Raw genomic sequence first — 61,501 nt, forward strand, 5'->3', positions numbered from 1 at the left:
CTTGAACTTTACGGAAAGCTAGTCCGGCTTGAACCCCGGCAGCGGGGCCCACAAAAGGCAATTTTATTCAATTTTTGGAAATAAATGACTTTAAAGGAAATAAATGACTTTAAAAATATTTATTTAATGCCAAAAAAGCGCAGCTTTCTTCACAAGAGCTTAAGCCGAAGGCGTTGTGCAGCTCTGCAGCAGGAAAGCGGCGCGGGAGCCCGCGGCGAGGCGCCAAATGAGTGTTTTCTTTTCTTTTTTTTCGCATTTGAAGTGAAATTCACATTATTGCAACTCAATAAAGACAAAAAATGAATATTGGAAATGATTTGGCGCGAGAAAGTGCTGCTGCTGCAGCGGCGGAAGTGTCTGTGGCGAAGAAAGCTGCACATACACCTGAAACGCGCGGATCCACCGCGCAGCAGAAAACAAAATGAATTTGAATTTGAAGACTTTCTGCGTTTTAAATTCGATTATTATTTGAAAAAACCAAAAAGGACTTTTGTTTTCTTCGAGAAATGCGGGTGTTCTGTTGTTTCTGCCACGCTTTCCTGGTTGTTTCTTGTGTGGAGAGTTCCCGACTGAAGGCGCGGGAAACTGCCGCGGCTCTGTACCCTTTTGCCGAGGGTACGGCGAATTGGGTTTTCATTTCTTCCGAAATATCTTTTAAATGATATTTTCTTTTTAATTTGGGACTTTGGCAGATGAGAGGCAGGCAGCAGCAGCAGAACGCGAAGGAAGCACGAGGGGTGAGCGAGCTGGCCTGAGCGCCGCTGCTGCTCGTTTTGAACTTGAAAGTTTTGCTGCTGCAGCGGGAGCGAGGAGAGCCCCTTACGGGGTGACGGAGACGGTGAACGGGGCGCTTCGCTGCTGCTGCTGCTGCTGCCGCTGCTGCTGCTGCTGCTGCTGCTGCTGCTGCTGCAGCGCGAGTCTGAAAACGGCAAACGCAGGACCCCCAAGACGCGGTGCTCGCCCACAGCCTCTACGACCCCCACTTGGAGCCGCAGGAAGCTGACGGCGAACTCGAAGACCCTTCGATGTTGCCTTTGAAAGGAGTTGGCTTTGAAGTGGAGAAGAGGGACCAGCGAGCAGCAGGTGAGTGCAGCAGCAGCAGCAGCAGCAGCAGCAGCAGCTGCAGCGCCGCTGCTGCCCCAGATGACGCTGCAGCAGCAGCGCGGCCCACGAAGGTCAGTTTGCTGCTGCTCTCTGCTGCTGCTGCTGCAGCCAACTGAGGCCCCAACAGAAACGAGGAAGCAAGCAGCAAATGAAGAAACACAAAGGTGCTGCTTCTTCCTCTCTTTTCTTTTTTCATTTCTTTATTTCCAACAACTTCTCCAGTAACATTTCTTTCCGCACTTTATCTCGAGCCAAGTGCATGCGCACACATGGCTGCTGCTGCTGCTGCAGCAGCAGCAGCAGCAGAAGCAGCAGCGCGCGCGCTTCGCGCAGCAAGGTGAGAGCAGCAACAGCGGCGGCCAGTGGGCGTGTTGAGGCCCTTTGCTGCAGCTGTTGAAGAGTCTGCAGCAGCAGCAGCTGCTGCAGCAGCAGCAGCAGCTGCTGCTGCTCAACAAGAAGACGAGGAGTCTTTCGCAGAAGCTGAAAACGAAGAAGTAAATTAAATTACTTTTGATTTTAAATAATTAAAAAAAAAGAATTTAGGCGATGGAAGAGGAAGAATTAGAAAAGGAAGAACGAACTGACGAGCAAGAAGAAATGCAGCATGGTGAGCTGCTGCTCCATTTGCTGCTGCTGCTGCTGCTGCTGTTCCTATCTGCTGCTGCTGCTGCTGCTGCTGCTGTTCCTGTCTGCTGCTGCTGCTGCTGCCTCTGCTGCTGCTGCTGGCTGCTTTTTCTGCTGCTGCTCCGTCTGCGGCGTCTCTGCAGTTTTTTCTTTTTTTTCTGTTTTGCAAATTTGAATAAAAGTTGCATTTTTAAATGCAACTTAAGATTAATTTTCACAATTAAAAGCTGCATTCTTTCAAATGAATTAAATGGCACTCCAAAGCATTTGATTAATTTCCACTTTTCGAAATTTGCTGCTGCAGATCTGGAGCAAAAGCTGCAAGAGACTGCTGGTGAGAGGCAGCAGCACTTGGTTTTATTTGCTGCTGGCGGGCAAAAAGGGGAATTATAAGAAAAGGAAAACAAAACTATTTAATATTTATTTGAATTATAACAAAAAGGAAAACAAAAACTATTTAATATTTATTTGCTGCAAAAAAATATAAAATTCAAACTTTCAACTTTGCTGCAGCAAAGGCGCAGCCGCCGCCGCAGAAGCTGCAGCCGGAAGAAGCCCGGAAGCTGCTGCTATCGGTGAATGCAGAATTATATTAAATATTTGAAAACTTTAATTTTATTTTTATTTCCCCTTTTGCTGCAGTACGGGGCTCGCCTCGAAGACATAATTAATCAAATGTGAGTTTGCGGCTTCCGAAGCGGCGCTTCGCCGTGCCTCCTGAGGTGTACGTACACCCCAACGCCCTGCAGCATCAGCGCGCACGCAGCAGTGCCGGATTTGCTGCGGACGAAAGCGCGGCAGTCGCAGGCGGCCGGGGGGGGCCAGCCTGCTGCTGCTGCTGCTGCTGCTGCTGCTGCTGCTCCAGCAGCAGCAGCAGCAGCAGCAGGCGCTGTGTAGCTGCTGCGCAGGGCCTGCGCGGGCGAGCAGCCGCGACGGCTCCGCGCATGCACACGGGGCGTCCCGTGCGGCTTCGCAGCTAAAGTTTGGACTAAACAGAACATTTTGAAAAGTTAAAACATTTAATTTAAAATTGAATTATTATTTTCTCAGTTTGAAGCCAAGAGGCCAGCAGCCCCCGGCCCGCCGTGCGGCTGCGCGGCTGCGCGCAGCGCCGGGCCGGCGCCGGGGATGCGGAGTTGCGAATTAATTTTGTGTGCGAAGTTGCAGAATTAGAAAAGAAAAGTGGAATGTGTGGAAGTGGGGGCGTGTGTGGCGCAGCAGCAGCAGCAGCAGCAGCAGCAGCAGCAGCAGCAGCAGCAGCGGCGGCGCTGCACTGGCTCGAGCGCGCGGGCGGCTGCTGCTGCTGCTGCTGCTGCTGCGGTGGGTAGCCCCGAATTGGAATTAAAGGCGAAAGCTGGCAGCAAATTGGATTGGGAGGACTTGCGGGCAGAGGCAGCTGGCGGCGCGGGACGGGGCTGCAGCAGCAGCAGCAGCAGCAGCAGCAGCAGCAGCAGCAACGGCAGCCTCGTGCGGCAGGGCTGGCAAAGGCAGCTCGATCCTTTCCCCCTCAGCAGCAGCCAAAAGGCGCCGCGAAGGGGACTTTGAGGGCCTGCAGTGTCTCAAAGAGGAGGACTAATTAATTAAATAAATTAATTGTTTTAGAGAACTGAAAATGCCGCCGGTAGGTCTTGGGCAGTTGCTGCTCCCCACGCGCTGCAGCGCGAGTGTCTGTACACCGCAAGTGTCTTCCCCGCGCGTGTTAAATTGGGCTTTCCGCTTTTCGCGCTGCAGCAGCAGGCGAAGCTGCTGCTGCTGAGCAGCAGCAAGCCTTGCTGCTGCTGCTGCGTGGCCGCCGCTGCTGCTGCGCGCGCCGCTGTGGGGACACAGCAGCAGCAGCAGCAGCAGCAGCAGCAGCAGCTGCGCTCAGTCCGTACCCTTCTTCCGCCTGCCGCTTTCCGCGTGTCTGCTGCCACAATTCTAGTTTTAATGCGACAGCAGCAGCTGTAGCTGCTGCTGCTGCTGCTGCTGCTGCTGCCTCTGCTCTGGTGTATGCGCAGCTTCCAGCAGATGACGCCAGGCCGAGCCCGGCAGCCCAGGAGCAGGAAAAGGTGCGCCTGCTGCTCCCTCCTCCCCGCTGCCGCTGCTGCCGCTGCTGCTGCTGCTGCTGCTGCTGCTGCTGCTGCTGGCGCGTGCGCAGCAGCTTCTCTGCTCGCTCTCCCGCCGCCGCAGCGCCCGCCGCAGCAGCAGCCGCGCAGCTCCCCTCTTCTCCCGCTCTCCCCCTCCCCGCTGCTGCTGCAGCAAGCCGCAGCGCCGGCGAGCGGCTGCAGCGTGTACGTGGGGAACTTGGCCTGGGGAGTCCGCGCAGCAGAACTGCAGCAGCACATGAGCCAGGCGGGCGAAGTGGTCCGCGCGGACGTCTTCGAGGACTACCAGGGCAGAAGCAAAGGCTGCGGCATTGTCGTCTACAAGACTGAAGAGGCGGCGCAAAGGGCCATCAAGGAACTCACTGACACCGTCCTGCTCGGTCCGCTCCTGCTGCTGCTGCTGCTGCTGCTGCTGCTGCTGCTGCTGCTGCTGGTGCTGCTGGTGCTGGTGGTGGGCGCGGGGATGGGGTGCGTGCGTGTGGTGGGGGCGCGAGGCAGGGAGGGGATGGCTGCTGAGCTGTGCGGACACCCGAGCGCATGTGCTGCTGCTGCTGCTGCTGCTGCTGCTGCTGCTGCTGCTGCTGCAGAACGTCCAATCTTCGTGCGGGAAGACCGCGAGGAAGGCGGCGGCAGCGGCAGCAAGTTTTCGGGGGGCCGCGGGTAAGCCTCTTGCGGTGTACGTACACCGCAGCTGCCGAGTAGCTGCGCAGCGCCGCGCCTCGCCGCTGCTCCCTGCTGCTGCAGCGCCCTGCTGCTGCTGCTGCTGCTGCTGCTGCTGCTGCAGGCGCGGGCGCGGGCGCGGGGGCTTCTCCGGCGGCCGCGGCGGCTACCAGGGCGCGCAGGGCTCTTCTTACCAGGGCGGCGGCCAGGGCAGCCAAGGCAGCTACCAGGGAGGCGGAGGGGGCCGCCAGGTGTTCGTGTCGAACTTGCCGTGGAAGACTTCCTGGCACGAGCTGAAGGACCTTTTCCGGGAGTGCGGCGAAGTGATCAGGTGCGATCCGCGGCTCTTTGGCTTTCTTTTTGCGCCATTTAAATCCAATTTCCCTTTTTTAATTCAGCTTTCTTTTTTTTCCGCGAAATTCCGCAGCTTTCCGCGCTTTCGAGCCGCTTTCCACTCCGCGGCGCGCCCGCGCGCTGCTGCTGCGTGCAAGTTGCACGAAGGCGAAATAAACTGCTGCTAAATGCGACTTTAAATGCCTTTTGTTTGTTTTTTTTTGTTTTAATTCACTGAAGTCTTTTTGTCGAACAAATTCGCTTTTTTCCTTTTTTCGCGCCGCAGCCGTTCGTGCGCAGTGCCTGTTGAGGTGTCTGTACACCTCGTCGTTGAGCTCTGTGCCACTCTTTCGTTTCATTTCATTTGTCTTTTTCGCCTCCTTTTGTCTCTTTTGCCTGTGGCTGTCCCACGTCTCCTCATTTTTTTTGATTTGCGAAGGAAATGAATGCGTTTGGTTGTGTTTATTTTGTGGGGAGTGAGTTTTGTCTTTTCAAAAAGAATTCAAGAGCTGCAGCAGGTGCCAGCTCTTAGGTGTATGTACAGTTGAATGTCCGTCTGCGTGCTGAAGCGCTGCACCGGGCTGTCTGCCGCTGCAGCGCGAGAATCGCTGCTGCTGCTGCTGCAGCTTGAGGTAGTGTGTGCTGCTGCTGCTGCTGCTGCTGCTGCTGCAGCAGCAGCTGCTGCTGCAGCGAGCTAGATATTGTGCGGCTGTGTGTGCAGAGCTGACGTGATGGAAATGCCGGGGGGCCGGTCGAAGGGCGTGGGGACAGTTTTGTTTGCCTCTCGAGAGAGCGCGCAGAACGCCATCGACACTTTCAACAACTACGTGTTGGACGGCCGCCAAATTTCCGTCCGCTTCGACCGCAAAGAAATGTAAAAGTGCCGACTCGGGGGCGCCGGCGAGTGCCGCTGCGGCGCGCCAGCTGTACGTACACCCCAGCTGCCCCTACACCCCAGCTGTAAGTACACCGAGGTGTACGTACACCCGAGGTGTACGTACACCGTAGGAGTACGGACACCGAGGTGTACGTACACCCGAGGTGTACGTACGCCGTAGGTGTACGTACGCCCGAGGTGTACGTACAGCTGAGGTGTGCGTACAGCTGGGGTGTATGTCCAACACCGAGGTGTACGTACAGCTGAGGTGTACGTACACCGGAGTGTACGGACAGCTGGGGTGTGGGTACGCTGGGGGTGTGCGGAGAGCTGGGGTGTACGTACAGCTGGGGGTTGAGGGCGGAGGTGTAGTGGAGCTGGGGTGTACGTACAGCTGGGGTGTGCGCTGGCTCGGCGCTCGCCAGCGGGGTGTACGTACACCGCGCGGAGCGCCGCGGAGCGGGCCTTCGCGCGGAGCTGCTGCGGCGGGAGCAGCAGCAGCAGCAGCAGCAGCAGCAGCAGCGGAGGCAGCAACTGAACAGCAAGATGTGTGTCGAGCCCTGTAGTGAGGCCTAGGCGGCGCTGGCCCGCGCTGCGGGCGCGCAGGGAATATGAGTGCTCTCAGGATATATTTTATTTACTTGTGTGTGTTATTATATTCACATGTTGTGGACTTGTACTCCCGAAGCCCCGAGTCTGCTGTTTGCCCTTGCCCGCTGCGCCCGGCTCTTTGCTGCAGCAGCAGCTCGCCTGCTGCAGCTTCTACTTGTCTTAGACACATGAACTTATTCAACAGACCCTAATTCTCAGAGGGAACCAGCAGCAGCAGCAGCAGCAGCAGCGCCGCGCCTGCTGCTGCTGCAGCAGCAGCGCCGGCAGCCTAGAGCAGCGCCCCAGAGGTGGGTAGAGCCCGCGGGTGCAGCAGCAGCAGCTGCTGCTGCACTTAGCCGCAGCAACGGCAGCGCAAGTAGTAGCAATAGTCGCACTGCCGCGCACCTCGGGCGCGCGAGCAGCAGCAGCAGCAGCAGCAGCAGCAGGAGTAGCAGCAGCAAGGGGGCCAGCGAGGCTTCAGAACAGTTGCAGCAGTTGCTGCTGCGGTGCAAATGAGGCGTTGCGCCGCCAGGGGCCGGCGCCCGGCGGGCGTACACCCCGCCGGGTGTACGTACACCCCAGAATGGCAAATAGAATTCAATTTAGAATTCTATTTGCCGTTCTGGGGTGTACGTACACCCCAGAATGGCAAATAGACTTCAATTTAGAATTTAAACGTCAGCGGCAGCCGCCGCTGCTGCTGCTGAAGTCGAGGACGTGCAGCGAGTCGCGCCCGCGGGGGGGGCTGGCGCGCACCTGGGGAAGCAGCAGCAAAGAGGAACCAAGTGACAAAAAAAGAAACAATAAACACATTTAAGGGACTTTAAAACAAATAAAACTCCTATTTGCTGCTCAAAGCACTTCAAATGCTCGAAAAACTCCAGCCCGCGGGCAGCCGCTGCAGCAGCGCTGAGGTGTACAGACAGCTGCGTCTTGCACTGCTGCTCTCCCTCCCCGAGGCTGACGGCGCTGCAATTGGGGCGTTAAGGGCTCATATTAATAATAATAATGATTAATAATGATAATTACAATTAATAATTGCTTTAATTGTTGTTGAAAGGAATTAATTTCTGTTCAAACGCACCACACAGAAAGCGCGGTTCGCCTGGAGGTCCAAAATGGCTCCGTTGTATTTCGCCGTCATGACGGAGTCGGCGCATTTGCGCAAATCCCACAGCTGGAAAATAAAAGGAAATAAAAAAAAAATAAATTCTTTGCAACATATAAACAAAAATAAATAAATAAAATGAACTGGTTGCAGCACAACGAGCTGCATTTAAAACTCCTAGAAAATGAAAACAAAAGAAATAAATTCAAACACAAACGGAATTACTTGCAGTAAAAAGGTCCGCACTTGGAGCTTCTAAATAATGAAAACAGAAATACGTAAAAAGATGAAACGAAATAAATAAATCAAAAACAAAATAAACCACTTGCAGCAAAATGCAGCAGCAGGAAAAGCCTCATTTGGCAAACAATCAGCAGCAGCAAAAAGTAGAATGCTGCTTCAGCCACGCAGCGCGCTGCAGCATAGCAGCAGCAGCAGCAGCAGCAAAGCACATTGAATTCATGAGCAGCAGCAGCAAAAATAAAACGGAGAAACACACTGAACTCATGAGGAGCAGCAGCACAGCGAAACAAAAAGAAATAAAGGGAAATAGAAAGAAATAAAAGGGAATAAAAAGAAATAAAAAGAAATAGAAGAAAATATATTTATTTATTTTCACTTCTTGCCTTCACTACGCCGTCCACGTCCCCAGAAAGGAGCATTTGGCCATCCCAAACACCCGCGAGCCTCGTTATTCGATTTTGGTGTTCTAGCAGCGTCAGGCCGTGACCTGCATGCACCCCAGCAGCAGCAGCAGCAGCAGCAGCAGCAGCAGCAGGTGCAGCAGGAGCCGCTGCAGCAAGCGCACCAGCAGCGACAGGCCGCAGGGGAGCGGGCGGACCAAGAAGAGCAGCAGCTGCTGCTCGCGCCAGCTGCAGCACCCCCAGCTGCAGCACCCGCCAGCAGCAACACCACTCCAGCAGCAGCAGCAGCAACACCACTCCAGCAGCAGCAGCAACACCACTCCAGCAGCAGCAGCAGCAGCAGCAACACCACTCCAGCAGCAGCAGCAGCAGCAGCAGCAGCAGCAGCAGGCACCTGGGAGGCTCTTTGCGTCTCCCTGTCTGGCGTCCCAGATTTTGATGGAGCCGTCGTAAGCCCCCGAAGCAAAACTTTGCATGTCTTCATCTGTAGATACACCCGGGGCCCCCAACCCCACAGGGGGCCCCTGGCCGCCCAGAGCTGCTTCTCCGTTGCGCAGCCAGCAGACAGCGGAGACTTCGGCCTGGTGTCTTTGAAGCAAAGAAGACAAACAAAAGAACTAAAACTCAAAGTAATTAATTAATTTCAAACAACTTTTGCAAAAAAATTAATTAAAAACACTAATTTCAACTTCTGCAAAAAAAAGCAAGTCCACAGAACAAATGTGCACTTTTTGCGAAATAATAAATATTCAACTTTTGCAAGGAGAAACAAATCAAAATAAATAAACATTCAACTTTTGCAACTTATTAATTTAAATGAATAAATGTTTAACTCCAAATTGCAAAGCATCATTGAAAAGAAAGCCATCTGCGGTGTACGTACACCGCGTGCAAACTCCCACAAAGCCAAACACCCAAATGCACTTCGACTGTATCTACAGCACTTGAGTTTCAATTTAATCACTTAGCAGCACTTGAGTTTTAATTTAATAAGCAGTTTTGCTGCAGATCACGAGAAAAGCACTTGTGAAAGCGCATGCATGCGGGGCTGCTGCATGCGCATGCATGCAGAGCCGCTGCATGCATGCGCATGCAGCAGCCCGCATGCATGCGCATGCATGCATGCGCATGCATGCAGCAGCTGTGTTGCAGCTGCAGACCCGGTGAAGGTGGCGAGCCGCAGCAAAGGGTCCACGGAGTAAAGACTGAGGGTTTCGTCTCTGCTGCCGCAAACCACTTTCAAAGCTGCTGCAGTCTCGAGAGCATCCAAAGCCAAAATCCCATCCGTGTGCGCATTCACAATTGCTGCAGCTTCCAGCTGCTGCTGCTGCTGCTGCTGCTGCTCCTCAGCCCCAGGCGGCAGGCACCACACGAAAAACTCCCTGCAAACGCACGCCGCCCCACGCGCTGCAGCTGCAGCAGAAGCAGCAGCAGCGGCAGCAGCAGCAGCAGCGGCAGCAGCAGCAGCGGCAGCAGCTGCTGCTGCGGCAGCTTCTCCGCAGATGCAGCAGCAACAACCGCAAACCCTTGCGCAGCAAAGGCGCGTGCGAAGCCGCGCAGACACCAAGAGCAGCAGCAGCAGCAGCAGCAGCAGCAGCAGCAGCAGCAGCAGCAGCAGCAGCAGCAGCAGCAGCAGCAGCAGCAGCAGCAGTGTCTTGCCTGTGCCATCTGTCAAAGCCGAACACGCGGGACGCATTGGAAGAAAATACGAAATTAAGAATTAGGCGATGCACCAAATGACCTTCAATAGACAACTGGGCCACTTCCTGAACAAGCCATAAAACCCACAAACCCTAAACCCTAAACCCTAAACCCTAAACCCTAGATCGCTGGTTTCCATACGCGTAGAGCAGCACTTCTTGCAGCACCAGGCCACTTAAGACATCCTATGCATGCGCATTTGCACAAAAGATGATGGAACAAAACGAAAATGTATTTAAAATGCATATTTATAATGCACACTAATATAAAAGATGAATAAAATTCATTTAATTCAAACTTAGAGTGCAGAAAACAAGAAGTTCACAATGCGCATGCATCTGGGGTGTATGCGCACATCGGGAAAGCGGGAGCAGCGCGATCGCGCCTCAAAATAAACGAAAAAGGAAAATAAAAAGCGGAAAAGGAAGAAAAACAAAAAATAAAAACGAATAAAAGTGAAATAAAAGGAAATAAAAGGCATTTTCGTGCAAGATCTCACGGTTTCGTTCAACATGTCGTACACCCTGTACTCGCAGGCGTCCGCCAACGCCCCCCCCTTCTTGCGGCGGCCCCGCCCGTTGCTGCTGGGCTCTGAAGAAAGGAAGCAGCAAGCCATGAGTCCGCTGGCTGCGTCCACGCTGCAGCCCAGCCACGCGTTTCTGGGGAAGCAGCGGCATATTTCCCGCACTTCCGCTGCTGCTGCTGCTGCTGCTGCTGCTGCTGCGCAGGCTGCGGAGGAGGCCGGGCTCGCCCCTAAGGCGGCCCCAGCGCCGCCCGCGCCCGCAGCAGCAGCAGCAGCAGCGCCGCGAGGGGCTGCTGCTGCGGGGTCGCAGCCGAGCCGCCTGCCCTCGCCCGCTGCAGCAGCAGCAGCAGCAGCAGCAGCAGCGTGCTTCATCGCCCCGCTCTTTCTGCCCTTGTTGCTGCCGCGGCGCCCCCCGCCGCCCCCACTGACAAGGCTCTCGAGCTCCAACTCAAGAGAAGCCAAAGAAGAAATGCTGCCAGCAGCAGCACAAGAGGAAACGGGAGAAAGAGAAACAGCAGGGGGGGCCCCCCTGGGGCCCTGGCGGGGGCCCCCCTCGGTCCGGGGCCCCGGGGGGCCCCCCAGGGGCTCTATGACGCACAGGATCCTGTCTGCTGCAGCTATCAAGACTGCTGCCTTTGCATGCAGCGCTGCTGAGAGGCAGCGGCCAGCCCCTGGGGAGAAGAGGACCATTTGCTGCTGCGGGCCCTCGGCTGCGTCTGCTGCAGTGCGGTGAGAGGAGGCCGGCGAGGGCTCCAGCTCCTGCTGCTGCTGCTGCTGCTGCTGCTGCTGCTGCTGCAGGGGGGAGGGCGCGGCTGCGGGGGAGTGAGCTGGCTGCTGCAGCAGCGCAGCAGCAGCAGCGGCGGGGGGCGGCGAGGCCTCGGCCCTGGAGGCGTAGACGCCCTTGGGGTGTACAGACACCGCGAAAAGCCGGAGGCCCTCAGTGGGCACTGCAGCAAAAACACAATTTCCACTTCTCCACTTTTGCAAACTCCGCGCATTCCACAAGAACTGACAGCACCAGCCCTCGTGCCGGAACTCCCGGTACCCCGCAGCCGGCTCCCCGGGCTGCCACGCGCTGCCCTCCAGCTGCAGCTGCAGCCCCTGCTGCTGCTGCTGCAGCAGCCCCTGCTGCTGCTGCTGCAGCCCCTGCTGCTGCTGCTGCAGCAGCCCCTGCTGCTGCTGGGGGTGGAGCCCCTGCTGCTGGGGGTGGAGCCCCTGCTGGTGCTGGTGCAGCCCCTGCTGCTGGTGGCGCAGCCCCTGCTGCTGCTGCTGCTGCTGCTGCTGCTGCTGGTGACGGGGCAGCAGCAGGAAGCCGTCGCGGTCCACCTGGCGGTGGCAGCTGCTGCTGCAGGCCCCGCCGTAGGGCCACCACACGAAGCCGCTGGCCTCAAACCACTGCCGCCACAAAGGCTGCATGCGGGGGGCTCGAAGGGCGGCCCGCAGGTCTCTGCATGCAGCCCCAAAGCGGGAGGCGTCTGCTGCTGCTAGGAAGGGCAGCACGGCCAGCAGCACGTTTTCCCGCAGCAGCGCGTCCAGGCACCCGCCCCCCTGCTGCTGCTGCTGCTGCTGCTGCTGCTGCTGCTGCTGCAGCCCCAGGGAACGTCCGACGGCCTCAGGAGGTGGTGAGACTCCATCAGGATGCTGCGTGCTGCAGCCTGAGAGCAAACAGCAAGTGGAAACAAACTTCCACTCAGAGTGAACTCCGAAGTTGAACGAAAGCCCCGCAGGGGGCAGCAGCACTGACAGCAGAGGCCTAGAGCCCCTCAAAGAATCCGAAATATCGCGAAATAAACAAATAAAAAGCTGCACTGGCTGCTGCAGCAGCTGGGCAGCAGCAGCAGCAGCGTTCAGCTTCGCGATCCTGCTGTCTGGGGCTGTTCGCTGCAGCTTTCCCACTTCCGCAGCTTCTGCTGCAGTTGTAAGAACTGGAATCGGAGGCGCATGCGCTGCTGCATGCGCGCATGCATCCAGAGGAGTCCTCAGGCTGGGCTTACCGGCAGACAAGGCGGAGGGGAGAACTTGTTCTGCGCGTGGGCGCTGCTGCTGCTCCTACTGCAGCAGTTTTGCTGCTGCAGCCCAGTGCGCAGAGCTGCGATCAAGTATGCGTACACTTTAAGACAGGAGAAGGCGCCGCCGAAAGAATGAATACCTTAGAAAAAAGCGGCAACGTCGCCCGTTTGCCACTTGCGGGGAACTGCTGAGAAACCCTTCCGGGTGCCACGGCAGCCAAAACCCCCCAAAAACCTCACTTTATTTACGGATGAGAAACAGCCTCAGTTGCTACTGGGGCTTGTCTGGCACTGTTTCTGCAGGACGGTCTTCTGCGCCATGCCTTGCAGAGCGCCGCATGCGTGCACGAGCACAGCCCGACGTCGACAAGCAAAAAATAGCTATAATGTTCCATTAAAATGGAAAGTAAAACACTGAAATGAATTTTTCCCGCCGAAATTCCCCGGATTTCCACGAGGAATCCCCCAAAAGCTCCTGAGCGACCAGCGCATTGGAACTCCTGAGCCCTCCGGCAAATTTGCAAAAACAGCTCAAGAGCGTTCGTAAATGCATTCAGTCACCAAACTCGACAGTGGAGCCACTTAGTGATTTGTAACCAGTCAATGAATTACTAAACCACAATCAGCAACAGCAATATTTCTACGTCAGATGGACTTCGCCTCCAAGCGAAAGAAATAGCCGACGGGCAGTTCGTGAAATGACAGTCATTAAGAGTTATATTCTTCTGTTCGGGATTTTAAAAAGCTTCACGAAATAACCTTTCTGTTATTGTTTCGTTTCACTCCAGTGGCCCATGCTGTTCATGTCAGGGTTGCTTCTTTCACTGAGTACAGGACGAGTAAAAATCTGACGCGGAGGGAAATCATCCAGTGCCTCATTTGTTCATGCTGCCAGACAGTAGATGAAAATTGAGTAAGGAACAAAGGCACGAATCTGAGGATATCCTAGAGGGATTATTGAAGCGTTAACGATCGAATTCCGAAAGGGTCTACATAGGGTCCACAACTGCTGTTGCTTTTGCTGGGTCTATGCAGAACGAAGCATCCAAACCTGTGGACTTAGAGTATATTCCTATCCACCGCTACTATGAACTGAATGTACTCTCCCTTCTAAAACCTGCATTGCTGCTGTCGGTCATGTCTGTATCTAGTGGCTTGCCGAGCACTTGTCTTCCGTGTTGCGTTCACACTGGGGAGGAGAACAGGACTTCGAAGCCTTTAAAAAGACAAATAAAATATGTAAATCGTCTGTCAACTGGTGAACTAGCTCCATGAGCCACTGAAAAGAATACGCCACCATAGAAGGGGCTCCTTAGCGACAGCCCTGGGAGCTGACACCTTTTGAAACGGAACCCCAACTATTTAGAAATCAAAGCTGAGTATCTAACACCTAAAACCTTAAGCCAACAAACGTTAGGAAGCGGGCCCGAAGATTTGTTGCAAACAGCACACTATTCAACAAACGCTGCCGAGTTAACGGCAAGACGCGGATAGCAGAAGCCGCAGCACCAGCTGGTCACGTATTGTGTCTATCCATTAACTGCTTGATTTCAGGACACACAAAACGCCACGCCGGTCTCGTCCCATAAGCGCAAATGTCACGAGTGACAAATTGTTCTATGGGCTTGAAGCTGCTTCGAAGTCAGTGGCCTCTTGTGTGCACCATATACTGATGCCACGGGTGGAACAAGAGAAATAGAAATGAACTTCACGCATGCACACGAACATCGTGTACATCTCAACGGTCTGACTGTAATAAGCACAAGGCAACACTCCTACGCAACAAAACGGAAAATAGACACTTCTCAATTCAGTCCAAGTTCCCTCGCCTCCACAGCTTCCATAATTGCGAGGAGCCTTTGCATAAGCCGCTCAAGACCTTCCATGTGGGTTTCTGTCTTTCGCATCCACTGCTCGACAACGTGCTGCTGCAAGAGCTGGCTGCTTTCATTCGAGTCCCCCTCATGGCGCCTGGCGCTGCGAAGGTGTTGTCCAGGAAAGAAGCTTTGTTCTCGGTCCCTGGACTCTGCAAGTGAATTCGCATGCAAAGACCAGTCAGAGGCAATGGGGGGCCCGGTGTTGTGGCCTTGATCGGCCCCGCTGCTTCGCAAGAACGGCCTGGGGGGAAGCGTGGGGCCCCTTTGAGCCTCCGTTGCAAAGGCTGAAGGCCGGCTGCTGCCAGCGCCTGCAACTGCACCACCAGAGGCGTTTCTGTCAGCAAAAAACGGAAACTGCCCATAGCCACCATCAGCCCACGTCTCCGCAGGGTATCTGGGGGGGCTTGTCAAGTCTAGCATAGCATCCCGCGCAGCGTTCGACCGAAGCGCAGACATTGGCGCTCCAGCCCCGTATGCATGTATGGGCGAGTTGACGTGCAGCTGGCGCTGCGCAGAATATCCTGACGGTCTTGGGGGACCCTCTTCAGACAGGACTGCCCTTAGAGGGAATTCTGCTGAGCACAGCAAAGCAAAGTGAAAAGGCACAACTGCTGCCGTTCTGGGCTGACGTCTTCGTGGTCGCCCGTCATTCTAAGAAAACTGTGTGTGCAAATTTGTCTGCGTTTTCTCATAGTTACATGCACGAGCACAGCAGGTGAATATGCATGCATTTGCACTTTGCAATCGGATTTCTACGCGCAGTGGCTCCCCTTGTCACACTTACCCCTAGGGGGGCGCTCCATTTGAATAGGAGTCGGGTGTCCGCTTCTGTTGAACGCTGAGGGTTCCAACAGCGCGTGAGCCGATCGTTGGCAGTACTGTTGTCTTTCATCGAGGTTGTGCAGCGAGCTGACTGTCTCGGCTTGAGTGCTAGAAGGAAAAGACAGGGGATCTGTCTGGTGAGACCTCTCGCTTGCAGCGCCTTCAGCGCGCCCGGATCCAGGGCTTGCATACTCAACCGTGCTTTGAGTTTGAGCTCCCCTTCGTGGAAACGAAGGGCGCGTAGTAACCAAGAGGCTGCTGGTTGCGTGAGGACCGTCGCGGGCAGTGAGCTGCGGGCGGGGGTCGTGCAGGAAGGGCACTGGACGCTGCTGTTGCTGCTGCTGCTGCTGCTGCTGGTGCATTGCCAGCTGCCGCTGCTCATACAGTCCTACTTGGCCACTTTGCGGAAACCCACCGTATCCATCTGTCCAGCGCCGCCTGTTAAAGTCGGTTCGCTGGCACCGGGATGCTGGAAACTGAGGCAGCGTTGTAAGCATGCTTCTCAAAAAGACATGAGTTGGAGGCTGTCGCTCCAAGGCCGCAGTCTCAGGGGTTTCTACTGTACCCCAACAAGACGCTGCGGCCCGCATTCCAGTCACTAGCGGACTTGGTGGATCGTCTGAGTTCCGACGACCTCGCGACCCAAGCTGGGTAGTGGAAAGTTGTGATTGCACGTCTTGAGAGGGCAGGGACCCCGTATTTCCTGTCGCCCCTGGAGGCTGCAGCGGCGTTTCGCCCTGTAGCCCCTGTTCATTTAAGGCAATCGGAGATAAACAACAGCCAACGGAGAGAGGCTCGTTGAGATAGCTAAGTCCGCTGTCCACAGCATGGGCGGCGCTCCCAGCCTCCTGGGGAAGGTCGCATGGCTGCCCTTCATTCCCCAAATCCTCAGTTGCCTCCGGCTGTGGCTCCACCCATGGGCCTCTTCCAGCGGGTACGGACTGCGTTTGGAGGTTTCCATCGCAAGGCCTCCCATGCAAGTTGAGACTCCCGTCCGCTGGATTCGGCGCGGCTGCACCAACCGCTGCAGGTTCATCCTCTTCCACTTGCGGGGCTGAAGCCCCCAAGTCCTCGTCTTCACTTTCAAAAGGTACAGCCAGGACTAGCGCAGCTAGCCCAGCCGGACCTTCCCTCTGGTTCTCTGCAGTGTTTCCCGTGGCAGAATCCTCTTCTGCAGAGGAGCTTCCGGGCTCTTCCGAGTCGTCTGTATGCGAGGATGCAGGGGGAGTTGAGGGAACAAATAGTGCTTCCAGCCTTCCAGATGCAAGTATGCACTCCTCAGGACACCCGGGGCCCCTGGCGCTGCTGGCTAGAGGAGCAGGATCGTCTTCTGCACTTTCGGACTCTTCTCTCCGCTGAGCCGCCTCATTTGCCTCCTCTTCCAGCAACGCTCGGATGCGGCGAACTGCAGCAGAAGCGGCTGAGTGCAGATTCGCGCCGTCAAGCTGTTCGCGCTGACGAGGGGCTTCCGGGTCGGAACTTGCTGCTGATGAAGAGAGGGTGGAAGCCTGTTCCTGCTGCAGTGGTTGCTCGCGCTGCTCGCTGCTGCTAGCCTGCAGCAATACCACTTCCGCATTCTCCGCTGCAGCAACTCCGTCGCTGCCACTGAAGCCGGAGTCACTGCTACAGACAGCAGGTGAGCCAGCAGGCATGGAGTCCGTGCTGTGTTGACTCTGTGGGCTCTGGGAGCTGTCGGAAGGCTGAGAGGCACTCGGAGCAGCAATGACGATAACGTCTTTGAAGCTTCCTTCAGAGAGCAACTGGAGAAGCAGGCTAGCAACTGGCAGTTCTTCGCTGCTCTCCAGCAGCCGCGCCGACTCCTTGGTCGACGCAAAAGCCTGATGCAACAGAGCACGAATACGAGTCGGGTGAGTGGACGTCTGGGGCGGCTGTGCACAAGGGTTCCAGAAAGACAGACTGGAGAAGATGATTGGCTACAAAACTGGCAAATAAGACCGCAGTAAGCGAATCATAGTCAGGGGAGGCCAACCCGTTACAGTCCCTACAGAAACAGCCAACCGAAGCTAGCATGCAGTACAGCGCAGCGTGACGCTACAGTTCTTCCCACTCCCTTCTAATCCCTCATCCTACAGCGGTTCGTTTCGCGTGGCCTTTGCGGTGTTGCCTCTACAAGGGAAAGATCAGGCGGGGCTCACATGAAGCAGTAAGCGCTCCACCAACCGGGACACTGGGGGGTGTATTAAGCCGTAAGCGCTGAGAAGCTGTGGCCAGCTGGTGTTGGAACTCAAAAGTAGAGGCGTAGCAGCGAGAGGCCCCTCCTGGGTGTCTGCATGACCTTCGCCATCCGCCTGCTGGGTGCAACCTACCCCTGTTCCGGGCCCACCTTCTCTGCCTGGCGGCTCGTCGGCACCCCCCTGCCCACGGGAGCCTTCGTTCTCCCTGATAACTTCAGTGGAAATATTTACTTCGTCCTCATGACTACCCTTTAGGTGCGCATTCGGCTGTTGAATGCCTGGGGGTGATACGCCGTCATCTTCGTCCTCGGGAGGATCAAGTTGGGGCCCCCCACGAACTTTGTGGATTCGGGAAACTAGAAAAGCCAATTCCATGCCAACCTGTAGACTAACTGGGCACAAGCAGGCTTGAGAAGGCACACAGTGAGGCATGGACGGGACCGTTGCCGGATCTGACGAACCTTCCGCAGCTGTGCTACTCTTGTCCTCATGGCGATTCATTGTGAGCAAATAAACATCCACGACCCTTCTAAATGACAATCCTGCCGAGAAGCGGGGAAAATGAGCGTCAGCGCGAAAGAAGAGAGTCCCAGAACTTGGGTGTCGCGAAGACAGCGCCCAAGCTGCTGCATGGCCCGTTCGGAAGTCCAGCCTCACTGGAAAGCAACAGAACAATGCAGACTAATCCCAAAGAGACTCTATGAGCAGCCTCTGCCTTACTCGGAGCGCCAGGAACAGTGGGGAAAGGATGGGGTGAATGGGGTGAATGTCTCCCCATTTGGCTCACCGGTGGTCCATTGGTTCGGACGTGTGCATAGGGCTGTGTTACACCTCTACTGACAATTTTTATGACTCTGCTGAAAGAAGAAAAATGCTTTGCTTGCGTTGTGGGCTCGATCGAAAGTATTGTAACCAAACGGAAGCCCTGAGCATCGACAGCCGTGTGTGTTGAGGAAGAGCGTGTGATCCCGTCACGCATTAGCATGCGGCCTAAATTTCAGCCCCCACCCAGAAATTCAGGGTCAAATGTAGATGCTACTTTATGCCTCAAAATGTTGAAGTGGATCAGGCAGCTTTCGCCTGTTGGCAAGCTCTGCTGTTTGACTCGGGCCAGGTAGGGGGACTGACAGGTTACAAGGGAGCAGAAGGGATAATGATTGAATTGTATGTCTTTTACCTTGAACTTCTGTCAAGAAACGGTTCATCCTATATAATTTTGGAACGAACCTTCACTGTAGATGGAGTTCTGCGTAAGGCTCACGTAGACAATCGTGTGTACGAAAGCAGGACGTTCCAGAGTCGGAGGTGATTCGTTTATAACGTAACTGACAGCTCTAATTGATGCCGAGTGGAGTGCTGCTGAGTGCTCTTTCACTTCCTGCGAAGCCGGTCGCATCCCGTGGCCAGCAAAGGGTGCCGGACAATGTACCGAGAGCAGAAGAATTGTGGCCTGGCTCACAGAACTCTGCCAGACAAATAAAGCACCCGCACAGCTTTTTACTAGCAGCTTTGCCCTAGCACTGAGTGTTTACACAAAAGCGCTCAGGGAGCACAAAGAAATGGAACAGACACACCAGAAGGGCCCGCACCCTGCAGCAATCGTCAGCGCAGAAATGCCTGTGACATTTCACGCAGCAGTACCAAATGCCTCGCTGATAATGCGCTGTGAGTTCTCACTAGAATCCAGCACAGCAATAGAGGCAAGAGAAAGAATAATAGGCCTCATCTGGGAAACGACGCGGCTAGGAAGCTTAAGTTCTTTGTTGCAAGTCCTGATCACTGACTCGCTAGATATCCTCATTTTGCCACTTGGCGCCGGTTCGCAATGCTGCGCGCTGAGGAAATGGGAGGCCCTTAAGTTATGCTCGATATGAACGAAAGGGCCTCCCATTTCCTCGTTTGTTAAGTTATGCTCGATATGAACGAAACCTTTTACGTAAGCAAAAGCATTATTGCTCCCTTCGCTTTCCTGCAGTGCACATTTGCTTTTCCAGTGTACCCCTCGTAACCACCTTGCGTGAAGCATCTCACTAGCAGCCTTCTAGTAGTCTGCATTCACGCTTAGGCGATGCGCCTTTGACCATTACTCTTAAGGCAGAAGAATCCTCAAGCACAAATGCGTAGGCGCTTGTTTATATAGAGAGCATTGTCTTCCATCAGAGGGAAAAACGTTCGGTCTTTTTGGGTTACAAGCTAACATGATGTGATATTGAACGAAAAATATGCAATACTGAACCCGGATTCTGAACTCTTCACCCCTAAGGGCTGAGCTTTTCGTCCGGCTGTCCTTACATGCATCTCTCCAGAAAAGCCCTCCTAGGCCAAACACTTCGACGCAGCATTAGTGAAGAAGCGGAAAAGAGCCAGCTTAAAGGCTGCTAAGCTGCTATGTCCCAGACAGTGCCAAAATAATAATAAGGAAAGCGACAAGCGGTCACACTATTGCCCCCAATTGGTCTACTGTGAAGGCGGGAACTTTCTTTTCCGCCATCGCACTGAAATCACAGCTGCGGAAGGCTCGTAGGACATCACTTGTGAGATACACGGCTTGTGGCTATTCAATACTGGGAAAGACGAACGCTCTGTAAATTTGGAGCATGGCTCATAGCTTGTTAACTGTTGCTCGATCGAGAAAGCCACGAAAATGCAGGCCTGTTTAACTCTGCCGGATGTTGCAGCATGCTCAGTGGGCTGGAGATAATCATCTGCACGCGGGGTCACGCTGCAACTAGTGAGATCCCTCCTTCGCTGGTTGCTGAAGGCCAGTGTAGCGCTACGGGAATTTGACTACGAAGGCCTCAAAGCCAAAGCTCCTAGCTTTGAAGAGGACAGTTCCACACGTGCCAGTCGCAACAAACGGTTGCATCGAAGTTGGTGTTGTGGTAAACTCTGCTGGACTCTGTATTTCAACTTTTGAGCTCAGCTTCAGGCTAGTAGCCGACAGAGCTGCGCGCTCTTTGAACTACCTGCAGACTGAAAAGCTAGCTACAGGATGAATTAAGGCACCAGGCTCACAAGGTTGGGATAGATGAGTGGACAGAACTTCGATGCGGTTTCGCTGACCTAATTTAGAATTAATTACTGAACAGCCGGACACCTGCAAATACTTTCCAAAAACAAGAGACTGCCCCTCAGTGGAACACAAAAAATTCACTGTATGTCACGTGAACTTCAACTAAGCTTGCAAGTCAGTTTCTGGCATCCCCGCATCGACAACTGCACCACTCTCTGCCACTGAATTGGAAACTGCTGGATGTTGTTCCTGTAGCGTCGCTTCTTCGGCAACGTCTGCTTTTTCCATTTGCGACGACTTCTGCTTCTGCTCCGCTGCGCGAGTATGCTGTTCCCTCTCCGCCTCTAAAACGCCCCGTAGCAGCGACTCTGGAATGCTGTCATGTGTCTCAGCCTCTGCACAGAGCATAGCAGAAGCAGCAAAATATGGAGAGTCAGAACCAGCCAGGCGGCCAAAGATACTATTTCCGTCCCACGTAAAATTAGCCAAGCAAATAAGCCAAGGAAGCACCACTAGACATCTAGCCGTGGAACCCGGTCTTTACACCCAAAGGAACAACTACGCTTGCATACCTTCTTGCGCGACAGAGCCAGTCTCCCCTGTAATCTCTGAGGAAGGGGCAGCGAGACCCCTACCAATAACTTGGGAGTCAGCAACAGTAACAAATCGTTGAGCCAGCGCGCGGCTTAGGAACAGACAATAACAACGCAATGCATTAATCCCACAACTGTAAACATGTACCGCGATTGCGCTAATTCGAATCACATTACTGCAAGACGCTTTTATGCTTACCGGATTTGCATGCCTGTAGTTTAAATGAAAACAGGCTCTTAAAATGAACACCATAGAAAATAGAAGTCAACAACCGCCACAGCTGCAATGGCTTCAAAAATGTCTCACCGGCACACAAGTGTAAGCCACTTCCGCTCATCAGAAAGCAGCAAGTCCGAAACGACCTGTTCAATAGGCATACACAAAGGACAATACAAAATAACATCTCGGCCTACAACGGCTAAAATCAACTAATCGGTGCAGAGGAAAGAACAAGGAAGTGACTAAAATCAATCTTTGCGCCATGTAATTACTGTTTCTCACCCGCTGCAGAGCTATACTTGTGAACCGAATGTGGACCTCTTTTCTTTCGGGTGTTGCAAGAACACTGGTCCACGCTGCTCCTGCAGCGCAGCCTGCCGCCAAATCAGCCTCAAAGCCTCTTTGAATCCGTGCAGCATTGGAATCACTTGAGGACTCGTCTTGCTGAGCGGCATCGCTCCCGCTGCCTGCAGCCGCGACTTTCGCTGGCGTCACAATGCCTCCTGCCTTCACAACGCTGGGACGGCGTTCGTGTCCCGGGCCAAGTCCTGGAAACGGAGTATCTTCTAACATGCTGCTGTGCCTTGCCCGTCCGCTGCCAGGCACGTCGAGAAGGTTCCCTGATTTTTCACAGACAGCTGCAGTGCCGTCTGCTGCCTTTGTCGGATTGCCCGTAGCTGTGGTGACTGTGCTCTGTGCGGTTGTCTTCGCTGAAGAAGCCCCAATAAAGTGACTCAAAGCTTCTTGTTCCTCTTGTGACGCTGGCTCACATATTTCCAAAACGTCCTTACATATGAGGTGATAAACCAGATCATAAAATTCGTTTGAAAGCATACGCCGTGGGTATGCCATACGAAGCTCTGTGGGTCTAAACGCTATAGGAAACACTGAAGCCACTTTAGCCATCATCTGCTCCTCCGGCAGGAGTCGTTCTACAGTGAACATGCACGTTGCAACAAGCTGGGGAACAAAAGGCAGAGAGTTCAAATTCGAAACAACACGCGCTTCACAGTAACGCTTTATTCCCCATCCGCCGTCTTCCGTGTCTCCCTGTTTCACAATTGGTTCCTCTGCATCGCTATCCCACTCCAAGTGTTTTGCTTGGGCTACACGTCGTCTGCGGCTTTTACGCAGGGCCGCGAGATCGTCTAAGTCAAGCGGCATCCATGAAGGTCTGAAGCAGAGAAGAGCGAACTCGGCGTCCGTCAACTTGCCCCGACGAATTCGGCTCCTGTCTTCCTGCGCGAGTTGCTCCTGTAGTCCCACACGGCAGTGCACAGAACCTCCTCCAAGACCATTAGTTTTTCGCCCATGACGCCTTGAGGCAAAACGTCTCGCGGGATGTTGTTCTTCATGCGCATGCGCTGAGTCTCGATGGTCGCCTCTGTTCTGTTCATTGGGTTTATTCGTGTCCTTCGAGCCCCAGTCTACTAGTCGCCTGCGGAAGCACTCCGCTAAGTAGAAGGGAGAGCGCACTGGCTCGCCATCGTCATTCTCGTCAAGAGAAAAAGAAACAGCACTGAGTACAGAGGCCGGCGGTGGCATGAGCTCGAGAGCCGCTGCGTCGGGAGGCATGCAAGAAGGGGATAATACGTCGTACTGCGCCTGCTTCCTCCAATCTTCCCTGCAGGTTCAGACGTACACACCAAGGACTTCAGCAAGAGTTAAAGACTTACAAAGTTCGACACAGTTCCACACAGTGATTTCCCTCTACGAGAAAACCTGCTGCGGCAGTCCTTACTGTTCTGCGTCCGCAGAGGAGTTCGGAATAAACACCTCATCTGGCTCCAAGCCCAGCGCAATCCGCTGTTGGTTTAATGTCTTCAACAGTCCAATCACCGCCACGATCACTTCGTCGTCCACGTAGCGGACCTCTGTATCGTCTTCATCACTGGAATCATCGGACGTTGCCTGTTCAGCTGAGGCCTCTTGATCGGCCGCACGTGCTCTTGCTTTTTTTCCCCTTGGGGTTTCATACTCTTGCTGAAGGTCCTGGTACTGTTTTCCCATGCGCTGAAGCAGCAGACGTCTGTACCGCAGCTCAAAACTGAGAGTGTTCTCTCTTAGAAGTTCACTAGAGGCACGGTTCTTGCGTTTTCGCTCCTTCAGCACAACATGCCCGTCCTTCACCAGTTGTTTCGCCGTCAAAAAAATGTACTTCGGGATGCCTGCGAAGCACGGGAAAGAAACACCCCAAAAAACGCATAGTGTCTCAGCCTTGAAGAACCCTCTCGGAAGTGAGTGGAGTGCAGGATTATTCGTTTTCTGTACGCCTCGAAAATTCCCCGTTAAGTTCGACACATACCCGACACATACCTGAAGAGACCCGATGTACATAGTGCACGAGCTCGAAGGACAAATACTTGCGGTTTATATGCAAGCAGTGGGCCAAAAAGCTTGCGGTTTCATCTTGAGTCAGCTTGCCTATACACATCGGCAACAATTCGGCAAAGCAACATCTTACTCAGCTGATTGATTAAAGGAGCATAAAGCTATAAAAGGAAGAATGTACGAACGCTCTATGCAATGCAGGGAAACTTGGCTGTTCGTCAAATTAATATTGTGAGCTTCTCCATCCATAAGGCTTACGTAGTTCTATGTAGGCGTTGTTGGCCTTGGCCATTTGCACAAGCTGCTGCTGCTCAGGGACATTATCAGTGGTATCACTGAGAACCGCACAAGGACAGCTGCACATAAGTTCTTAATCGTACTCCGCAAATGGAACAAGCGCTGCGTGCTCAATGCTATCGGCGGAGACTCTACAAGCTCGATGCATTACCTGCAGATGAGAACAAAAACCAGCGGCTGGTAGAATTGTGACGGAAGTGGTCTGCACAAAGTCGTGGACTGCACTGGGTTCTCCTTCCCGCTGCTATCCACGACAGTAGCCGTGCGGTACCCTTTGCCTGTGCAGAGCAGTCAGAAAAAATAATCTGCAGCGTGAGACCTCTTCTATTTGCAATCCAGTACAACTCAGAGACTCCTGATGCCACTTGGCTTGTGGGGTTGTGGATCCAAGTGTTGGATGTACTGAATACTGTGCAGCGTCTGGTAACGGGGACTACCAAGAGAAAGACGAAATGCACGAATCTGCTGTACCGAGGGCTGAAGAAAAACCAAAATAACCACTAGAAATGCAGTGTCTGAATACGTACACCACCAGCATTTTCGCGAATGTTTACACCGCCACTCCTTCAAATTCCTCATGTCATCGTCAAGCCGGTGTTGGCGCCGTACTAGGGAAACCCGAGCAACAAGGCGAGCAACTCTCCAGCTGTCTCGATCCATCTACGTTGAACAAAAATGAGAACGCGCAGAGAGGGTTGCCCATACAGAGAGAAACACATAATGTAATGTGCAAAATGTGCAATGCGGATGAGAAGCATGCCTAGCGCTTTTATGTGGGCTAGGAACATACCTCAGCGAAGACACTAGTGCCGGTGCGAACATGTAGGACAACAATAGAGCTCTCAAAGAGGGAGAACCCGTTGACAAGAGATGCTATTATTGGGGCAATCGACTCCCCGCTTGACTGCAAACGGATATCAGTTGACACGGTAATCACGTGCAATGTCAGGAAAAGCGGTGGAAAGAATTGACCCCTTACAAATCAACTAATCTGAGCGCTATGTTAATGACGCGTTCTGTGGCGCTTTCTGTGCAAATTTCGCTAAACTTACCCCGTACAAATATCTTGGGGTTGATTCGTCACTATCTGACGTCTCGCTCTCATCTGTGCACGAAGAATTATATTCCAACCAAAGCATAAACAAGCTTTTGTGAGTTCCCCTGTGAACTAACACAGTGACCTGGAATAGACTGAGGTGACAGTGGGTGAGCTGACGTGCCTGAAGCAGCTGCAGCAAGTCCCAGATCAACACCGATGTTTTTGACGAGTGCGTGCACGGGTGTCATCCGGCGCCCAGCCTCTTCAACCCACTCCGCTGGCCTGTGCAAGAGTGCCATGGTGGGTGACATCGGCACGTATCCCTGCAGTTCGAAACATCAAAAGCAACTACGGATTTTGTGCCGCTGCGGCCTTTGTCTGTTTGTTCATATAATTACTGCTACAACACGTGCGACGTCCCCACATGATGACCTACCTGCTTCCTAAGTCGTTTCATGCACTTTCGACGTTCCTTGGCAAGGCGCTGGTTTTCTGGCAGTTCGTGGGGCAGAACCAATCCATGTACAACTGTTTTCATCTCTTCAAGACGCCTGCGAAGGTTTTTAGACAAAAGCTTTCCAACGATATGTCAAATTACAACTCAACTGCATGTTATGTCTGTAAAGTCGAAGTGTATAAGCACCAGCAGTTACTACGGAACGTACCAGTGGAAAGAAGGATGTATAAGCTCTTTAGTAAGGCCGTAGACTGAGTTGTCACGGTCGATGCGCGAATAGCCTTTCTTCTCACGGTTGTCACTGACACGCCACCGCTGCGCGAACAGATAAAGGTCTGCAGGCAAGCTGGAAGCATAGCTCACCTATGAAACCCATCATAGAACATGTACCAGCAGGCGCTGACAAGAGGCTAATCCCTGGCACTTAAGCCATCCCGGAACTACAGGGAGAATATCCTAGCCCTCAAAAATTTACTTCAACCATTTCAGTGCAGAGTTTTCTCCACGCAAGCAGGGGAACATTGCCAATATTAAGGTTGGGCGAGTCTGGCATGTTGCTGATGCAGAACATCTGGCGATTCGATCTTTTAGAACCTGCAAAAATGCCGCATTTCGTTGAATGCAAGCATGCCGTTTTCTCTCTGCGCATAGGCCCTAGTGTAGTCAGAACGCCACATCTCGTGCATGCGCTCAGCAAATAATTCACATACGTCTACTAAACGTGAAACAAGGTATACAACTTCTCACCACAGCTCCTCACCAAAGTCGCGAATGTAATCTTCCAGCTCTTTCGCTCCCAGGCCTTCCCTTCCTCTGATGACCATCACCCCACCGACCTCCAATAAAGGTTGCAACTGAGGCATGTACGGCTCATACCTGGAGCAACTCACACGAAAAATAAAAGTGTAGTACTCATCGTTGCTAGGGCACTTTGTTGCGCGAGCAGGAGTCCTTGATAAACGGCGCTCATTTGTGTGTGTGACTACTGGCGATCTCACCATTCATGAGCGAAGATAGGCCCGCATGGCACTGGGTAGTCCAACGGAGGTCGAACAGCTGTTCCTTGCTTTTTGTACATCGTAGACGGCTCCAAAATACTTTTCAACTGGTTCCGACAAGGCCAACCAGGCCAAGACAAAAGCGGCTCCTGTTGTAAGGAGACGCATTCACACAAAAATGCTCACACGCCCTTTCGAAGAAGCGATAGATAGGCAGGACAAATGGTCCTCTTGAACTACAGTGGGGTCTGTAATCCTCACTACTAAACCTACGGCGAACCGCGGCTAAAAAGTGAAGCTTTCGTTGCCTTAACGAACGAAAACCACGCAGTGTCTTTGAGATACAACCGAATGCTTTACCATTTCCGGGCCAGTTTGGACCTTGTTGATTAGCGCTCCGGTAGGCATGTACACTTCGATGGGATGTTCCTTCCCCTTGACCATCATGCTCGGAAGTTGTTGGAATTCCATAGCATGTTGGGCAGAGCGGTACGTGTTGCTGTTGTACACAACACCAGCACAAATCATCCACTGAATATTACACACTTCCCAGACGACCAACCCTGTCATGATACTGCGAGCGTCTGCTGTGTGGGTTGGGTGGCTAGCAGTTTGCACACGTTGCTGGGAGGTGTTTCGCAACTTGCTCACGCGTCAACGTATACTTCTCGGGGACCTGCCTTTGCCATGAGCCTCGCAGCTAGGTTGACAAAGTCCCCCAACGCGGTGTATTCTTTCCGCAAATCGTTTCCCACAGTCTGCACACCAAGCAGTGGCTTGTGAAAGCACCTGCTGCGTACTTCGAAGCTGCCTACGGCCAAGCGCTACTGTATCAGCTTTGCCAACAAGTGCTCTACCCGTGTCTGATCGTGCGTACCCCACACCATACACGGCCGCTGGTGATTCCAATCCCGGCATCAAGTCCAAACATCTTCATGCCGTCAATCACGCGCAGCCCTGCCATGATGGCTAAAGTAGGAAACCAGCCCAACACAGTGAACGAAGCAAGCAGATTTGTTTGTAGCCAACGGAAAGCTGCTGCCGTGCTCCTGCTGTAGCCTTTCCTCAAAGATCTGCACTCGGATTTTACATTAGCACTCACCTCTAACTGGATCGTCGAGGTGATACACCGGTGGTAGCCCAAACATAACGAGCAGCAAAACACCCTTGTCATCTACAAGAAATTTATTGACAGAGCCTTCCTGTGGTAAAGAGAATTCAACACCATGAATGCATTATTTTGTCAGCGGTCAGCGCCATAACTCAAGAACGGCAACAGAGCTAAATTGCCTGAAGCCAGCGCACCATGGTGTAGGCTGCCTTTTGGGTCATTTTCATGAGCTTGTGGGCAATTTGGCTCCCAGTTGTAGATGACACATCCAGTCCCCGAACGCAAATGAACATGACAGAAACCTGCGACACATGCAGGAATACACGACAGTAAGTTGGAAAATGCGCAGCTGTTAACTGAAAGCGTCACACTAGAATATTGAAAAAACGAGTCTTACCGTTCGCAGTTCATTTAAAAACACGTTGCAGCCAGACTTCAGCCTTCTAAAAACGGCAGGCGGTATGTACCTGCGATCCACCGACCCGACTCAAAACGCATCAACGTAAGGCTCCGTACTAGATACAACACTGGCCGAGATTGTGCAGCCTCACAAGTTGGGAGAAAATCAACGCGTACCTCCGCAATAAGTCTACATCGTCAGCGTCAACTTCAATTGACGCCAGTGGAGGAGGTGGCGACACGTGCCAGTCGGCTACCCTGTGAATTGCTTCAAGCTCCTCTTCTTCAACGTTGTTCTTTGACTCCTCTCCCCCAGCGCTGGCGTTGCTGCTACGTCGCTTTTCGTTTGCAATCTTGACTAAATCGTCAGCGTGAGGTAACAACCGGTAGAATTGTCTTCCCGGAGGCGAGTCTTTTACCGGCTCCAGCGAAGCAACGCCATGCATTGCTTCCGCCATGGTAGGAGATACAACAGTTTCGCCTGACGCACGCAACGGTAGAAATGCATAAAATCCATTAAGCTAGTCTTTGCAGAAGACGGATGCCTCCAGTTTGCATAAAGCTGGAAACTTAAGGCTTCTGAAGGTGGCAAGGCTGGCCAGGGACCCCTCACCCGTGCTGGCTAGCGGCTCCGCGATAGAAATTTCCTCTAAAGGAGCTCCAGCTACCACGTACTCCCATCGATCCATGATACCCCCAACCTGCGCAGTTGCCAAGAACTTGGAGTGAGAACAAAGGCTGACAGGCTTCAAGATCGTAATAAGTTCTATTTTGTCTCAAACAAGAGTAATGTGGAGCGGCTTGTCCGCATGTTGGTCCTAACGTGGAGATGCACCAGTCATCTGCATGTTTCCCACAGAGCTGTATGCAGTGTCGTCACATGGAGGAGAAAACTGAGTCAAGGCCAGTGGCACAGAGGGTCGCGTGAGAATCTGACCTGGAGAATCGTGACTCGCCCAAAACCTGCTCCAATGTGAAGGGTTAAGGTTTTTCCCGCAAAGCCTGTTGGGTATTTGTGAAGAGACTGGTGAAGATTCATGCAGCACTTGGCTGCTAGAAGGCAAGCCTGTCTGGCGTCTACACGATACTCATTATCCTCCACACCGTCCTTCTCATCTGAATGCAACAGTTGGCAAAGCTCTCCAAGCAGCTGAGAGCAACAAAGATTCTCGACTGCCACGTAGAGCTTGTGGTGCAGCATTCACTTCCTCGTGTCGATCTGTTCAAGTAGTGACCGCACTGACTCTAGCCTCCCCCCAGAGCCTCTCTACAGAAACTGTGCTCAAACTCGTTAAGCAGCTTGCAGCAGCCGCACATTCATCATCATCGTCTTCGTCGTCAACTGGCCAAACAATCGTCAGCGCGTCGCCACTGAATTTGATGATGTCGCCGCCCCAAAAATGCACGATGCGAATGATCTTGTCAAAAAACTGATTAATGATCTGAAGGATGCACACGCCGAGAATGATGCACGTCAGTTACCCCTTGTTGCGACCACAACCCTCTCAAACCTTTCCAAACGGCTTCGAAATCGCCTGAAGGAACATTTTCTATTTGGTTTCGTCCAAAATGAGCACATTTTAGTCTCATAGCTTACACCGCCAAGGCGCTCCGCTCCGTTTGGTTGTGTGTCCAGCGCTTCCGTGAGAGCTGTGAAGCCGCTAGCGTCGCAGAAGACCTGCATTCATTACGAGTGACAAGCGGGTACTCAGATTACATCGGCGCTGAACGTACGGTTATCAAGCAGGCCAGAGGCCCCGTTACTAAAACAGCCAAGGGAGACTTACAACCGCAGCAGTAAACTTCTCAACTTGTACGTCGAAGTCATCCGAGTACCTGTAACATTCAACAGTCAAACCTTCTGTCGCATAGCACGGAAAGCCAAACCTCAAGTGCGAAATTATACGCAGCCTTGTCGGCCAACCAATGTAGCAGTTTGCCAAACCTGATGCGCTTATCCGCGATTGCTTCCAGCACTGTCCTGGGCACGAAACAGGAAAATTGCCGGACATCCAGTGAATGGCCTTGAAGGACAAGACAACAAAAGCAACCACTCTGCTGCCCATTTCTACGATGCAAGGTGGAGAGAAATAAGAGCTAGAGAACAGTGAAGACCTCCGCGTAACAACCAGGCGTATCGGCACTACAAGAAATGCACATGAGAACCAAGAAGCTTCCCACAAAGAAGTACGACTACCCCTGGAAACTCCGGGCCGACGACTATCTCACCAAGCGTGTCCGCAATCTTGGCCTGCTTAGCAGTCCGCTGTTGCATGGATGCATTCAGGCGCCGCTCGCACCGCAAGGCAAGCCACCGCCAATCCTGGGAAACGGCATCGCCCTGATGAGAGGAAACGGCAGACATTTAGCAGCGAGTGCTTCCTTCTAGGTGGAAAGGCCAACAAGAACCAACAAGACACACAAACATATCCATAAACAGCGTCGCAAAAGCTAATGGTGTAGTAGTGAGACGGAAAAAATGCGCTGTCAGTGCCGCACTTCAGTCCAACGGTACACCACAGCTTACACCGGAGACGAGGGAGTCTGACACATCTTCTATGGCCGGTGGCCTCTCTGGTGCTCGAGAGAGGCGCTTCACGCTGGATCCACTGCGAGACTGGAGAGTTTCATGGAGACCACCGGGGCCAAACGCCGGCGTCTTCCCTTTTGAAGGCGAACACACAACATCACACTGGCAGCTTACATCGAGTTCTGGCTGGCTCGTGTAGAGTCACTTGCCTGCCATTTCACTTAAGCAAGGCAAAACAGCCTCTTGCGGCTTGCAGAGAAAAGCGAGTATACTGTGCGAAAGCAGATGCATTAGTGTCAGAAGGCTCGTGCAAGATCAGCTGGATGCCCCATAGGGGACGCTGTGTGTAGACGGTGCACCATCGCGCTATTTGGGAGGAAAAAAGAGCAACGTGCCTACCCAATTCGCTAACAGTAACCCTCGCTACACTCACAGCAAAGCATGAAAACTGCACCGGAGGTCTACTTCAATTCGTTCAATCGTCTGCCCCGTCAGTCCCCCATTTGCCTCACCATCGTTTTGGCTTCTTCGATACAGGCGGTTCCCCATGGAGTGGATCGGTGGTTTCGCGACACAAATCTTCTCAATGTGGCGAGGGTTTTGCCTCCGGCCAGCGTCAGGTAGACTTACCTGTCGCACGCTTAAAATCTCCCCAACGGCTTTAGAAGGAACTCATCTCTACTGATGTGAAGCTGCTGCCCGTCTCTGACTTTCGCAGAGTCTCCACAAAGCATTCACATCGAAGCTGTTTCCGCTGGCCGATCTGTCTGGCGCGCTAGTGAGTGACGCATGTGGTCCTCTGTTGTGGCTCCACAAGAAAATTATCACGTACTCGGGAATCTGTTTTCGTAGATGCTTTGGTTTTCAGCAACTCTACAGAGTGAATCACCGCGTGCGCTGCAGTTGCGCTGTCGCTGGACCTCGATAGAGCCAGTGGCTCGAACACTGAGCGGGGTGTGGCAGCCGAGCATGAAGCTGCACCCGTTCAGTTCAATGTCTTTGTTGATAATTCAGCACATTCAACACAACACAAATCCTTCCACTAAGCGGCATTACCCAAGGAGCTTCCCTGGCAAGCGTTGAGGCGCTCGATGAGAACTTACAGCAGCCCCGCCCAAGCCGCATGCACAAATATTGGCCGATTTTGCTGATTCCACATCGCCATGTTCTTCAAAAAGCAACTTCGTATAAAGTTCTTACGATTCCCAAGTATGCTGGTCAATTTCCATGGAAATAGGACCCTTTGCGGCTCCGTGGCATCATTGGGCCCACCAACCGCCTCGGCAGGGTCGCTTTAATCTGATGCTTATCTGCCTCTCGCTTGACATAAGAAAATGAGAATTTTACAAGAAAACCATTTAGAGTACAATGTGCTTTGATGGATGTCTGTGTCCGCCTCACCAGCAGCGCCATAAGGGGCCCCCCATCGCATGCCGCACTGACGCGGCGTGTGCTTGAAGCAGTACTCAAGGGACAACACTGCTGCTTTTCACGTCATATAGCTTTTTCGAGATCATTTGGCTTTTGCAGCCTGACAACGGGGAGCAAGGGCTAGCCAGCGCCAACGATGCTGGCGGTCTCGCCTTCGCTAGCAACGAAGCCACACCGGGAAGCGATAACAGAGTTTGTTTACCTCCGGTCTTCAATCGTTCGTGCAATTCGTTCGGCTTCTGGGCGTTGTGGGGTGCGCTGTCGCTACTCAAATTGTCTTGAGGGAAAGCAGCCCAGTGTCTGCGTGGGGACTGTTCCCGTCGTAACCGTTGTGGCACCAGCCAGTGCTCCAAAGCACACTTACCAGCCTTTTGATGAGCATGGAAAGCATCCAAAAGTTAAAGCGGCCCTAGTTGGACTGCGTTCTGGTCATTGCGTCACAGCTTTCCCGCACCTCTCGTGCAGGCGGCTGCAAGCTCACCCTACGCAACACAGTCTGAGGATGTTCTCAGAGGACAGAAAGAACTCAGGCGCGCGTATGCAATGTTTACCGGCTTGCTCGATGGCAGATACTTTGGGAATCCCTCATTTCGTTTCTCATCTGAATATCCTTGCAACTGAGCGCCAGACAGAAGATTCGTCATACGACAACACGCGGACCGCCAATGGTGGAGCACATCAAATTGTTGCCTCTCCAGACGTTGAAGCAGTGCATGTGGATCAAACCCTGTTGCATCCAGACTTTTTGCAAACGCCGTATTCTTCAGAGGCTACTCAGGGCAAGGGAGATTGCGACTTACAGCGGCTGCAGTGTCGCTATGACTCTCTGCTTCTGAAGCCTTCTTCATTTGGACTGCAAGTGCAGCTGCTGCATTCAATTATCCGAAAAGCTCAGCGGCTGCACGACGCTTGTGTTTATTTGAACAAGCTACAGCCGCTGCAGGAGCGAATTCGCACCCCTGGCACAAATGCCTGTCTGGAAGTCCATCCTGTGTTGTATGCTGCGTTTTGTATTTATAGCCCGAGCCATATCCACATAGCTGCGACGAAGCGTGTTGGGGCTGCAGAGCACTTTTTAAGCCAATACATGATGGCTAAGAGCCGGACCAAAGCAAGAAGCCCCTCCACCGGTCTTGCCGGGTGTGGGCAAGTAGCAGATGACCAGTGGCTCGCCAATACATCTCTGAAGAACGTTTGCGTATACCCGCTAGAGGCGCTGTCACCACGACTGCGTCTTTTCTGTTTGACAGCCCCCTCTCGCCTGGCTGCCTGGGAAGGCATTTTTACGCGAGCTCTTGCATTTTGATCTGCTCACATTTTGAAGTGCGTTGTTGGATGTCACAAAACTAGATTGCGTGAGCGTTGCAAAACGTATGCGTTTTTGTCTGGCGTGGTTGGCATACGTTTTAACCTGTAGAGGTCTGGGGACTAGCAGTATCTTGCACCATCCGACAGAGACAAAACTTTACGAGCTGCACTGGGTAGTGCCCACGGCTACCAGCGATAGCCTGCCGTTAGACTGCCAGTGCTTTTGAAAAAGATCGTAAACAATTCATTCTGTTGATGCAGTGACAGTTCGCCGGGGCTCTCGGCTGGATGGCCGAGTGGTCTAAGGCGCTGCGTTCAGGCCGCAGTCCTCGCGGGCGTGGGTTCGAATCCCACTTCAGTCACTTTTGCTCGACACACTTACCGGGCATAGGCATTTTTGTAGTGGCGGCTGGATGGCCACCGGCTTGAGGATACAGACGACGGTAGCACCACAGTAGCCGCCGGCCTCTGACGCAGTTCACTCTCCGTGCAAGCAGACGGAAACACATTGCCTGACTACCTGGGAGGATGGAGTGCTAAAGAAGAACGTCGCAAGCGTTCGATATCAACGGCAGAAAAAGCCGATTGGCTTGTATATTCTAGGGAGGAGGGTCAGTGTGTACAAGGAAGATGATGATTCACACTTATAGATGTACTCTCATCTAGTTATCAGCACCGTAGATTCCAGCAGGCAGTGCAGTATCTGACCGGAATTATGAATATTTTAACCTCTAGGCCGCGTTGTGGGCGCAGCTTTGGGAGACGCAGATGCATGAATATGCAAGTATTCGCGTACAAAGTGAAACTTGGTGAACTGTGTCCAAAATCATAAATTTCCACCTAGTGAAGTGGCAACAGTTCAGAGAAATACCTCACTAGGCTGTTCCTCGCCGTCTCGAACCTACCAACTGAGAGCTCCAAACGGTGTATTCACATGCTGGGGAACTGCCAAACGTCACACGGTTACGCTACCATGCGTTGCCGTTGTAAGGCATGGGGTTAACTCGCCGAAGATAGCTACCTATGCAGTGCGAATTTGATTGCTCGAAGTCTCAGCGACTATAGCATGTGCACTTCCGTACAGATCAGTAGAACCATCGGCCGGTATTCTGTAGTTCTCTACGTGGTAGTACAAAAGGGCCTACATAAAACTGCTTCTCATGTATTTTAACCCAGAGCAGACGTTTGGCAATTGACTTCATGGCACCACAGTTCTGTGCGAGCTGTGGTTTCCAGCTGTGGTTCAACGGTAATAGTCGTAGAAATCCAATTAGCATGCTTCAGTGGCAATTAAGGAATCTAGCAGAAAGATACTGTTGCCGATCCAGCTCTCTGCGTAATTGCTGTTACTAACTGTGATTTAGCACCAACTCCCGGCTGGATGGCCGAGTGGTCTAAGGCGCTGCGTTCAGGCCGCAGTCCTCGCGGGCGTGGGTTCGAATCCCACTTCAGTCAGTTTTAGGCAGCTTTTTTATGCTTCTGGAGCACCAAAGTTCCACTTGGACAGCATGATAAAGCTGATGACGTTTAGCTCTCGATATATCGCGGTGACCGCGTGAGGGCCAGTAGTGCCCGTAGAAGCAACAGGGGAACTAAGGGCCATCTTGTGTCTTCCTTATTACTTTTTGTAGAAAAAAGTTGCCGCGATTTAGAACACACTCAGCTCGGGGAAGAAAAGGCGGGAAGGATTGCAAGGCTCGCTGGTTGGACTGGGTGAAGATCTGGGGCGCTGGGTTCGGTCTGCGAGCAGACTGCTTGCGCTGGTGTGAGTACTCAACGAAGTTCCTTGTGTCGATGTGTTTCGGCTTTCATTCACCGTGTCAAAGTCGATTATACAACTAAACTCCCGCCGCCAATTCTCCATGCATCAAAATATTCGAGAGGCAAGAATTGTGGGAGCCAACGCGTGAAAAATGAGGTGGATACCATTACAAAGAAGCACTGCATTGTTTGATGTAGACGGAAAGATCGACAAGTAATGGAGATGATTCTCGGCTGGATGGCCGAGTGGTCTAAGGCGCTGCGTTCAGGCCGCAGTCCTCGCGGGCGTGGGTTCGAATCCCACTTCAGTCACTTTTGCCACTTGAGGTTTTTATTTTCAAATAAACGCTGTCTATTCACCGTGTAACAGTTACAGGACGATGTTCTTTTTCCATATTCTGCCGACTTCAAATTTTGACCGTGCAGCGCTTCTTCGTCCTAGAGACTGATGCAACGACTACTGCAAAGTTAGCATGAAGTTCCTGAGATGGTGGCTTGACTGTGATCCTGCATTGCAGATCTTACGTCTGCAGTGAAATCGTAGACAGTTTTAGGGAAAGATCGGGCGATGCACGTGCAGACTCAACCAAAGCAGATGAGAAGTGCATACTCCTCACTTGTTTTCCGTCTCACACTTGCTTTGGGACGAAACACCAGGATCCTCATCGTGCGCCTGAGGGAAGTGTGCTGCCTTATGTGCAGCATTCTTCCCCCAGCAGCTCTCGATTCGCAAAGAAAACAGAACGTGTATCTCTGCCGTTTGTGGCATCAAAGGACAAGCGAATCGGTGCCTCGCCGCATCGCATAATAGGTCCTCTCTAAAGAGAGGACAAAGGTACCTTCCAGTAGCTGCTGCAGCTGGAACTTTCGATTAGAACGAGCCCCCAGGGTTACGGCATGATGGAGGTGACGAGCCTGGCTTAGCCGTGTGGCCCCCTAATACACCGGCAGCAGACGAGCTCTACTGCGTATGAAACCCGTGTAGATCCCCTCGGCTAGTGCCAGTGTCACGAAGCTCCGTATGGGGGCAGTTGTATGGGCTAAAGGCAGCTCAGTCGGTGCGGTGTTTGAACGAGCAATACTTTCAACTCCGCAATGCAGCTGCCTATGCAACTTGAAGCAGCCTGTGGCTTTTGCAACTTTTACAGCCTTCATACGTAACGAAGTAGATTCCTTCGCTGTTTAAGGGTCTTTCTGGGCTTCATTTTTGGTTCTGAAAGTACTTAAGTAGAGAGGGATAACCATGCATGAGCAATGCGAGGCCTCGCCCACTACAATTTGGCTAATTTTGGTGAGAACTAGCACGTTATGTGCGTCCAAAGCAATAGAAGACAAGTGTTTAATGCTAAAGAATCAGGGCTTGCGTCACTTTAAGCGGCAGCCACTGCCCCAACCACAGCAAGCGAAAGACCACCCGGAAATCAAAGAGCTGTCTGCCCCATGAAGTTGAAAAGAACAAGGAAAAGTCGGTACCTTCCACATGCAATCTCGGGAAAAAAAGCGGTGTCAGTTAAAGGGCTTACTTACGCTCAGGGGGTTCCATCGCCATAGTCTCCTTGAGCTTCTTCAGGTCTGTCGCAGCTAGCACGGGGGGAACCCTGTCATACCAGCCACACCCAGCACCACCGATATCTGCTGTTAATTCGTTTTGGCTAGGCAACACAAAAGGCTTGAGTACACAAAAGCTAGTGTCTTCTCAAATTCAACTGCACAATAACATCCAACGACTACAAACGGCAGCAGTGCATTACTCCGTCGCAAGCCAATGTAGCAGAAAATATGCCTGTTTGCCTCACAGAGTCTCCTCGGGAAGCAGCCTCCCATCAGACCAGCTGGATAACTGTTGCACATGCAGCTTTCCTTTCCACGGTGCATTCAGTGTCACTGTGTTCCTGGAGAGAAGTCAGAGACAGAACAAACAGAAGGCCAACAAGGCGAAAAAATTGCCTACAAAACGAAGTTCCTGTGGTCCACCTCGCAATACTGCCTACGCCAGCTCAACATAGTTTCGGCATTTCCCCCCTACATTAAGTAATTCCACCAATGCACCTAAGCCACTCGACAAAATTACTGCAGCCACACCAACTGCGGAGGGAACACAACGGAACACTCGGGTAAGTAGGGCGACTCACCTGACAGGGGATAGTCCGAAGGCCGTGGGGCTTAAATAGTGAAACGAAATGTCAATGGGCTTTCTATGACGCCACATATTGGCCACTGGGGACTCACATAGCAGTCGCAGGCCGGGTAGCTCTCTAAGGTAATTTCCTGTTGCGGCTGCTGTGCTGCTAAGGCGAAGCCAGCTCCTCCGCGCCACCGCCCCTGGACGCGTCGCAAGAAATCGATTCACCGCATTCTGCTGAAAACGCTGCAGCAGACCAAGGCCTGCTTGGCGTTGCTGATGCAGCAAAAGCAATTGTTTTTCTTGCAGTGCCGACGCCGAAAGTTCGCGAAGTGCCTTCAAGAGACGGCGGCGCTCTGCCGCAGCCACTCGCTTTGCAGCCCCCAATATCTCCCGAGCTGCTCCTAAGCCTTGCCATCCGTGCGTCGCACCCTCGTCGTCTAGGAGCAGCTTCCGCACTGCGTCAGGTCCCAGAGACTGATGGTAGTCTTGAACAAACTGCTGCATGCTATCGGCTGCCATACGAACAGCGTCAGAAACGCGGCTGAACGGTCGCAACAACCACAGAAGCCTATCACTCAGCGTGCACATCTAAATCCAGAAAACTCAAACAGTTACATCGCCACCTAAAACTCGAGGGACAGCACTGCATTTCAGATTTCTTGCCCCACTTCGTAAGCTCATATATGTTTTCGGGTTGCTTCTGCAGACCGCTTCTGTTGTTGAGCAATTGCTGTAGCTGTAATTCGAAGCGTCGCACTGCCAGCGAGCGAACGGCTTCCAGTTGCAGGCGGTGCAGTACTCGAAGCTCTGCAACGCCAGCATCATAGCCAAGACCAGAGGGACAAAACAAAGCTTCGTGCATCCTAGAAGACATATGAGACGAAAGGCAGGCAGACAAGACGCTTCGCAGAGGCGCGAACGTGGCCAACAGTTCCATCATCCAGCCATGCCAAGCCCAAACAAATGCAGAAGCACCAGCTGTCCTTTCAAATTACCTTACCCTTCACTGCCTCCTCTGCTAGAGACTGCCGAGCCTCTGCAACGGAAGCTTCTGCCGCCTTTGTCATCTGCCCACGCGGTAAATTCCTTTTAACGCTTGAAGCGCAGCTTGCGTCGAAGTCCCGAAGCACCCGGTGCAACACAACAAACCCCTCTCGGGGCCCCTCAACCTGCGCCATTTCCGCCTTAAATCTGAACAAAAACAATCCAGCAAAAGACATCGATGCAAAGGGCGGTAGAATAGATGCAAATGATCATCGCTTTATCTACAGGCTTGCACTTACTTACTGGGTGCTGCAGATTGGCACAAATACAGGCCACTATTCACATGCATCAATGTGCACGAACTTACATTTTTGCGTTTCCATATGCTTCCACTGTGTTGGTATACGCAAGTGTAAGTATGTAGGCATACGCATTTCACATGTTTCTGCGTATGAGTAGATGCTGAAGCATATGCACGGACCTGGCGAGGAACTTCCTTCTGAACATCTCAGCGTCGTAGGCGACTGCATCGGTCTGGCTCAACGGTTCTTGAAGCTTCAATGCCCCACTTTGAGTACTTCCACTTGGCGTCGACAGCAGCAGTTTCGTGGCTTCAGGTGGAGCAAGGAGGGACCTACAGGCGGTGGCAACAGTGTCAAATAGGTGCAGCGCGCCGCCAGTGCGACCTCCGGTGCACTCATCAGCAGCAGCAAACTGCAGCTTCTGCTGTTGCAGTTCTGACTGGCCGGCGTGCTCTGCATCTTTTGCGCGATGCTCGGCCAGCAGAGAGGCCAGCACCTGCCGCACATCTTCTGTGCACTCTGTAAGAATTGCATCAGGACTGACAGAAGTGGAAGCTTCCCTCGTCTTCGGCTGATTAGGTCTCCGCACGAAGACAACGTGCACAGAAAACAGCTCTCTTAAGCCCGGCACGGACACACGGGCTGGCGCAGCTTCTTCCTCTTGGAGCTTTTGCTGCAAGTGCTGCGGGTGTCGCTCATCTCGTGCGTCGCCCGCACCAAGCTCGGCAGCCACCATTCCCCATTGTTTCTCCAGCAGGCGTAGTGCTGCGTGCGCTGCGTGGAGCCTTAAAGTGCTTGCTGTGGCTTCTCTTAAGGCAGCAGCCTGACGGTTGCTGGAGGCCACTGGGGGCAGAGAAATAGGGTCCCTCAGCAGTAGCACCAGCGGCTTACTCCTGCTTACTGCTTCTGTGAGTTGCGACGGAGCTTGCTGGTGATGGTGCCTTTGCAGGTCCTGCTGCTGCAACATACGCAGCTGCATCTGCTGCTGCATCGCTAGAAAGAGTATAGGCAGGGGCTGCACCTGCGGAAGCAGCGACGCCGGACCATCTAGAGCCCCTAAGGGAAGTGGCAGCAGCAGCAAATCGCCGCATGCAACAGCAGCCCCTGCGAGCGCTGTCCTTTCCGTGGCCTCGTGGTCCGTTTGGCTGGCCCAGCCCCCTGTCACGGGAGGAATATGGAGCACTACAGGAGGTCCTTTTACTGCTGCTGCTGCTGCTGTCGCTGCATTTGCAGCATTGTCGCCGGCGGCGCTGTGCGCAGGCGCAGCAACTCCCTGCGCCTTGGAATCTCTCAGAACCCTCGGGCGGTGCCAGAAAGAAAAAACACTAACGGACTGATCCTCAACTGCTGTTCCTTTGGCAGCTGCGAGCCCTGTTGCTGTTGTCGCTGCCTTATCTGTCGCGCTGCCCTTCGCGCGGACGTCCTCGCTAACAGGACTTAAGAGACTTGTGGGGTCGAGCTCTTCTCTGTCGCTGTTGAAAAGAACATAGCAGGGGCTAGAGCTATTCGGTGCATGTCCTTTTTCCAGGCCACTGGTCACAGTGACATGACTCAGAGGACCCTTCGAGAGCGACAGCCTCATCACGGGAGGACAAGGCTGCAGTGCAGAAGTCGTGGAGGGCCTTTGTGGATTTGCAGCGCGAGCCTCAGCAGCAATACAGTGGCAATGCAGAAAGGACACGGCACCCAGTAACATAATAAGGCACACAGGAGAAAGCTGCAGCTGGTGCAGCAATGAAATCCGCGATACTTTCCCTCTGTCTGACTGCCCAGAGTTGCCGGGGTCAGGCTTCTTCATGGCTTTGCGCCCACCTGAGGTCCCTGCCTCGCGCTTTGTGTGACGGCGCATAGAAGGCCCTTGGAAACGTTGGGAGTAGCATGGTCGTGCATCGGAGGGCCAGCAACAGTGGCGCGCCTGCCGGTGCCTGCTCATGTCCTCCCAGTGGGGGCCCTCGATGTTTCGGTATGCAGGCTTGGTAAGCTGTTTAAAGGAACCCAAAGACAAACATGGATTTTCTTAATATCCACGGGAAATTCGTACGATCTTTGAATTCAGGCTTGTAAAGTGAGGTGTGAAACTGGACGCATCTTGCTGCGATCAAGTACTCCACAGGGCCGCTGGACACTCTCGGCGAGACACTGGCGAGCTAGTCAGACCTTATCAAAGCAACAGTAAGAATTCCAAAGATGGAGAAAGACATGACGTTGTACGCTAGGACTATGGCTGAGACGAGCGAGTGTGGGGCCGCGAGGCTTCTGCCGCCGCTGCGGATTTCTTGCAAAAAAAGGAGGCAGGCAAGAGAAATTGATTGTATATGCTCGCTTGCTCTCATATATAGATATGATAAATCGGCGGTAACTAGAGATGCAAAATGCAGATACGGTTGCCCAGGTGCTGCCGACTCGCCAGGCCTCAACTCAGCATACCACGCCTTTGCAGGAGGCCGCAACCGGGGCTGCTTTACTGTAAATGTTTAACGCGGGGCTTTTTACTTAACAGAACAGTAACCCTACGCTAACAACTCTTCAACGAAGCAGTATAGAGAGGGGAAACAGTCCAGCCTAGCACTGCTAGTCAACACCAGCCATGCCTGGCCGTCCCCTATACTGCTAGAGCAGCTGTGAAATTCTTGGGAGATTTTCTTGGAATAGGAGCAAGTGATGTGCATGCAGATGCTTGTTTTACACTCTAACGCCGGGAGAAGTTGGCGCTCTCACATACAACGGCGCGGGAATGCAGTTGTGCATACGACCGCCTACACCGCAGCCAAGTTTATTCCTCCGCTTTACACACAGGAAAGTGTCAAACCATTCTGTCGAGTGGAGACAAGAAAGACGACAACTAAAAATGAGGGTTCGCTACGTCCGTCGGGCAAGGTCCCATAGGCCCCTCAATGGTTTTGACGAAGCAAAACAAGCAAATAATGGGGCGCCGGAACCACCTGTACTGCAACGCTACCGGGATTCCCCCTCATCACTGCTGGAGGAACCGTAGTCTCCCAAGAGGGCTGAGCAGTCCCCTGAGGGTTGTGGCTGTTGCTTTCTTACAACTAGTAGCTTTGGCGCAGCCACGCAAACACCCAGACCGAAATTCAAGGTGTTTCCCTTAGATGAAGCCGTAGTAGGCTCCCTGAATGTGGAACTTGCGGGTCTGGAAGAACCTCCTGTGTCCGCCGCGCTGTCATCCCCGTGTATCGCGGAACCAGGGTCTCCCGGTTTGCGACAGATGAAAGTAGAGGAGCCCTCTGTATTCGCCTCGCTGCTACCCGCGTGCGATACGCTCGTGCTGGTGCTGGAGCTGCTGATACTTACTCTTCTCTCCCGAGAGCTGCTGCTGCTGCTGCTACTGTTGCCGCTAGTTGCAGAATCGTTGCCCTTGATGCTGCTGCTGGTGTCGATGCTTCCAGAAGGTCCTCCGTTGCTGTGAGCGTCGCCATCGTTTGCAGCAGACGAATCAGCGGGTTGATGGTCTGTGCCTTCACTAATTTCCTCCTCGACCGATTCTGCAGGATAAAACAAGAAAAACAGAGGAACACGCCAATACAAAAACATCAAAGATCCAGAACATGCAAAAGTGGAGAAGCAGGACGTGAAGTAAGGGGAAATGCGCCACAAGCCATAAAGAACAAACGACGGCGCAAAGCCAATAATATGCGTTGAGAAACAACACGTATCAACACATATTTTTATGTACACATACAACTAATGCTGAACGGAAGGGGGAGGAGCCTTACCGGGGTCAGAGTCCAGTTCTCTGGCTGCCCTGAAGAACTTGAGTTCGTCTTTTTCCATTTCCGTCCACTCCTGTGCAAGATTCCCCTCCATGTCTTCATCTTTTATTCTACGCTGCCTTAAGAAATCGAGCGCCGCATCTGAGGCTGCTGTCCTGTCAAGCAGGCGGCGGTTCAGGCGCCGCAGCTCCGCCAGCTGCTCTAAGGCCAGAACCTCCTGTTGCAGCCCCTGACGCGACGCCTCCACTTGGCAAATTTTGTCCATTGCAATTTTCTCCTCCTACGAACGCGCATGAAACAAAATGTAGTGAAATAAAACATAAGTAAGGATATGGGCGGCTGCATAACCGCATGGCTTGCTCCAGGAACACAAAGGGATCTGTGTGGACGTCAAAGCAAAAATATACTATAGGGTTTCACTAGACGGAACTCCTGAGAGGTCGAATTTAAGAGCGTACTTCCTCTTTCTGCATGCGCTCAGCAGCTAGCGCCTGGTCGCGCAGAGGATCGCACATGCGGGTGCCTCCCCACTCCAGCACATAATCACAATTCTGCGGGTCTGTGGGCCACACAACATTAGAAAATACAGAAGCATCCATTAGAAGACAGAGAAGCTGGTGAGCAATGCAGTTATTGGTATAAATGCTTGCACGCAGATTGATAATTGGCCGATAATAAACGGACGTATACTGTGGGTTTATTAGTGTGGACAAGTTTTCAGCGCGGCGCTCCAACAGTGGCTCTATTATCTTGGAGTGTGAAGAAACACCTGTCTTGAAGCAAATTTCTCCTCGGCAGTGTGGACAACGTCCGTAAAAGCGCCACTTGATGATCCCCAAGTAGTCTTCGCCCTGAACCCCGAAAGAGAGGTATACAACAGAACATAAGTACCAGGCCAGAAAAGCCTAGATGGGGGTAAAGTGCACAAAGTATCCGGTTGCAGGACGTTCTTCTGACTAGAGTGTTCGTAGTTGCCGACTCACAAGAGGTCGGAACCTGCAGGTTCATAGGAAATCACGCGCTGAGCTCACCTCCACTTTCTCTACTCTGGAGTTAAATTTGGTCCCAACATAAATAAATTCGCTGCAGGTGCCGCATTTGAGGGTGAATGGATACATCATGCGGACGTTCATGACTTTGTTTTTGTGTCTTTTCTGCGGAAGATCGTAAACATCCCCTCGACGTCGTTTCAGCTGCTGCTGTTGTATTCGAAGTACCTTCTTCTTCGCCTGTAATTTGTCAAAATCAAAATCAGGGGGGTAGTACTTCACGAGCACTTTGCGGTCCGCCATCTTGTTGACGCAGGTACAGGAATTCTGTAGGGACTAACTTCACAATTGCTAGATTCCACCCTCTTCAGACAATGGCAACTTTATTTAAACGCCTTTATTGTCCTGTTTAGGATACATCAGGCACGCAGCTCATGAGGAAGCTCTCCACCGTGGCGCCGCTGGATGCTATGGCAGCCGATGGAGGAAGCAAACGAAAAATAATCGGCGAGAAAACAAGTTGTTCAAAGCCTGTCTAGCCCAATCACTAAAACGCCATTAAAAAAGCCATTGCTAACTTTCAATGGGTTTCGAAGTACTCCATGCTTCGTGCCGTAGTTTGCCGCCGCATGCAAATTCGAGTACAATGCATGACCGCTGCGGCTCAAGAAATCGACGAGCATATGGCACATTTTTCTTCACAATTTTGCAGTTGAATTTTACCTAATGGATTTAAATGACTTCAACTTTACCGCCCAGACACTCATTTGGTTCGCTGTCTCCTGCGCGAGGCTCCGGTCGAAGACGTTGAATTGACTCCAATGTCCAGAATACGGAAACGCAGCCTCGTCTACCCAGTGATTGCAGAGTCCTCTGTGGATCAGGGCATTCATCATCGCCGTGCTTTGACGCCACAGCCACAGCGTGACGAAAAGTTATGGGGGCTATTCACTTCCCATCCGCCATTCTGAAGAATCTAATTTGATCCGTTCGTGGCTTTCCCCTCCCTGTAGCGTGCCCAAGCTACATAGTATATGGCGTATGCTTTTAGGACTGGATAGGACGTAAACACACGCTTATATGAAGATGAGCAACCTAGGGAGGTTCCGCCTCATCGTGCCCGCGGCGAATGCAAAGCCCTCTCCGTCAATAGGGCAGACCTTGGGACCCCTGGGTAAGTTTAGTTTGCTATTCCAAGATCTTATTTGCATGACTGTGTGGTTTAAGGCTGATGCTGTATGGTAGACTGCCGGGCAAGTAACGAGTTGATATCCTCTTCAACCGTATGGAGCCTCGTGTCCAGCTATGATGAACTACTTGTGGCAATGTACTGCGATGATTCCTTGATGTATTGCTTATTCAGGCATCAACATGATGGCATTTTGCAAAGAATTTAATGCGCGAACCGCAAAAATACGGCCGGACGTTCCTGTACAGGTCACAATTGTGCCGAATGCAGACAGGTGACTGAGTAGCAATCCACGGCTCATAAACGGCCTTCCAAGCGGTTCAAACAGTTTTTTCGCAGCATTTTCCGTCTTAATTTACAAGTTCAGCGCGAGGCTACCTGCATTTGCGGTGTTTTCTCTCAGGACATTCAAGTTCAGTCTGCGCACGCCAAGCAGCACTTGGTTCCTTCTCAGGGCGGCGAGGTGCCCCATGGGCAGTGAACAGGCAGGAAAGGAAGTAATCGGCAACGTAACACTTAAAGAGGCGAGGCTCTAATGCGTCTCTATCTGTTCGTTTGCTTCCGCTACTGGAGTTTGCCGTTCACTTTTTCTACTGCGAGCTCTGGACTGCTACAGCGTATAGCTGCTCGCTTCGTGTATGGATGGATGAGCTATGATTCAAGTGAACAACACAATTGCAGTGAGCACAGTTGTACAGTCAAATGGTAGAATCTGCTTCAGGGTGCATGTGCTTGTCATTTGTTGTCTAGTTTCTCCCAATCAGTCTTTGCTCTCTGCATGCAGATATATCACATTGCAAAGTGCAAAAGCATGGACTGGCCTTTAATTGGGTTTTCCCTCCAGGGAATTTGCCGCTCCTTGATTGGCTCTGCCAGAGCTATGGGCATTCGGGTGGGTTGCGGGGTTCAGCAAGGAAATTCGCCTCCTGTGGATGCGTGCGATTCAACTAAGCAACGCGATTGTGGTAAATGAAATATAAATAAACGAATTTAGCGTCACTTTGCAGTCTGTCGCAGAACCTGTCATTTGCAGGTAACTCCGGAGCTCCTACCCGCTTTTAGTAAGCGCGATTACACGCCAGTCGAAAATCTCGAACAAATGAGAAAGGATCTACGACAGAAACGCAAAGCGGCACGACGGGCGAATGCCAAGGCATAAACAAGTGCAAAACTCAGCGGCCGTTCGAAAGGAATGTGCAGAAACATATATACATGGAGGAGCCCAACAGAGTGGCGAAGAGACAGCCTTCAAAACAAAATGTGCCACGGGGCATTTTCTAGACCTTATGAGGAAGGATGTGGCGAATGATGATACCGTATATTGTGGGGTTGCTAGCCGTAGACTTATAGTGGAAAAATCAATGTGTGATGAATAACCTTGAGGTTAGTGACAAAACTTGCTCGCCGTTCAAGTCGTGGAGAGACCTGCTGGGGGGTGTCTCCAGGGCCAGTTTGATGTGACACTCATCGTCGACTTCTGGTCGAAATTGCGCAACAAAACGCAACAAGGTTGCAAGCGTTCGCAGTTACGTAGGCACTTGATTAAAGTATGCATACGAAATCTGGTCTACGGACAACCCTACCTACGGAGAGGAGTGGAGGCATTCGGCGGCAAACGAGCAGCTCCTGCTGCTCTCCCCACCGCTTGCTCCCATATAGCATCAGCTGTTTGACTTTACTATAATTATGAGAATTCAGCGCTTAACTACTTTGAAATGGCACTCGGGACTCGCTTCGTCTAAAGGTGACGCGGCATGCAGAAACGGTGCAAAGGCGCCCTAGCTGGGATTATCGTCCGCCGAAGTTCGCTTTGCAGTGCTATTTATCGCAAATAAAACCATGATAAATGAAATTAAAATATAAGTAGACCGGAGTAGATAGAGGCCGCCTGTGGAGAAAGCAAACGAACGGTGTCCTATGGCTTGAGTAGAATCGATCCCTGCCAACCAACCACGCTTTTGTTGGGGCTGCCACCTCTAGGTCTTGCGTTCTTTCTTCATATTGCTTAGTAAGTCATTCGGTTGTAATCAACTTCTCAACTCTGCATCCCAGGAGAGGAGAAAGCATCTCCTCGCTGTTTTCCTTGATACTGGGCAGTAGAGCAGAGCACATATATCAGAGAAAGCTGGAGGACATTCTACGCATTGTATCAGCGTAAACTTAAATTCCAAGCCTGCACAGCGTTCGGGTTTGGGAGCGGCAGCTCATTGTTTCTGTCCTTCACTGCACATAGTGCAGTGCAAACGTTGCCGAATTCCTTCTTCCATAGATTTGGATGAGGAGCTTTTTCTTAGATACGTAGTTTTCCTTTCACGTAGATGACGGCAATGGCGGCAGAATCGCGGAGGCTGGCGGTGTGCGCGCAGCTGGTCGCCTGCCTCATTTTATTCCCAACTCTAATAAAGACAGCCGTTGCAGCCGGCTGGGACCCGTGGACTCCAGAGCCATTAGCACCTGCGTCTCGTCCGGGAGTGGCAGCAGCTGTGCCTCAGAGAGCGAACGCCTGGGGTCCCCCCGATTCTGTCGAGACTGGGGACAAGGCGCATCCGCCAGCATTCCAGACGATGACTCCATCAGGAGATGCGAGCTTGTCGTATAATTTGTCTTCTGTTCCTCCAGCTGGTGTACCTCTGCTTGCAGCTGCGAATAAAAACCAGCACAAGACCCCTTTGGGCTCCTTGAGCAGCCAGCTGCTCACGCTGTCGGACTTGCCGGGGGAGACGGAGACGGAACAGATGGACATGCGGGTGGGAGTTGAGCAGGGGCCCTGGGCAACTCAAAAAAAGGCAAAAGGCAACTTGCTTCAAGTGTTTCTCAATTTTTTTCGGAAGCCCCACCTTTTTAAGATCATTGTCCTAGTGGCAGTCATGTTTGTCACCTTCTTCCTTGTTGGCATATTCGCAAGAATCGCGCAAGTCATTTTTGGGATCTTTTTGGCCTTAAAGGTTCTGCAGTTGTTCGAGGAGGACGAAGGAGACTTGTTAGGGGCCGCAAACGGAGACACTTTCCGTAAAGACCATGCTGCCCCCCAAACTGGACTACATCAGGCAGGTGCCCAGCTCCCATACGCCTATTCTGCTGGGAGTAGCATGGACTAAAGCAGGTGATCGCCGCAAATCATTACCATGTGTATCTGTGTAGGTAGTTGTAGAGTCGCAGGAGCTGTAAATCCTGTTCTTGCAGCTCTGCAAAGTGGCGGCACTACGTGCGGCAGCTAAGTGCATTTTCAGTTTATGAGCTATGCAAGCCGAGCAGTCAGCAGCTGTTGCATTGGCGGTAAATGCCGCTGCTGTTGGTGCGGCTGTGGTTGGGGAATCTCTAAATAGTAGCCTGCATGGCAGGATTACATGTTGTCCCTTTTCACAGCAATGGAGGTTGCATCATGTCTCAGAAACTGTCGAACCTCTTTTCACATTATTTCGGGCTGACCGGAATGTGTGGTTCTTATATAAATATATGGTTTCTTGGGTAAGCCTGTGACGTACAAACCTACGGTATCGATGCTGCCCATTATTACGTATCACCGTGGTGCCCTCTTCAGTCAGTTCTTTGCGTTTCCCCCCGCGCAGTACTGTACGTTGTAGAGAGCAACGAGCAACAGATGCGTGGATACACAAAGATACTTCCTGAATATGCCTCCTTTCGCCAACGTTGCACTGGCAGTAGGAGTAGCATCACGTGCGTGGCGCACTTAGTAGCTTGGCTCCTACCCAATTTTTCGTCCACTAGTACAGTGTACAGTACAGTGAACACCGCATGTGTATATTCGGCATCAGATGTGCCGGCTTGTGACTGGCGTCCTGGACTTAGTGGTCCAAGGGGGGACTTAGAAGCGAATATCTGCTTAAAGAAAACGGCTGCTAGTAGCAAACGGCCGCTAGTAATGTAACTTCAAGGCTCTGGAGGTTGCTTCGGCTTCTTTTAGAGGTGAGGTGGGGTGTGTGGCTGAAGGCTGAGAGCTCCTTCGAGTTCACACCTGGATCTTTAGACGAAGAAGCAACGTGAAATGGTACTGATTTGGGACTAACGAACAAAAAGGCGCGATTTTCACTGCATTATGAGAGAATCGCTTTGCCCTTGGTTGCATTGGCAAGGCTGGCGCCTCCCCAGAGGGGCTGCCACAGCTCGTGCTGATGGGTTTTGGGAGAACCTTGGAAAGCGTGTTCTCTTGGAAACAGCAAAATTTGTGCTTTGTATTTATTGTTGAAATTTCAGTGAATAAAGCAAAGTTATGTTTCCGTCCTGGCGGTTTGCCTGGGGTCTCACAGGAGCTGACCTAAACTGCTTCCTTCGTCTGCGTCAAGCGACGCCGTGAACTCCATCGTTTAGACAGAGTAGCATCGTTGTTAGGTCTTCACAAGCTCCTCATCAGGCTTTAGCTACCCAGCATTGTGCCTCGCTGGCTTGCGCCCTTGACGCAGGCAGTCCATAATGGGTATATTTATGGCGTAGCTTATTCATCACCAAAAATTCTGCTGCCGCCCATATGCATGCATACGTGAATGCATGCATGCGTGCATAAGTACGCAGAGCCCCGTTTTCATCGCTACTCGCTGACTAATGGCTGCCTTCATTCGGCCTATCTGCCGCCTGGCAGCGTCCCGTAAGGGCCTTCCCACTGACGGCCATCACCTAGCGCTGTTGTCGGTTCCATACGCCAGCCTCTGCCGTATCAATTCTCAGCCTACAACGACAAGCACAGCGCTGCTGCTGGTCAGTAAGTGCATGCAATCCGATTCACAAGGCCAGGAGGAGCCACAAAGCGCCAGCAGTGTCTGCCTGCGGTGGCTTAGCACTGCACCAAATGGAGCCACCGGCAGCAGTAGTGGCAGACAAGCAAAGGAAGTTGTGCGGGCGCCTGCCCTGGGCGAGTCTACAACTGATGGCACTGTCTTCAAGTGGTTACACGGCGTTGGGTCCGTGGTGACTCCAGAGGAGGTTCTGTGCGTTCTCGAGACTGGCACAAAATCCGTTAATGTGTCCACCAAAGTAGCAGGAAAAATTGTGAGTATCGCAGCAGGTGCAGGCAGCAGGGTTGTTGTGGGTAGTGAGCTTGCAGTGATAGAGCCTCTTTCCTCATCTGCTTTAGCAACCGAGGAAATAGCAGCAACAACAGCGGCAGCAACGCCACAGGCTGATACTGGGGCAGTGATGCCGCATGGGGCTGCTGCATTAGTGGCGGCGGGTGAGGGCTTCAGCCGGCGGACACCAAGCATTCTGTTTAGGAGTGTCAGGAACAGACTGGAACGCTTGGGACTCATTCCTCACCAGCAGCAGCAACAGCCACAGCAGCAGCAACAGCAGCAGCAGGCTTCAAAGCCTGAGTGCAGCAGCAACAGCAGCCAGCAACAGCAAAAAATTGCATCCCCAGACTCAGGGAGGGCGGCGCCGCAGCCAACCGTCATCCGGTGAGCTGGACCACGTGGACAATAACAGCGCTAGAGGCCAAGGCTGAAGTGTTAGGGTGTATAAGGCTTGCGTGTATGCGTAATATCTGTTCCTCGGTGCACAGATAGGTCAATGCATGCATATGTGGAAATTTAGATTCTTTTGTTTTGTACACCCACGGCTCAGTTCCTCACGAAAATATGACATGGAAAGCTTTGGCGCCTCCCTTATTCACGTATCTTTGCATGTGTAGAAATGTTCATAGTAAGGATCATATTGCCTAATGGATGCATGCATATCATGTGCGTTGTAGATACAGTGGTATCCACGACCTTCCCCCTTTCCTGCTACGTCCAGCTCTCAGTGCTGAGGAAATGGAAACCGTGAACGGAGGAGGGCCCGCAAATATTGATGATGCTGTTCGTTCTTGGACGATGTCTTTGGCATATCATCCTCAGCCACCAGCTATGAAGTGGCCCCACGGCAACAAGGGTTCTAAGAGACCGGAGGGGCCCTTCAAGCGCGCTTCTGCCTGAAGGATTAGGTTGGTGTGGGATGCAGAGATGGCATATGCTTGGTGAAGGATGCAGAGATGGCATCTGCTTGGTGAAGGCGTGGAGTGGCTTGGATTGGAGAGCTGAATGTTGCTAAACATTTGGCGACAGCCTGTTTTTGGAGCAAGACTGCAGCGAAAATCAACGAGGAAGATACAGGGCGAAACGAATAATGAGACAGATGCCTTTATGCGCGCTTCACGGATGCGTGCAGATATTTATACATGTGCATCTCTTATAGGTGCTCCGGCATGCGTATTCAAGCGTATACGCACAAAGACGTATTTGGAACGGCTAGTAGCGTTTCGGTGTTACACTGCTACGCTTCATTAAGAAGACACCGTTGACTGGCTCGTATTGTGGGCACAGAAACCGTTTGTGGGGCGCACAGATCGACTTGATATGGGTTAGGAAGATTTGCTTGTAAGCAAGGGCACTCACAAGCTTGGGGTGCCCAAAAAGCCAAACATCAGGCCTTCCGGGCCTTCAGAGACAAATATACGCATGAATGTGTGTGTTGTGCTCACTGCCGAGTTGGGCATAGGGCGGTTGCCTTCCTTGCTATTTTCAGGAGGCCTATGTACAGCATATATCCAACCTTTGCGCAGAGCTGGGTTGGGACTTGTCACAGGGCGGTGAAGTTACATGAACACCAGCATATCAATTGTGTATGGCGCTTGCGCTTCCCCTGCTTTACTGCGTGTAAGGGTCCTCGCAGCGTCTGCTCATCTTTGGATGCACGCACGGCCAAAGCCTAGTAGGCTGCAGCTTTGCTCGCTGTGACATTTCGTGGAACGGCACCCAGAGAGTCAGGGTGGTAGAGCCCTGAATGCTTTGGTGCTGCGAGCACAAGGATTTGATGCTGACTGCAGAGCAGCCGACTTACGAGCGTATGCCTGTGGCGCGCTACACGTTTGTTGTTCGTTCAGCACCGCAGCTGCTTAAGGGCACCCAGTTTGCTTCGTGGCTCCCTGGTGGCATAGCAAAGTGAGCACTTTATGAGCTAAATGGGTACGAAGAAGCGCTGAAGTACACTCATCTATGTTCGAAGCAGACGACGACACCAAAGTCTTGCTACCGGCAGTGGCCCTCCGTCTAACTCTCCAGCTGATATCTCCTGCGCGCGCCGCTCGCTTGCATCTTGAGGAATAGGAACACGCCTAGCGTGTTGAGGTGGAGTTAGCAAGCTAGGTTCAGTGTATGTACCACATAGTTTATGCGCCTGGCGGTAAAGTTAAATTGCCATCAGTGTGGGTCCAGAAGTGGTTCTGCACAGATTACGGCTTTGTACGCTTGTTTAATACGGGACAGTACCTCGGGGAGGAGCAATGCTCATTAGTGCATGCAGTCCAGTCCTCACATGTTCTGGTCAAGATAAATACTCATTTTTTGATGCACAAAGCTTTGTCAACTAGTTGGCTTCGGCGCTGGCCAGACGTTAATGCGTCAAATGGCATGGAGCCGAAAAGCGTGGGAACTGCATGCAACGGACCTGCATGCCTCTGGTAATAGGGCTAATGTTTTACTGCAGACCATTCATTGAGTACTCAGCAGATCCTGCAAAGACAGCTGCCAAGTCTACAGGATTGAGTGCATGTGCTTGCTCCTATTTCCAATCAATCCTCGGGTGGAGACAACTACGGACTCATATGGGCTCCACTTGACTTCGCTTTTACTTCTTCAGATTCACGTACACTCCCTGGGAGTTCGCGAGAGCCATAAAGTCAGAATGCGGCATTTCCTTCACATCGAATTTGGTGGCGTTGGAGGGGACAATGGCAAGGCATTCAAATGCATTTATGTTCACTTCTTGGCCCACTTCGACAGGGCTTAGCTGGGAATGCAAAACACAGGAAGAAAGGCAAACTGCATGAGTACTCATTTAATGAACAGCTACAGCACCCACAGCTGCAGTCACAGAATTGAATGCGCTTTACCAGCAGCAGCGAACAAAATAATGTGCTCAGTGATATATTCATTCTCACCTTGCCCTTATTGAACATAACCACCTTAACTTTAGGTGGAGGCTCCGCGACAGCCGCAGGTAGGAGTACTATGGTGCCGCCATGAGCTGACAGCTGCTTGAAGAAAGTTGCCCATCCCTCGTAGTATTTGATGCGATCCGCTGGGAACTCACTGGCCATGGACTTCTGCAGCAGCAACAAAAAAAGCAACGCTAAAAAGGGAAATGTACACGTGAACCAAGCAAATGCAGGACATGAGCAAACACACGGTCAGCCACTAAATGCGCGTGTGCCGCACACTAAGTACAGTCCACGTTTACTAAATCATGAGGCAACTTTGGTACACCAGCATGCTGTAGTGGGAGCTCGATGTGTATCTGCTCGTTTTCAACTTTCTTGTCCTGTGCTTCGTTTAGTTTGTACACTGATATTTCTTGTGTGTTCACCTCGCAGTCTGTTGCATAGATTTCGACGGCAGACTTCTTCTCGAATTTGTAGTCAGCAACTTCCTTCTCTGGGCAGAGGTAGGCCAATATGCCAGAGCCTGTAAGGGGCGTTTTGCTCCATTGGTTCTTCAGTCTGCCCCCCTCCGCGTCTGTATAGACGAGGTAGGCACCGAGACCGACAGAAAAGGTGGGATCAGCCACCGGAGGCGGTGGCCCAACACAGGCTTCCTTAGGAGGAGGAGGCAGCCCCGCCGCCTTTCCAGTGAAGAAGGCTGGGCTGCTCTTTGGGGCTTTCTTGCCTGCAGGTCGCACCTGTCTCCGGGGCTTGGGTTTTGGCTTCGCTGCTGCAGTCCTAGGCCCTGCAGCTGCGTTGGTTTGGTCCGCCTCAGAAGCAGCAGCAACTTCTCCTTCCCCCTCATCTTCTTCTTGATACTTTTCGGCTGCATCTCCGGCCTCTTCCGCCTCAGCTCCTTCAGTTGTTGCCTCCTCAGCTGCCTCAGTTTGGGCCTCTTCTCCTGTTACCACTGTCTCCTCTTCATCGACCCCCTTGAGGGACCCCGCTGGGCGGCAACAGCAGCAACAGCACGGAAAGCAGAAGTAGAAAAAGGGACAAGGCGAGCCCCTCTTGCAGCAGTTGTAGCAGCACCTGCAACAGCAGCAAACGTCCGCCAGGCAAGGACAGCACCACAAGGTGGTTGCTGTCGGCGCTTTGGGGTTTTCTTCCCTTAAAACTTCTTCTTTAGGCATTTTCGAAGGGAATGAAATACGAAAAACACAAGCAAAGTCGTATTTCAATAGCAGCAGCCCGGGCGGTCAACGTAGCGGTATCACCCGCAAGGCGAGCACCAGTAGGACACCCAATTCGGGCAAGAAAGAAAATGCCAACGACTCTTTGGTGCAGAAAAAAGCAAAACAAAAGAGGAGTCGCAAAGCAACATTATAGCCAGCGGCCAGAAACAATGTTTTGTGTGGGGCCAAGCTAGCGGCGGCCCACGGTCATTCGTCGATGCGCGTAAACACTGAAAGTGCAGTCACAAGCTGATTTGCAATTTTCCTAAATTCTACTGCAAACAATTCACACCAAACAATGTTCCTGAATGAAAACTGATAGAAATGAACTCCAAAACACTTGAAACATCCAGATATATGGCCTCAAGCGCCCTCCAACCAAACCACAGCAACGCCATTGGACTCTGACACACAATCACATGAGCTCCAGAGTCTCCGTCCACTTCATCTCACCAAAAAGAAATAATCGTCCCTACTTATGTATTTACGAGCTGTTTGAGAGTCCGACAACAACGTGCCGCGATGCAGAATGCATCGCGGTTGGCCAGTGGCAAACTTGGGAGAACGGCGAGGTTACGAATTCGAAACGGAAGATTCCGCACTTTTCAGAGTACACCCGTACTCACCGAAACTCCATTACATCCGTTGCTAATAAATAACTAATGGGCTACACTTGGTTAAGACGTTGCTACTCCACCACACTTCCTGTTCACGCTTCCACGCCGACTCGAAGCATAGCCCGCATGAAGAGACATTGTGCAGGCAAAAACTAAACTAGTGTCTCAAGCTCCATAGTCTAGATCGCAAAGTGCCGCATAGTGCTTCGAAGTACTGGCTAAAATAAGTTCCCTCACAACTTTCGCAGTGTCCTGTTGCGCAGCGAATGGCTTGTAAGTAAGTGCCAGCAAAATGGAAAAGGATATATCTATGAGCATGCAGCCCCGCAATGACGGAGCTAGATCGAAGTAATGGGCTTCTTAGAGCTGGGGGAAACTTCAAAGGTAACGCTGCCATAGGGGGAACTTAGGAGAGGAGCCGCCTTGTCAGCTCGACATTCCTCAGTACATGTGACCATTGGTCATCTCTTTGGTGCGAAACCTTGCGGACCAGCTGAAGGAATAGCAGCGGGCCACAAAATCACCACACAAGACTGTTACACGTTCTTGAAGTCTAACGCCCAGCGAATGGGTCAGACCAGTACGCGTGCTTTTGCCAATCATTGCTCCCAGATCTTATCCATGAATTACATGAAATCAGCTTACACCAATCCCCTGCCAGATTATCTCTAAAGACGGCATGGTACATATGCTAGCTTACAATCTGCACTGTCTTGGCCTCCCTATAAATCTCGCACTTAGCGACCAATTCAAACCGAAACTCCTGAGTTAAGCCACAGCAAATCAACTCGGTCATCTTATTTCCTTGTACCTAATTAGCGGATGCCTGCTTTGCATCCTGGGAGAAGGGCAATCTCTGCTTTCTTGCTTGTTGTGTGCACTACGCATGAACTTCATGCTTCTGTTCTCATTTCACTTCGGCTGTCTCGACACTGTCGTTCTACATACTCTTGCTCCGCTTTACAGCTTAGCCCCCCCTTCGACCCTGAATAACCCACAGAGAATGCCAGCTGGCGCAGTATGTCGACGAACTTTCGGCCTCGCGTGTCTTGGCCGCCTGCCTCCAGTTTGCACAACCCTTCGGCTGTCACGTCGGCTACATTCATGATTTCCTAACAACATCAAAACCACAGAAGCTGCGCAGCAGCACAAATTAGTGGAAAACAAGGTCGTGAGTGCGCATGCAATTGCTATCGCAAGCAAACGCAGAAGCGTCGTGACAGTCAAAGGGCTGTGCAACCTGGAGGTAGGCGGCCAAAAGGTACACATAGAAGAGCGTTCGCCATGCTACGCCAGCTAGCATTCTCTCCGTGTGTTATTCTCAGCAGCCTCGATGACCCTTTGCAACAAAAGGGAGGCAACGAAGTCCATAGCAGAGAAAGAGGCACCAGCATAGGCAATAACTGGAAAAAATAATAATAGCAGTGCTGCAGGTTCACCTGTCCTTGGTCGCCAAGAGCTACGCAGTTGAGAGTACCAAAGGCATCAATCAATTTCAGATTTAGCATCCACCTGCATATGGTCATCAACAGCGCAAACTTATGCGCTGATCGAAGGAAAGAAAACAAAATACATCAAACACTGCCTTCTGAAGGGCTCTTGCAGCTGCTATCTTAGCACGCCTGCTAATGCTGCGGTCGTCCCATCTTTACAGCTGCTTTCACTTTCATGCATGTTTCCTTGCATTCACGCCCAAATGCGCCTTAGCGCTGAAGTCTGGTTCTCCTTCACTTGCAAACAAGGCCAAGCCATTAGCAGCCTGGACACGAGCAGATACTGCAGCCGAACGAAGCACCAGATGAGAAACAATACAAGGAACCAAAGTCATGCAAAACCTTACCGAGGCTGGGGTATGACTGCCTTGCGACAGTTGGTGCACTTGTAGGTCGCTGCGACGGTAGCGGTAGGTAGCTCCTTTTGAACCTTTCGTTTGCACTCAGGGCAAGCACTAAAAAGAGCACGAAAAACAAGAAGACAGGCAACCACATATACAAACTTAAATCCTCACGTGCACAGCACACAAGGGATTCCATTCGTACAATACATTTACTGACTAATCTTGGGTCAGGCCTGTGCTGCTTCGGTAAGACCAGCATCAGCCGCCAGAATTCACCCATTATTTGCTTCGTTTGGTGATAATGCGCTGGGGGAAGCAACAATAAACCTTGAGAGCTAAACCGTGAATCGTGGAGACTCAGTCCCTTAAACGTCACCCCTAAACTTGAGCTCTACAAAATTCAGAATGTACACCCACAACCAAATGAGTTTCCCTCCCCTCAGGTCGAAGACACTCGCAGACGTGACGAACGTTTTTGATGTCCCCAAATCTTCCGTTTCTAATTCTTTTGCAGCATTTCCAATTTCCAGAAGAGTCTGTCCAGAGACAGGTAGCTACGCAAAATGCTCATGCATGGGAACACTTGTCTATCCTAACGTAGATTGACATATATCCTCGGAAACTGTATACGCATGTTACTGTGGTTGTATGCATGCATTTATTATTACACATTATGCATGCTACAAATCCATATATGCATCGGCTCAAACATGTGTGGACCTGTACGCAGTTGTAAGCACTTGAGCGTACACAAACACACACGCACTCCTTGCCGGCAAGCCATGCCAAATCGTGCCACCCTCACTGCCTAAGCTGAGATGCTAATCACCTGCGGGCCAAGGGCTCTATTGCATTTACTAAGGTGGTGCAACGCAGCAATCTTCCCACTTGTGCGCCACCACTGCCGTTCTCCTTCCAGTGCCTCCCTTTGAACCCCAGAGGCAGCTGCGAGCTCTCCGTCTGCAAAGTCTTCGCCCACTTTAGCTGGCTGCGTGTGAAACCAAGTCATATTCATCTGTGAAGACGACGCCAGGCAATACTGCCCTGCGTATTCGCTCACCTTCGCTCCTGCGATGAGAACAACGGTAGGCCCCCAATCACACACATTGTCCATCCACTTAGCGATGCAGCTTGCTTATCGGCATCGGAAAAACGAACGCATGCACTACAGACTGCTTAACTCCCACGTTCTTACCCTTGATTGCTGCTAGCGGTGTGTTCGTCAGGGCGACCTGTGAGAGCTGCAAGGCTTGCGGACCAAAAAGCGAAAGGGATACGAAAACTCCAGATGAGTCCACTAGGGTCAAGTCCCGTCTGACGAGTTCTTGGTTCTTTACCTTTTCAAACACACAGAAAGGTGCAAGTTATACATGCATCAAGTTGGGTGCAAGCTAGGGGCAAAAGCCTGATTGCCCACTCTGAGACTTCAAACCGCTCCCCTTTACATGCTATGTATCATACAGGTAATCTGCTTAACACACCCTGGAAAGGATGGTTTGGGGCTCCTTGGCCTCTACAACAAAGACAAGTACGTCCACGACGGTTCCTGCAGATTGATTCGACAGGTCTGCTAGTAGAACTCGGTCAAATCTGCGTCACGGGGAGACACGCAGTAAGAACAGTGGTACAGAAGTCCAATGTGGCGGACAAAAAGCAGTAAACGCACACAAGACAAACCAGGGGGGAAATATGAGGCGAGGATGTTCAGAAATGAATGAGCTTTAATACACAGCAGCTTCAGGAATTGAACATATTCGCGAAATTGCCCCCATGCGTGGAAAAATCAGGCCGAAATCGAATTGTCCTTTCCCCGAAAATAAACAGCTCACACCTGCAATTAAACAGGGAAAGCCGCTTACTTTTGAAATGGAATAGAAAGATCGTCATCTGCTTCTTCTATCACCGCAGAGGAATCAAATTTGATTTGTACCTCATGGGTTAAGGAAGTATGCAGTCTGCACGGGCAGCAATTCACATAGATCACTAAATTCTGAACCCTAGACACGCAAACAAAAGCGTCCAAGCAGCACAGAAACAGTAAGTGATGGGCTGTGGGACACGACCATAGAGTTCAAAGGCAGCCACCTGCTGGCCCGCTGCAGAGATCCTCCGCTAAAGGTGTAGACACGGCCCCTGTGCAGTCGTGGGTACCACGTCACCGCAGCACGGCCAAAAAACGTCGCTCGGATTTCCGTGGCCTGAAAAAAGAAGCGCTCAAGAAGCTTTTCATCACTACACTAGTGAGCCAATAGCTGGCTGCCCAAAGAGCTAACGCGAGTGTAGGCGTGACGCGAAAATAAATACTTTTTGTGGCAAGCTTGGAAGTCACATAACACGGGAAAAGAAGGGTATGTTCAGACCTGTGCGTCTATGAGGTGCACTGTGAAGAGACTGCTTTCCCCCTTGGCGTTTGCGAAACCCTTAACGTCACTCCTATACAGCGAACAGAACGCATCCCCAAAGCCCGTTTTATTAGTAAACACCAACACGCTTCTCGGGGAGTACTTTGCACAGCATGCACAAAAAATGGCTGTGGTCCACCGCGTTCACGCAATGAACGCACTTGTAAGAAATACGAGCTAACAGCTCCCAATGATGAGAGTATAGGTGCAGGTCACGGATTGTTGTACGTACGCCTCGTTGCACCTTTGCCACGGGGCCCATGCGACTACGGGCATAGACAGTTAAAAAATTTGGTTCCTTCTCTGCATGCAAAAACACACCAAGCAAGAAGGAACAAGCCATGTATAAATGAATCACGTGTACAACAATTGATTGTAAATCTGTTCAAGCTGGGAGTTCTGTCGTTACCCGTTAGACCTTGCTTTCATGAGCATCAGTTCTGCCAAAGAGAAAACACTCAGTCAGCCGGTGTTCAAAAATGTTGTTTTTACCACTCATACATGGTGTTACGCACGTTGTTCTCCACTCTCGCCCCTCAATTTCACGCGTTTACTCCCTGATGCTGCTCGTAGCTTTGTATCTGTTGGCCCATTTGTAGAAGTTATCGTGCGTTTTGCATTCAGAGTTTCCTTGCTGTCTGCTTCGGTGGTGTAGAGTGAATGCACGACAAGCAAACCACCCTGTCTATTCCATCGACCGGGCAGCAATTCCACATCCGCCACCACTGGCGTGAGCCGACCCCTAACAGAGACAATTCACAAGGCTCGTTACCCTCTGTCCAACAAATTTGGGCCTTTGAGTGCGTAGGGTGGGCACTGTGGCTTAATTAATTACTGGAAGCTCGTACGATGGCTCTTTCTGCCGAATTCCCAAATGGCGCAAAAGCAGGTCAGCAAATAATGTGGTCGGCACCTACTTGACGCGGCACTTCGAATAAACTGTTAATGCGATAAATCTGTTCACCAGCAGCTCAGGCTTGCACGGGACTGCGTCTTCTCTCATCAGCAAGCGGCCGTATTGATATTGCGAGCCTACAGGCTGCCCTTTTTCAGCTGTTAATGTTGGCTGTGCGTATTTCTGCCCGGTTGCTACGCCTGCAACGCCATTCTCCCGTCTCCCAGCATCTCCTCCAGCATCACTAGCAGCGACACTCCCGTCAGCAGCGAGGACTCTAAGTGCATGCGCAGGAAGAAGTCAATGCACAAATATCAAGACCTCAGCAAGCTAGTAGTGCTTTGCCGCGCATCTGAGAGTTGTTGAATGGTTGCTTCGTGCCGGTTACAAGGAAACCGGTCCGCTCCGAAGCGCACATCCCCACCCTAGCACCTATCGCCTTGAGGCGCAGCGACTCTGTGTATCAGGACAGTTTAATTGCACAATCTAAATACACACAAGAATATATACGCACAGGGTCCCGACTGTTGTTAACCTCGGGGGGAATAGTACTGGACGTACAGTATGTGGTCTTTACCAACAGCAGAGAAGGAAACCACTGCTAGGACAGGCCCTGGCCACATTGAGCCACTCGCGAAGGCGTCCCAAAATCCAACAGAGAGGGTGGGCGTAGCCTGTAGTGTTTGTTCATTCTGCTGCTCACTATCGTCCACACACATGCGGTTCTACTACCGAAGAAAAACAGTTTTACGCGGAGTTGAGCAAGTCGGCAGCTACACAGAACAACGGAGGCACCCCGATGCTTTCTCGAGCTAACATCGGAAAACTGGGTTACAGAGTTGGTTGTTCGGTACAGAAACAAACTACGTTTTACCGAAGAGCTCGCTTGGGGTGATGGACGGTCGCACAAATTTGATAGCGATACCCGTACGCTCCAAACGGTGTAAATCTATTAGGCACAAAAATGGCAGAACTTGAGTGCAATGAACTTTCGTACCTGCAAGAGCCTACGCGAGTTACTCTCTTGAAACATACAAACGGCTGCAGCCCCAGAGAGCCTAGCCAAGCTATTGTTGTTTTCTACACAGGTGCAAATCCCGTGACTTGCTACTGGAATTAATGTTGTATAATTCAATATGCAAACAGGCCTACAAATAGGCTGTCGGAAAAGGGCTTGCTGTAAGCGCTGTGGTAGCCAATGGGCTTCGTCACACAACGATAGTTCCGATACACGGCACGCAAGCCGCCATTTTCACCATTTTCAGCGTTCCATGCCCGCGAAATTAGCTAGCGCTTCTTGAACAACACCCACTTTTGGAATATAAACGGACATTCAGCGCCCAGACCGCACTCCCGAGCCCACAGGCGGACACTTCGCCACCACTGGTCGACCTAGCAAAAGCCTCCACCGCAAGGGAGTGGCAGCAAAGACACCAAACCAATGCGTCACTTCAAAAGCTCCGACAAGCATTTCACTGTAAGACTTGATTCGCGGCCCTGCCCATACAGGCGGCCATCACTAGTGCAAAAGCCAGCCTGCTACTGTATATCCTCGGTTCTCGCTGGAGTCTCTGCGCGATGTAACACCTAGTTGGCACTGCAGAGGCCGTTAGGCTGACACTGCGCTCAAATTTGCGCCAGTCACTAATTGTGAAACCCCCAGCACCCGCAGAACGCAGGCTTGTGAGCTGCAACGGATCATCCACTCCCTGCGTTGGGCGAGTGGCCGAACCGCACCTGGCAACACCAAAATTGCGACTAGACCGCAGAAAAGCACATTGTTGCTGAATCCACGCAACTCGAAAATTCACTGGCTGTAAATGACCAACTAACTACGCGACCTAGGCTTCGCAAAAGCCTCCACCGCAAGGGAGTGGCAGCAAAGACACCAAACCAATGCGTCACTTCAAAAGCTCCGACAAGCATTTCGCTGTACGACTTGATTCGTGGCCCTGCCCATACAGGCGGCCATCACTAGTGCAAAAGCCAGCCTGCTACTGTATATCTTCGGTTCTCGCTGGAGTCTCTGCGCGATGTAACACCTAGTTGGCACTGCAGAGGCCGTTAGGCTGACACTGCGCTCAAATTTGCGCCAGTCACTAATTGTGAAACCCCCAGCACCCGCAGAACGCAGGCTTGTGAGCTGCAACGGATCATCCACTCCCTGCGTTGGGCGAGTGGCCGAACCGCACCTGGCAACACCAAAATTGCGACTAGACCGCAGAAAAGCACATTGTTGCTGAATCCACGCAACTCGAAAAGTTCACTGGCTGTAAATGACCAACTAACTACGCGACCTAGGCTCCACAAAAGCCTCCACCGCAAGGGAGTGGCAGCAAAGACACCAAACCAATGCGTCACTTCAAAAGCTCAGACAAGCATTTCGCTGTACGACTTGATTCGCCGCCCTGCCCATACAGGCGGCCATCACTAGTGCAAAAGCCAGCCTGCTACTGTATATCCTCGGTTCTCGCTGGAGTCTCTGCGCGATGTAACACCTAGTTGGCACTGCAGAGGCCGTTAGGCTGACACTGCGCTCAAATTTGCGCCAGTCACTAATTGTGAAACCCCCAGCACCCGCAGAACGCAGGCTTGTGAGCTGCAACGGATCATCCACTCCCTGCGTTGGGCGAGTGGCCGAACCGCACC

At 52.1% G+C, this 61,501-nt stretch overlaps 10 protein-coding genes across 10 annotated transcripts; 3 read left to right on the forward strand and 7 right to left on the reverse strand.

The window, feature by feature from the left end:
* Window positions 1-7,336: 7,336 nt before the first annotated feature.
* ENH_00019930 (hypothetical protein, conserved) lies at window positions 7,337-11,665 on the reverse strand (the record flags this gene model as incomplete). The annotated part of the gene is made up of 6 exons (XM_013579411.1): window positions 7,337-7,450; window positions 8,008-8,111; window positions 8,420-8,613; window positions 9,186-9,407; window positions 9,685-9,791; window positions 10,226-11,665. 6 exons carry the CDS (start codon window positions 11,663-11,665, stop codon window positions 7,337-7,339), a joined length of 2,181 nt encoding a protein of 726 aa, XP_013434865.1.
* A 2,398-nt stretch (window positions 11,666-14,063) lies between these two features.
* On the reverse strand, window positions 14,064-17,653 carry ENH_00019940 (hypothetical protein, conserved; the record flags this gene model as incomplete). The annotated part of the gene is made up of 3 exons (XM_013579412.1): window positions 14,064-14,710; window positions 14,920-16,795; window positions 17,114-17,653. The coding sequence occupies 3 exons, from the start codon at window positions 17,651-17,653 to the stop codon at window positions 14,064-14,066; spliced, it is 3,063 nt and encodes a 1,020-aa protein (XP_013434866.1).
* A 2,674-nt stretch (window positions 17,654-20,327) lies between these two features.
* Window positions 20,328-30,689, reverse strand: ENH_00019950 (adenylate cyclase, putative; the record flags this gene model as incomplete). Its single annotated transcript, XM_013579413.1, has 33 exons — window positions 20,328-20,560; window positions 20,738-20,850; window positions 21,066-21,121; window positions 21,261-22,602; window positions 22,720-23,146; window positions 23,295-23,402; window positions 23,568-23,644; window positions 23,758-23,884; window positions 23,972-24,083; window positions 24,397-24,510; window positions 24,659-24,711; window positions 24,788-24,968; window positions 25,082-25,196; window positions 25,311-25,465; window positions 25,578-25,696; window positions 25,863-25,978; window positions 26,101-26,249; window positions 26,461-26,599; window positions 26,752-26,858; window positions 26,978-27,069; window positions 27,203-27,302; window positions 27,406-27,513; window positions 27,609-27,678; window positions 27,788-28,091; window positions 28,224-28,311; window positions 28,548-28,726; window positions 28,926-29,052; window positions 29,208-29,288; window positions 29,398-29,446; window positions 29,556-29,634; window positions 29,840-29,951; window positions 30,138-30,274; window positions 30,653-30,689. The coding sequence occupies 33 exons, from the start codon at window positions 30,687-30,689 to the stop codon at window positions 20,328-20,330; spliced, it is 5,406 nt and encodes a 1,801-aa protein (XP_013434867.1).
* Window positions 30,690-36,159: 5,470 nt separating this feature from the next.
* ENH_00019960 (hypothetical protein, conserved) lies at window positions 36,160-39,941 on the reverse strand (the record flags this gene model as incomplete). Its single annotated transcript, XM_013579414.1, has 6 exons — window positions 36,160-36,238; window positions 36,773-37,306; window positions 37,434-37,572; window positions 37,766-37,956; window positions 38,231-39,648; window positions 39,864-39,941. The coding sequence occupies 6 exons, from the start codon at window positions 39,939-39,941 to the stop codon at window positions 36,160-36,162; spliced, it is 2,439 nt and encodes an 812-aa protein (XP_013434868.1).
* A 1,065-nt stretch (window positions 39,942-41,006) lies between these two features.
* On the reverse strand, window positions 41,007-43,074 carry ENH_00019970 (hypothetical protein, conserved; the record flags this gene model as incomplete). Its single annotated transcript, XM_013579415.1, has 5 exons — window positions 41,007-41,554; window positions 41,786-42,062; window positions 42,241-42,341; window positions 42,552-42,633; window positions 42,814-43,074. The coding sequence occupies 5 exons, from the start codon at window positions 43,072-43,074 to the stop codon at window positions 41,007-41,009; spliced, it is 1,269 nt and encodes a 422-aa protein (XP_013434869.1).
* Window positions 43,075-43,857: 783 nt separating this feature from the next.
* Window positions 43,858-45,119, forward strand: ENH_00019980 (ribosomal protein L11, putative; the record flags this gene model as incomplete). Its single annotated transcript, XM_013579416.1, has 5 exons — window positions 43,858-43,945; window positions 44,135-44,234; window positions 44,364-44,469; window positions 44,805-44,852; window positions 44,994-45,119. 5 exons carry the CDS (start codon window positions 43,858-43,860, stop codon window positions 45,117-45,119), a joined length of 468 nt encoding a protein of 155 aa, XP_013434870.1.
* Window positions 45,120-46,287: 1,168 nt separating this feature from the next.
* On the forward strand, window positions 46,288-47,058 carry ENH_00019990 (hypothetical protein, conserved; the record flags this gene model as incomplete). The annotated part of the gene is made up of 1 exon (XM_013579417.1): window positions 46,288-47,058. One exon carries the CDS (start codon window positions 46,288-46,290, stop codon window positions 47,056-47,058), a length of 771 nt encoding a protein of 256 aa, XP_013434871.1.
* Window positions 47,059-48,520: 1,462 nt separating this feature from the next.
* Window positions 48,521-49,884, forward strand: ENH_00020000 (dihydrolipoamide acyltransferase, putative; the record flags this gene model as incomplete). Its single annotated transcript, XM_013579418.1, has 2 exons — window positions 48,521-49,368; window positions 49,662-49,884. The coding sequence occupies 2 exons, from the start codon at window positions 48,521-48,523 to the stop codon at window positions 49,882-49,884; spliced, it is 1,071 nt and encodes a 356-aa protein (XP_013434872.1).
* A 1,690-nt stretch (window positions 49,885-51,574) lies between these two features.
* ENH_00020010 (KED, related) lies at window positions 51,575-53,059 on the reverse strand (the record flags this gene model as incomplete). The annotated part of the gene is made up of 4 exons (XM_013579419.1): window positions 51,575-51,736; window positions 51,888-52,052; window positions 52,313-52,872; window positions 52,966-53,059. 4 exons carry the CDS (start codon window positions 53,057-53,059, stop codon window positions 51,575-51,577), a joined length of 981 nt encoding a protein of 326 aa, XP_013434873.1.
* Window positions 53,060-54,611: 1,552 nt separating this feature from the next.
* Window positions 54,612-59,571, reverse strand: ENH_00020020 (hypothetical protein, conserved; the record flags this gene model as incomplete). The annotated part of the gene is made up of 14 exons (XM_013579420.1): window positions 54,612-54,830; window positions 55,158-55,230; window positions 55,559-55,666; window positions 56,018-56,109; window positions 56,385-56,623; window positions 56,751-56,892; window positions 57,037-57,145; window positions 57,415-57,510; window positions 57,641-57,753; window positions 57,916-57,988; window positions 58,119-58,260; window positions 58,473-58,699; window positions 58,875-59,129; window positions 59,414-59,571. 14 exons carry the CDS (start codon window positions 59,569-59,571, stop codon window positions 54,612-54,614), a joined length of 2,046 nt encoding a protein of 681 aa, XP_013434874.1.
* Between the last annotated feature and the right edge of the window lie 1,930 nt (window positions 59,572-61,501).

The sequence above is a fragment of the Eimeria necatrix genome, genomic scaffold (genome assembly GCF_000499385.1).
Source record: "Eimeria necatrix Houghton genomic scaffold, Enh_scaff167, whole genome shotgun sequence".
In the NCBI taxonomy this organism is placed as follows: Eukaryota; Apicomplexa; class Conoidasida; order Eucoccidiorida; family Eimeriidae; genus Eimeria; species Eimeria necatrix.